Source organism: Corylus avellana, chromosome 5 (genome assembly GCF_965113065.1).
Source record: "Corylus avellana chromosome 5, dhCorAvel1.hap1.2, whole genome shotgun sequence".
In the NCBI taxonomy this organism is placed as follows: Eukaryota; Viridiplantae; Streptophyta; class Magnoliopsida; order Fagales; family Betulaceae; genus Corylus; species Corylus avellana.
Genome location: NC_142494.1, coordinates 8046084 through 8118172, shown reverse-complemented (window position 1 = coordinate 8118172; position 72089 = coordinate 8046084). Strand labels below are relative to the sequence as shown.

Here is a 72089-nt window from a genome sequence, read left to right as displayed (position 1 = left end):
GAGAAATCTAATCATATTTTCAAATGCCAGAGTCTATTTCCCATACAACAATGTTGTAACCAATTGATCATAATAGAGTGCGAAGCGATGCCAACAGAAGTATCGCTTTATCTTCTTCTTCAATCTCTACTCTAAAATTCAACAACTATGTATTCAATATATTGAATTTGTTGAGGTGCTCCAGTAGATTTGTATTTTCCTTCATCTGTAAACCATATAGCTGCTTCTTCATGTACAACTTATTTGTCAATTTTTTTGCCATATACAGACTCTCCAATTTCTGTCAAATCGACTCTTCTTTTTCCTTATCAATAGCATTGTGAATGACTTCATCTAACAAATAGAGACGGATCACGCTGTAGCTTTTGCCTCCATCTCTTCCTAGTCATCATTGTCCATCTCTTCGGGTTTCTTCGCATTTCCCAATAAGGCCTTGTAGACTCATTTCTGAATCAACAATCCTTCATACTCCTTTGCAAAAGAAAGAAATTGCTTTTCCCATTGAAGCTCTCCATTCATACTTGATACTCGCCATACTTATCGTTAATTTGAATCCCGAACCGTAGTTCTAATACCACTTGTTATGCCAAAAGATAACAATTACGGTAAATAAAGCAAGACAATGACACACAAATAGCACAAAGATTTAAGTGGTTCCCTCATTGTGGGGTACGTCCACTGGTGGAGGCAGTCACGATGAAATTCACTATGAAAGATGGAGTACAAAAATATAGTGGAGAGAAAATTACTCAAAACCCAAAACCCCAATACACTAAAAGACACAAAAGAGAATACTAAAGAACAAACTTATCTTTTGTTAGAATACCTTGCTGGTCACTCTATTTTTCTTTATTCCACATTAGCACCCTTTGTTTTTCTTTCTCGTTTTGGCTCCTCCAAAACCAAGAAAAAAAGCACACATGCAGCTCCTTTAACTATTAGACAGCAACCCACATTCTCACTATGTGGCTCTTTTCTTTTTTTTTTTTTCATATCATAAAACCAAGTTGAAGTATGCCTTTTATAATGGCTCAAAGTCGGTGTTGAGGGAGATACAATTCGGTGGAGGAAAGGAATTCTTCTCCTACTACAAGTCAAACTTTGAGTTGTCTCCAAACCCAAAACAAAGAGTAATACGCAAAACCAATTCCAAATAGGAGAAGGGAATTGCATATTTTAAGTAACCCACATCAACAAAGGGGCATATCATTCGAGAAGAGTTGTTTCGCACAAATCTTGGGTGGAGAAACTAGAGAAAGAAGAGGTAGAACGTGTGGCAACATAGCAAAGAAAAATTTTGACTACGCAGAAATACAGAATTTTTTTTTAGGAGAATTCCCTCACCATTCTCAGTTAATTCGAACTGCTAAGGAGTCTATGGAAGATTTTAATGCGTAGTACAAAATGTGCAGACTATTTGAGAGCAAAACCGAAATACAAAAGTTCCAAAGTGGATGGCTCCACCTTGTGGCATGAAAAAAAAAAAAAAAAAGGATTCAACTATAGACAAATCAAGGAAGATAATGGGTGTAAGAGTTATATATTGTTAGAAATCAAGAGAGGAATGTGTTGCCATCATTCCTTAAAGCATTTCATAGTTGATCCAATTGTTGCGAAAGCATATGCAACTTGGAAGGTGGTGGAATTTAGCAGAGATTTGGGTATCTTGAATTATTATAATGTTGGAGGGAAATGCTATGAAGATTGTAAATGCTTTTTGGATGGAAGAACAATCTTAAAGTTGATATTGCCAAATTAATCGAGAATGCGAAGATACTACTTAAATGCCTCTAATCATGGAGTGTGAGGCATGTTAAGAGGGACAGAAATATGGTTGCTCACAGGTTAGTGAATGTGGCAATTCATCAATCTATGGAGCAAATTTGGATGGAAGATTACCTAGTTTTTATTCATAATATTATATGTACCAAGAAAGTTATGTTATTTGATATTAATGAAAAGCTTGTAATTTTCACTCAAAAAAAGAAGTGATTTAATTCATTTTAAACCCTATTAAATGATTTGATAAAATGTTATAAGAATAGGACCTTTGGAGAAAAACCCTAGCAGAGAGCGCCGCACCCCCCTCTCTTCCCGACTCGCACCCCTTTTTTCTTTTTGCTTACTTTTCTTTTGTTACAAGCTCAAACGCCATTGCGTTGGGTGTGCCGTCCACCATTTCTATCGTGTCTTTTTCTGAGGTTGATGGGGCTCTTGGATCGGATTGTTCAAAGCTCGATCTACATCCCTCTGTCAAACCCACCTCGACATGCACCCCTCCATTGCGCGAACCGGCCCCACCCGCTTCCAACGGCACCTACTGCTTCTGATTTCGGCAACCCCGCGATGGATCGTGTGCATGCATGTGATTTTTTGCGATATGGCCAGAATCATTCGACAACCTTCCTCCGGTGGTGTTTTGTGGGCTTTTGTGCATTTTCCTTATTTTCCCTGTATTTTCCGTTTTCCCTATATTTTGTGGTCCTGGCCTGTTTGGTTGAAGATGTGAATAATTTCCTGGCTTGCGAATCCAAGAGGATGAGTTTCGGAAGGAGGATGTTGCTACCTATGTATCAGGTTGTGTCTGTCTGGAGTAGACATGTTGTTAGAACTGAAGATTAATCATGGGTTGGCGAATTTTGATGTCATAAATAGGTCTTGAAGGTCACATTGTTATGTATTTATCTATGATTTGTAACCTTGTAACTTCGACTATGATTTTCTCAGAGCTTTTGCTCTGTGATGTAAGAGCTTTATGCTTATGGTCCTTCATCAATTAATGAGAATAGAATGATTTCCCCATAAAAAAAAAAAAGAAAGATAAAATGTTATATGCTTGGACTTCTAGTAAACTTTTTTTATAAATAAAATGTTCATATTTTTGTTCCCCCAAAAAAAAAGAGAAATGCTTATTTATATTCTAGCGTACATTTTCGGTGGATGGAACATGCCAACTCAATGGAAATATACGCGAAATGAACCACAAAATACAAAGAATTATTTATTAAAAAAAAAAAAAACAAAGTGTTAATGCAAGCTGACATGGCAAGATCAAGGTTATATATCTTGGACATAAATTAGCTACAAATTGGTTTATAGTTAATTTATACAATTTAGTCTAATAAAGTGAGATGCATTTTTTTAGCATGTGAGAAACTTTTTTTTTTTGAATAGTATATGCTTTTCACATTTTTTATAAGGGAAATCATATACAAAATTCTTAGGTCGACGCGTTTTTTTAAAAACTCCCTGGGTATTTTTTTTTGAAAATTTAGTCCCGGGGTAACTCGAAACTACAAAAAAACTCCCTACCGTCAATTTTTGTTAACTACCGTTAGTCCACTCAAAACTCACTGTTTTATCTTATTAAAATATTAATTTTTTATTAATTTAATTTTAAAAAATTAAATCTTAAAAATAAATAAATAAATAAAAATTTGAAGGGTGGTCAGGAGTGGCGAGAAGTGTAAGCGTGGCGATCAAGAAGCCAGAGATCTTGTGGTGTTTGTCTGATTCTTCATCCAACGTGGAGGGAATAATTGGTGGAGGGAACGAAGATGAATAAAAATTTATGCAGCTTATAGGACAAACGCTTGAAGCAGAAGAACAGTGTGATTCACAGAACTGAATAAAGGTTGAATTGTCTGCTTCTTCTATCAGCTTTCTATGAAGCAAACCCATATCATACAAATCGATTTGATTGTTCAAACAAAGAAATCATCAAAATCGCAGAGAAAGAGAGAGAGAGAGAGAGAGAGAGAGGAAGATTTGAACACGCTACAGGGAGGGAGAAAAGAAATGAAGGTGGGGGAAGGCTGATGCAAGATACCACTTCTTTTAGCTAGTGGTGGGGGATGATGGTTGAATTTTTTGGCAAGGCCACCCCTGGGGTGGAGGGGTGGCCTTCGGGCCACCCTTTCCACCCACGGGGTGGCTAGCCACCCCGTGGGTGGCTTGGGGTGGCTCGAAGGCCACCCCAAACGCCACCCCCTGGCCACCCTTTAATTTTTTTTTTTTTTTTTTTAAGATTTAATTTTTTAAAATTAAATTAATAAAAAATTAATATTTTAATAAGATAAAACAGTGAGTTTTGAGTGGACTAATGGTAGTTAACAAAAATTGACGATAGAGAGTTTTTTTGTAGTTTCGAGTTATTCAGGGACTAAATTTTAAAAAAGAAATACCTAAAAAGCTTTTAAAAAAAGAAAGATTTTGTATATGATTTCCCTTTTTATAATAACATTAATACGTTTTAAGAACAAATGTCATTTTATTACACCAAATATGTATGAATTAGTTACCTTTATATTTCTTTTACTTCTTATACATCTGATGGTCAACTCCCATTTTCCACGGGCCATCCAAGGGTGCATAGTGCATTTCTACAAGTCAATCGGTAGAAACAGGCGCAATAGCTTTGCCCGACTCGTTCAAACAGAGGAGGTAAAGGTAATTGCGGGATGGGAGAGAGACCAAAGACCCAAACCATCACCAACAAGGAGCACAACAACAACAGAGGTATGATCTTTGGCCATTCCATTTATCTATCTGATTCAATATTTCAGTTTTAGGTCCGAAAAAATAATACCCAAGTGAGGGATTCGATGAAATTTCGTTGTATTTGGATCTAATTGGGTCGAATTTGAGCCAAATTTCGATGACCCTTTAATGGAAACTAGTTTTAATTAATGGGTTTGTTAGGAAATTGGTGACTGGAATAAAAAAAAAAAAAAGGTTTGGTGATTGAGATTTTAAGCTTGTATGATAGTTCCTGTGGAAAGTTTGAGTTATTTGACGTAGATGATTTGGGTGATTGGCAACTGTGCTATTGGCTGAAACCCATTATAGGGATTTGGAATTCTTTTATACCTGAATCTTTAAAAAATTCAAGATTGGGTTATAATATTTAATTGTTGTATACTATTGCATTGTCTTGCCCCTTTTTATTTCTCAGCAATGTGCCTAGGATTTTCAAGAGTTTTTGGTGTAGTTTGGAAACTTAAATAAGGTTTAAAACTAGTTGAATCCCGAGGACAGTGTTTACCATTTTCCTTGAATGAATCAGAGTAATCAAATTTTTTTTTTTTTTTTTTTTTTTAAAATTCTTTTTATTGAAATCTTTTATGATTCCAATTGCATGCATTTCTAATCATATGGTTGTAAATTTCTATTTCATTGTTTATCTTTTGTAAAGGAACCTATTAAATCGAAATGGTATTTAAATAGAAGTAGTCATTGAGAGAAATATTTTCTTAAAATTCCCACAGAGAGATTCAGGGTGTTTTGATTTACTCATAGAGTTGTAAAATTATGCACCACATGCACATACCTAGCCTGACAACATGTTGATTCCGCTAACTCAACTCCAACTATTTTTGTCTCATATAAACCCCAGCTATGTGTTTTATTGATGAAAATAGTGATTTATGCAATATAAGATTATTTTTTTCTTTGTTTTTGCAGGATACGAAGCTTTGAACTTCAATTGAGCTTCTGTATTGAACCTGGGAAGAACAGTTAAACATGATCAACTGCTTCTAATTTAACAATGAAGCGCTACGTCTGCATCAATGATGATGAATCATCGCATGATCTTTACTGTGACAACCGCATATCAAACAGAAAATATACTTTATTGAACTTCCTCCCAAAAAATTTATGGGAACAGTTCAGGTGATTCTTCGATTGACACTGTTGATTTCACGTTGATTCTCATCACGACTTCTATGGTAGTTTGCTGGAGGAAAATTGTGAACGTTCTCTACAAGTCATTAACTGAGTGCCAAAACTTTCTAGTGATTTGAGTGAGAGTCTACTCTATTAATTATCTTTCACACACGCTATCTCTCTCTAGATATCTTGGACATCCTTTTTAGCAATTAAGTTTTTGGTTATATTCTTTGTATGCGTGGAGATCATTTGTCATGTGATGGTTCATTTCTTGTGGTTGAGTATGACTGACTGTTCAAACATTTTCTTTGGAACATGAGCCAATCACATGTTCTTTTGCTTAGCACCTCTTCTGAATTTTCAAGATTTGTCAAGAATACAGTTTTTTATTTCACAAGTCAGGTATATCCTGGACAAAAACAAGTGCATATTTTTATGTTTGAATAGTTTTTTTTATCTAGTATGATTTTATGAAAAATTATTTCTTCCTCTTTTCTTTGGCTCCGTAATCTTATCAACTTGATTTCTTCTGTTTCCAGCCGGTTCATGAACCAATACTTTTTGTTGATTGCTTGCCTTCAGCTATGGCCACTAATCACGCCAGTGAATCCTGCCAGTACATGGGGTCCCCTTATCTTTATTTTTGCAGTCTCTGCAACAAAAGAGGCATGGGATGACTACAATAGATATCTATCAGACAAGAAGGCAAATGAGAAGGAAGTCTGGGTTGTTAGGCAGGGGATAAGAAAACTTGTATGGAAACTTTTCCTAAATTCTCTTTCTCCTTTTGTGGTTTGTTTTGTTGTTTACTTTTCAAATTAAAATAAGCGAGCAAAGTTAACTTGCATTTGTTGGCAATTGATCAAATGGGTTGGCTTGCCCAGCATCTATTGTTCTACTCTGTAGTTACTTGGAGATGCCCGCATTAGCAGTTAGTCAGTTACCATTACTAGTTGGTTCATTATAAGATTACATAATCTATTTTTTCATTGTACGTTGGAGTGGATGTTTTTCTCTGGATGATACCATCGCTGCCAATGGTTGGAGATAACTTGAAACATTAGGACTACCATTGAAGGGATTCTCTCTTTTTGATTGTACATAGATCTGTGCAAGTACCAGCGATGTTACATGCTTTTGCATATTGCTTTTTTGCGATAACTGAAGTACTTTATCTGTTTTGTGATAAATGATTAGATGGTATACAAAATGAGAGCGGTGTATTTTATTCCAAGGTGCATAATATTGTGTTTTGTTTACATGGAGGAGCCAACCAAGAGGAAAAAGGGTATGGTATGAGACAAAAGTAACAGAATATTATTAAAAGAGAGATGGCGTTGTCTGCAAGGACTTCCCAACACTCAAAACAACAATCAACTGAGGAAGCAATCTGAGAAACAACATCTCAGTTTTGGGAATTAATATTTACTATCTTCCACTGTAACATAACTGCAAACACCATTGACCAACTTTAAAAGATTGACGACCTCTCCTGTCCTCCATGTCTCAAAAATTTGAAAGATTTAACCAGGAATAAGTCCCCTGGTAGTTATGAGAAGCCAATCCACCTTTCTTGATTTTAGTGATAACATAAAGGATACGGAACCTGTTCTCTTTTGCCACACCCACAACCTTGCGTTCTCACAATTCCCACTCTGGAACTGTCTAGTCTCTGCAACTGGTATGTGTTTAAAATGTAGTCCTAAAGGCATTTTGACGTCATTGCTGTGCCAATAATCAGAAGCATTACTTGGAGAAAAATGAACTTTTATGCCTTATGCAATAATGCTTTGAGCAAAACTTCTAATACTGTTTCCTAGTAAAGTTGATTAATAGGTATTAGCTATCTTCTTCTCCAATATGAGTTAATAGGTGGTTAATAGATGTTGCTTGTGTAAACTAAATGGGTAGTCTGTTGATCATCTTATTCTCCGCTGTGAGGTCGCCAATGCCTTATGGAATGCCATCTTCTTCAGTCGTTTTGGGTTGTCTTGGGTTATGCCTCAGTGTGTGGAAGATTTGTTTGCTTGCTGGTGGATGGGGGGTTGCTCTCGGAGTGCTATTGTGTGGAAGATGGTTCCTTTTTGTCTTATGTGGAGCTTGTGGAGGGAACGAAATGATAGAAGTTTCGAAAATCAAGAGAGGACTCTGGAGGAGTTCAAGTCTTTTTTTTTTTTTCACTCTTTACTTGGACAGCTGCTTGTTTAGCTCCCCTAGTGATTAGCTTTTTTGAATTTTTTGTTCTTTTCTCTCATTCTACTTAGCTCTTGTATACTTTCTATGTATTAGGGTTGTGCCCCTCTGCTCTTTTTGATATATACAATATTACTTATAAAAAAGAAGGTATTAGCTATCAAAGTTTTGGCTGCTCATCCTTTATTTAGAAGCAAAACAAATTAATAATCAGCAAATGGTAGATGAGGTTGTTGACATGCTCCTAGTCTCTTGCAAAATGGAGGTGGGGGGGGGGGGGGGGGGGGGTTGAAGATGTATACTAATTTGGGGGGGGGGGGGGGGGGGGGGTGAAGATGTATACTAATTTAACACTATAAAGCATCTCTAGTTGCTTATAGATATATCACAAAACATTAAGCTACACTGGAGAGAGAAACAGGGGATAAACGTGAAGGTTCTCCGTGGAGCCATTTTAGTTGCGTGAGAAGTAAACCCCTCTACAGCTTCCTACAACATCATACATCATACTCTACACCATATTAACTAGAGTGAAGAGGAGCAGGGAATAGGGATAGATGACTATCTTGCCTCAATTCTCTAGAGCTACTGAGTGATTCCAGTGGGTTAGCAACAAACAATATGGAGCAATTGAAGAATAGGTAAGTTAGTTGATTTCACAAGTGACTATAAGGGATATGATTGCTTCATAACTCAGGTACTTGATTATCTTATGATATTTGTTAAGATTTTCACAATTAGGATTAAAATATGGTTGGTATTTCTAGTGATATGCATTTAGTAGAGTTTGTTCTCTAGGGTTGTGCACCACTTTGTCGGAGTTGGAAATGCCCTTTCCACTTTCTGCCTTGGCTGGAGTTGGAAGAGTTGGTAGAGTTGGTAGAGTTGGGAAAACCCCCAACGAAGCTTCCAACGGAGGTGATTTCGGGCAGAAGTGTGGGAGGTACTTCTTTATCTTAGATGAATCTCATTTTTGGAACCTACACAATGGTGGAGATGGTGTCGTCTGATGAGATTTGAGAGAGAAGCTGAGCAGGGGTTGTGGGGACATGAGGTAGGTTTTTGGCTGAATGAGATGAATATATATGCTCACCAAAGATCCCATTTTGTCTTAGCTGATTTCAAAAGTTATGGACAAAACAATGCCGTTTCAGTTATTATTATTTTTTTAATTAGATTTAATAATCAGGTTGGAATTAATTGGAATTTATTACCTATTCCCAACTTCCTATCTGACTTTTGTTGGATTTGAATTTGGACTTCCGACTTTTGGCCCAACTCTCGTCCGAAGCTGACCTGCCCAGGTTGGAGCCGGGTCAGAAGTCGGTGGTGGTGTTTTTTGCACACCCCCTCTCTCTCATGGGGCAAAACTAAAATGACCATTTGTAGATCATCATTGGTTCCTAACTAGAAGAATTAAATAGGCTTTGCAAATGGAAACTACAATCTGCATTATGCAGGTGAGAGTCCAATCATTTAGTTGTTCAACTGATTTTTGTCTAATTTTCCCAGAAAAAGAACTAATTTTTTTCTAATTTAATTATCTCTTGGATTAGACCTATGCTATTTCTTGTTTCTTAAAATTTTAAAATTTAACTGTATGATGTTCATCTCTCATTGGTGCATTTACTTGTAGGTCCAAGCACAGGACGTTCATGTGGGTAATATTGTATGGATCCGGGAGAATGATGAAGTACCATGTGATCTTGTTTTGATTGGTACTTCAGATCCACAGGGCGTTTGCTATATAGAGGTAAATCTGCTGCTCCATATATCATTCTGATTGAGAGTTTGCTTAGGTTGACGTCACGAGCACTAGAACTTTTTACTTTCACTTATTGATTTTGTTTTAGTCAATTGGGAAAGTTGTGCTATTAAGTGTTACCTGATTATAGAAAGTAAGCCAGAACAATGAAATTAGAATTGCACCATACCATATTATTACATCAATTGGAATTCTTGGATGTATGTCTTTCTTTCAGTTTGCTTGTGATGATGTTTTTTTGCTTCTTAATTGCTCTCTGGAAGAATTCTATAGTTTGAGAGTGAGACTCTTCTAATGCTGTTTGCTTTTGGATTAAGGCCCCATATAATGTGGATGTTAAGGACACTAGATTCTGATTACTTGGTTGATGGATGTTACGTGTCTAGAAGAAATAGCTTGTATCCTTTGCTCATCATGATGCATGTGATATTCAAATTACTTTTGTTGAGCATCATTGCTTTCTAATGCCATATAATTTGAAAATATAAAACAAACTCCAAAATACATCTAAAGGGGGGTGAATAGGTGTTTATCAAAAATAATGTGGAATTAAAATTAAGAAGCATGCAACAATCAATCACCAAAATATGTAAAACAGTAAATCACAGAGACAGATATTTTGGTGACAAAAAGAAAACCTTTTAGAAAACTCTTTAAAAGTAAAACCTTTCCAGGGCCGCCAAACTGAGGAAATCACTATAAGAAAATCCATATTACAGATTCAATCACACTTGCAACCCTTTGCAACTCCTAGGCTCTGTAAGATCAACAAGCTTCCCGTTTGTCTCCTAGCTCGACAATCTTTTTGAAGTGATTCTCCTTTATCGGATTTTCCGATAGACTTCTCATCGTTGATGAGCAAAACGGTTTCTCAAACGCAGCAGCACTCTAAGAGAAAATAGCTCTGAAGCTTTGAATATTGATAATCCTCTTTTAGCACAATATAGAATTTGCCTTCTCAGTTGCTTAGAAAAATCGTGCTCCATAGAGTCCTATAAATAGGCAACTGAGAATTAGGTTTCCTTGTTGAAGTAGAAAACCTTATTATGGAAAATCCGTGGCAGCGTTTAGACGGCTGACTGCCACCATTTGAACGAAACTAGGGTTTTATAGAAGTCCAAGCTGAAGTTGGAAAGCCCTAATGCGGCAATAGCATACTTTTGTTCGAATGCGGCTTCACCCATTCGAACGGACTTGCAAACGTGTAGTGAACGAAGTTCTCGGGTTTTACTATGTACTTCATCCGTTCGGACGGTCCAGCAAACGTACAACGAAAGGAGCTCTCGGGTTTCACTATGTGATGCAGTCGTTCGGACGCCAGTGAACGCTCTTGCAAACAAAGCTTCAACCGAGAAGAAATTACATTTTTGGATACCGAATTAGCCAACTTAAAAACTAACATAATCAACCACTAAAGTTTGAAAGTAGCGAACAACTAACCCTATTGCTGACAATTTGGATCTCACGGGGGGGGGGGGGGGGTGGGGGGGCTGCTCTTCAATGGAATGTTAGCTTTTCTCGGTTGATTCATGATTGGGAGTTGGAAGTGCTAGCCTCATTCTATACTTTGTATACTCTCATAAAATGAATAGGGAAGGAGAGGATAAAATGTGGTGGATTCCGTCCAGTAAAGGGAAGTTCGATGTTCGCTCCTACTATAATGCCTTGGCTAGTACCGAGGCTAGTTAGTTCCCTTAGAAGAGTATTTGGCGCACCAAGGCACCCTCGAGAGTGGCCTTCTTTACTTGGACGGTGGTGTTAGGGAAGATCCTCACAATCAATAATCTTCGGAAAAGGAGTCTCATTGTGATCAATAGATGTTGTTTGTGCAAATCAGATGGGGAAACGATTGATCATCTTCTTCTCCATTGTGAGGTTGCTCGCTTTTTATGGGATGCTATCTTTAGCCGATTTGGATTATCATGGGTCATGCCTCAAAAGGTGGTGGATTTGTTCGCTTGTTGGTGGTCGGGAGGGCGTTCATGAAGTGCCGTTGTGTGGAAAATGGCTCCCTTTGCATAGTATGGTGTTTATGGTTAGAAAGGAATGCGAGAAGCTTTGAGGATTCTGAGAGATCTTTGGAGGACCTCAAGGCGTTTTTCTTCTACACGCTTTTCACCTGGACAGCAGCTTGGCTTGCTCCTTTACTGATTAGCTATCTTGATTTTCTTGTTCTTTTTTTTTTTTTTTTCTCCTAATAGGCGTTTTCTCTTTTATACTCCCTGTGTACTTGGGTTGCGCCCCTCTGCGCTTTTGTTATATAAACTTTACTTATCAAAAAAAACTAACCCTAAGTGGTTGGCTCAAGTTGTAAGGGCCTTGGTTTTGGTGGTATCTCCATCGGGCCTAAGCTTCGAATCCCCTTGGGGTGTAAACAATTCCTTAGATCCAGCCCGCCAGTGACCCAATCCGTGTGGAGGGAACGCTTTGCATGGGTCCGAAGTTTATCTGATAGGGGTGGGTACACGAAATGACCCTGCCTTGGAGGGGTTCCTTATAAAAAAGAAAAGAAAGGAAAAGAAAGAAATAGAAAGTAGCAAACAACCACAATTACTTTTTCTTTAATATGAAAACAACCACAATGACATGGTGCTTTGTTGTGTGATCAATATGGATTTTAATGCTTCTTTGTGGCTTCTGTTTATCAGCAAAGGCGTGACGGACCTTATTTAGACTGTTGTTTCATTAAGATTGTCTAAGTCAAGTGTGACAGCAGTAATTGGCCCGAACCTGGATGTGAGCCCCAAATGTTGTGGAGCATGTTGGAACAGGATTAATGCTGCTATCTGTTCTTGCTATGCCGTCTAGCCTATAATTTGTATTTGTTAGGTTTTGTTGGTTAGATGGATAGTGCTAGAGAGTTGCAAAAATAGTAACTTTCAGTGATGTTACATTTCTTCTACATTTGGTTTGTATCATAGTTGCTCTTTTTTATCTGATTGAGAAACTCTATGGCTGGCTTGTAGATTAAACTGTGATTGACAAGGTCATAGCTAAATATATTCAAGGATGATTAGATTGCAACGTGGGTATTTTTGGGTTGAGCTAAGAATCATCTGATCTCAACCTGAATTAAGTTGCTGTCATCCAAGTTAAAATGAAGCTTAGGGCAGAATTATGCTTGTTCATTTTATTTTGTGGCCAGGCTCTTAGGGTTCCTCTGTTGTTGTTATTATTATTTTTATGTTCTCTTATACCTCATATCTTCCCTCAAATTTACAGTCCTGCAATATCTGAGAAAAGATAAATTGTTCATATTCCCATACCTTTGAATATAACTGAGTGGAGTCCCTATATGTTATGTTGTGAAGGATAGTATTGGCGTTTCTTTTTGATTGGGATGTCCTTTTGAACATTTTAAGTGTCTGACAAAGCAACATGTTTTGCAGACTGCTGCCCTAGATGGTGAAACTGATTTGAAGACGAGGGTTATACCCTCTGCTTGTGTAGGAATAGATTATGAACTATTGCACAAGATCAAGGCAAGTTTTTAGTTACTCATTAATGTTGGTAATTTACCTTCATATTGCAACCTTGGTGATTATATTGTTCTTGCTCTCACTCTCTCTCCTTGACAGGGTGTTATTGAGTGTCCTAGTGCAGATAAGGACATTAGGAGGTTTGATGGAAATGTTAGGTTGTTCCCCCCATTTCTTGATAATGATGTGTGCCCTTTAACAATAAAAAACACAATTCTCCAGTCATGTTACTTGCGGAATACAGAGTGGGCTTGTGGAGTAGCTGTATACACAGGTATGTTCTTATGTATAAGAAACTTCAAAGTCATAGCAAACAACATATTAGTTTGTTTCTTATGCGTGCTCCTTATTTTTTTATCCTTTTTTGAAAATTTGAAAAACTGGGGGGAAAAAAAAAACAGTAAAATGAAAGGTTAAAAATGGTTACTTAAGCAGCAAAATGCATTCACCTGATATTTCTTTGACAAAGATGGGAGCAAAATAAGCATGTAATATTAGAAGTTTGGTATAGCAGTGAGGCAGGCAGTTGGGTTACTTGGACCTATCGTAGCGGGACAAATTTAGTATTGACTTGTTCTAGTTTTGTTATGGCATCAGAGCTTTAAACTTGGCTGGGGTTTGGTGGTTTAGGCTTTTCATCCTTTTATTCTTGGTTGTATGTGACCATTTAGACTAATGATGCGGTAGGAGTCAAATTGCTCTGCCTGACTCTCTTTTAGGAAGGAGTTGGGATGTGTTTAATCAGATTCCAGTCAATTTTGTGTAGATTCTAAGGAGCTTTGGTAGGTATGCTGTATCAGATCAGACCTAATAGGGCATACTTCCTATGTCCGGATATTATTATTGCCTGGGTTTTGGACAAGAATGCACATGTATGATTTTCTGATAGGGTACTTACAGAAAAAGAATTTTGTATACAGGTTAGTTTTAAAAGAATAAATTGTGAAGGGATGCTGATTCCTTGCCCTTTTATTACTTTATGAGTTGTTATTAACATAAACAAATGGGCAAGATATTACCAAAGAAAAAGAACAAAGGGACTGGTGTTGCTGGTTGCTATTTTCTGTTTGACCTGTTGGATGCTTCAAAATATTCTGAAACAGAAAATTTGTATAAAATTCTAATGCTGTCTAATTTGGACTCTAGCTACTGTCAACATGACAAATACATTTTTTTTTTTATTGCACCTTTTCATTTTTCAAGCAAGTAATATACGTCTTGAATCAAAGTGACAATATCAATATCTGAAGAAGTTTAGGGTTGTTTAGCATTGGATGTATGCAACCTCTAGAGAAGTTAAAAATTGCTGTGGGTGGCTTGGAGCAATTTCTGAACCCCATGAGTTGCCATGATGTTGTTAAGAGCAGTTGCAGCAATTTCTGGATTTGTAACTTCTAGGTATTCTATTTTTTCAGGCAATGAAACCAAGCTGGGCATGAGTAGGGGGATACCCGAACCAAAGCTTACAGCTATGGATGCCATGATTGACAAGTTGACTGGAGCTATATTTGTTTTCCAGATTGTGGTTGTTATTGTTCTAGGCATAGCTGGTAATGTTTGGAAGGACACAGAAGCTAGGAAGGTATGTCACAAGTACTAACCTCTTGTTTCTTATGCAGTTAAATCTGTTTTATGTGCACTTGATGCCATTTTTAGATAAGAGTTTGCATGTATTTCAGGGATGTATGGTATTTGTCTTTCTTTTCCGCTCAGTATTTCAATTATCCATTATAACATCCTCATTGAACCTTCCTTTGTTGAAGACTTGTCCCTGATAGCAAGCATTTATATTGCTGCTTGTTGAATAGAGACTTGTTAGTATGTCCTTTAATAAGTTGTGCTACTGATTGTGATGTTGACTAATACCCTGAATTTGTCATTCTTTGGCTTCCGAAAGGACCTGTTCACTGCTTCTGTTGAAGTTAATCTTGCAATTTTGAGTACGATGATGGACCAAGAATACTGCATGAAATTGCTGGATTTATATGTAATGTTTGCTAGTGGCGTTGCCTTTGATTTTTCTTCTTCTTATTCAATGTGGAGCATGTCAATTGTACTGAATACCTCTCAATGTGAGGGTTTCTCATATTATATAGGAATTGTCTAGCTAATTACAGGCTGTATCTCAGCGATTACAGCAATCTAGGAGAACAAATAAGGCAACTAAAATCTACTAATTACAAGATACTATAGCTATAATACAAAAATATGCCTTAACTAGAGAGACTAATTATGGCTAAATATATATATTGTATTTGACTGACAGAGCATAATTTCTGCAAAATGTGGTGGGTTTAGGAATGAATACTTTAGCCGAAAAAGAAGTTTCATGCATACTGCATTAGTTTTGTAAAAGTGATGATCTATTGTGGTGAGCTCCAACATATTCCAGCACTTGGTTGAATTCTGTTGACTGATATCGTACATCTTTTTTCTTTAGTTGATTAACCTAAATAAATAGAAAGTATCTAAACCATTATTTAGATTGTTAAAAAGTGGGATCATTTAGAATATTCAAGTAAAACGATTTAAAATTTTATTTACCCACCCTGCCAAGCTAAATAAATATAAGTTAAAAAGAAAGTTCCCATAAAATAAAGATAATGTACTTTATAAGATATTTAAACTGATAAGTTTAAAAGAAATAAAATTGTGGAAATATTTTTGACGTGGCATATCCAAGTACATGTACCCATTTTGTATTCTTGTCCCCCCTTGTCCCAACTTTTAGATGAGTCAGGCACTTAAAACACATAATTCGATGCTCATACAGGAGTCCATGTGATAGGGAATCAAAGTGAACTGGTTTGTCCTGTGCATGTTGACGCAATCTTGAAAGATATAAGTACAGTGACTTTAATTTATTTATTTATTATCCTGGACATTCATTTATTATTTTCTTCTTGTTTTTATTAGTGGGGACTCTCCATCTTTGAAATACCTCTTTTGTTAATTCTTTTTTTTTTCTTCTCTCTCGATTTAGTTTCCTTTACTCCCATATGCGACTCTTGATTCATGGCATTATCTAGAAGCACTTTGTCCTTCTACTTGAAATCTGAAATTTTAGATGAGTTTGATTTTTAGTATTTTCATGGATTGAACTATTATCTTCAAACATATATCCACTTTCATGTTTTTTTTTTTTTTTTTTTTTTTGAAGCAATGGTATGTAGAATATCCGAAGGAAGGCCCATGGTTTGAACTGTTGGTTATCCCTCTTCGCTTTGAGCTTCTATGTTCTATCATGATTCCCATATCAATTAAGGTAAGATGTTGCATATCATGCTAACAATCTTAGATTGTCTACATTGTCATTATCATGGTTTGGCATGTTTGCTATTATTATATTGTAACCCGAAGCTAAATGATATTTGACAAATTCAGCAGTATGAGAGTAGTTCTTTGGAGTTTGGAGAGTATAAAGCTAGAGAGTGAGAGACAGGGAGAGGGGGGTGTTAAATCATCACTTTTCCTAAAAGCTTAAGTTGCTAGGAAGAGATAAATTTAATCATTTAATCAACACTTTAATAGATGGTGAGGAATATTTCAATTTTTGTTGTCTCAATGAAATATCACTCATGTTGAAGATCCTCTCAAAGCTATAATTTTTATATTGGATAGGCATATATTCTTGCTAGTGCTAGATAAATAAAGGGAGACCATGATACTAACTTGCAAATTGTCAAGTAGACGAATTTGCTTTGTATATGTTTGTTTAATGATTGATTTTCAGGATCATTATGAGGTTGAGTATAGATGTGAAGTACAATCATACCTAGTAATAGGAAAAACTGAAGTGTTTACTTCTGACAGGTATCTCTGGATCTTGTGAAGAGCTTATATGCAAAATTTATTGATTGGGATAACCAGATGATTGACCAAGAAAGTGGTACTCCAGCCCATGCAACAAAGTAAGTGTTATGAGGTAAAAGTTCCAATGAAGTTAACTGTATGAAAATGTAGTTATGTTGCATATATCTTTAACAGGTTTTTGTTATATGTGGCAGTACAGCAATAAGCGAGGACCTGGGACAAGTTGAGTACATTTTAACTGACAAAACTGGTACCCTAACTGAAAATAAAATGATCTTTAGAAGATGTTGCATCAATGGTGTTTTCTATGGGAATGAGAGTGGGGATGCGTTGAAAGGTTTGGTTTTTAACTTTGCAGTCATGGAGCTCTTCATTTTCTGTCACATGTACCTGTTGCATTGCAAACTGTCTTGTGATCAGTTCCATGTTTTCATACGCAGATGTGGAGCTGCTAGATGCTGTTTCCAGTGGCTCTCCAGATGTTATACGTTTTCTTACGGTTATGGCAATTTGTAATACAGTTATACCGATACGAAGGTGTGCATAGTTTCATTTTGTGGTTAAATTCTTGCAGGATCTTGAGATTTACCCCATATTCACATCATGAAAGTTTTCATTTTAGTGTGTTTTAGGGTTTTTTATTTTTTATTTTTTTATTTTTTTAAGTAAATCAATTCATTAAAAGCACAGAGGGGTGCAACCCTAAAACCTTAGTGTGTTTTAGATTTACATGCCATATTTCATAGTCTTGAAATCTTTCCTGTTTGGTTCTTCTGTTGCCCATAGCAAAAGTGGAGATATATTGTACAAGGCACAGTCTCAGGATGAGGATGCTCTTGTTCGTGCTGCTGCTCGGTTGCATATGATTTTTGTAAATAAGAATGCAAATATTCTTGGTAAAAGTCATTTGCTTTTGGCTGTCATAGAAAGAAGGTGCTCATAGTGGGGTTAATGATATGGTTTACATAACTATATTGCAGAGATCAAGTTCAATGCTTCAACAATTCAATATGAAGTCTTGGAGACTCTCGAGTTCACTTCTGATAGGAAAAGAATGTCTGTAGTTGTGAAAGATTGCCAGAATGGAAAGATCTTCCTTTTGACAAAAGGAGCAGATGAATCTATTCTGCCTCATGCATGTGCTGGTAACCCCTACCTATTGGTGCTTTTTATTTCTCTTCTACATGGACTGTAGGGAAACATTATAAGATGTGTAGTTAGGAAGTTCCTTCCAAACTTATGTTCCATATGAGAAACAGAATTTATTATGTATTTGGAGGAAGAGAAACATGAACGGTTTGCTATACTGAATCACCTCTATTTAGTTAGTAAAAGTTCATGTGTAATGACCTAGTAAAAGCACTAGCCACATTTGTGGTATCACTTGAAATGACTAGTTAAGTTATAATTGAAGCTCCTTAGAATCAATTATAAAACTTAGTCTTACCTAGTTACCAATGTGGGACTTAGCACTCATAAGCACCTTTATAATCCACTCACTCAATATGAGACTAACTTCGGAGAGTGTCTCATAACGTGTGTTCTAACATATGGAATAGAAAGCGTCAAAGCTTGAGTTCTCTCTCTCACTCACTCCTGAAGTTGATAAACTCTCTTACTTTAGAGAACAGAATAGCAAATACTATTTTATCTAAATAAATTGGGTCAGAAATCTTTGGTAAGCAGCAATGTTGCTGGTGTTTATTCTTTCTGAGAAAGGAAATGAATGACCGATTAAAATTCATACAGTGCTGTCTGTTTCAGTCTGTTCTAGGTTTTCTACAAGTTCAGAACTCTAAATTCTGTTGCTTGGGCTTTGCGGTTGCAGGCCCCTGCATGGGTGCTGTTGAAAGTGTTGTAATCTGCTGCATAATCTGATTGCTTTATGTTGCATTCTTGTTGGAGATGGACGGTAGTACATCAGAACAAATAATAGGGAACAAAACCCGAAATAAAGAGGCTTTATGATTCTCGTATGATTAATGGATTATCAACTATTAAGTGGTAGCCAAATACTTTTATTTTTTATTTTTTATTTTTTTTTGATTACGGGGAACCTCGACAAGGTAGGGCCCTTCGGACCTACCCTTGTAGAGTAAACCTCGGACCCGTCCACCGCACTCTCAGAAGTTTTCCTATACGGATCAGGGTAAATCGCTCACTTTTACACTAGGGGGTGTGGCCCCAAGGAGGAATTTGCACCTAACAAGTCTCGAACTTGGGATCTATGGGGTGATACTCCCTAAGACTACAAGCCTCAACCACTAGGCCAACCCCTTGGGGTTAAGTGGTAGCCAAATACTGATTTTTGAACTGTTAATGTAATCACTGGAACCCACCCCCCCCCCCCCCCCCCCCCCCCCCCCTTCGCACGTGTTTGTCTGCCAAAGGGAAGTTATTGAATTCACCCATGGGAGGGGAGGGATTTCAGAGGATAAGGCTTACCTCAGATTGTGTAGTCTACTTTTACCCTTTTGACCAAAACATACATTTCATGCATTTGCATGACTTATTCTTTTGCAATGGAATCAGTTATGCTGATTAGTACATATTTATTTGCTGATTAGTACATATGATTAATGGATTATCAACTATTAAGTGGTAGCCAAATACTGATTTTTGAACTGTTAATGTAATCACTGGAACCCCCTCTCCCCCTCCCTCCACATGTTTTTGTCTGCCAAAGGGAAGTTATTGAATTCACCCATGGGAGGGGAGGGATATCGGAGGATAAGGCTTACCTCAGATTGTGTAGTCTACTTTTACCATTTTGACCAAAACAAACATTTCATGCATTTGCATGACTTATTCTTTTGCAATGGAATCAGTTATGCTGATTAATACATATTTATTTGCTTCTATACTAATCTGGCTCCTTTATTGACTTGTTAAAAAAGAAAAAGAAAGTGGTGCCTTGTTAGGTCTCGCTAGGCATGAATATTGTGTGAAGATTCTAAAGGTGGATTCAGGATAGTAATTTATTGATTATTTAGCTGAGAATACCCTGCTATTTTTTCTAGTTCTAGAGAAAATATCAACTAATCAATATCACTTTGATGACCCTGAGTTTACTTCAGGACAGCAAACAAGGGCAGTTATCGAAGCTGTGGAACATTATGCTCAATTGGGGCTGCGTACACTATGTTTGGCTTGGCGTGAATTAAGGGAAGATGAGTATCGAGAATGGTCTTTGTTGTTTAAAGAGGCTAGTAGCACCTTAGTTGATAGGGAGGTAAAATGTACTTCTCAATGTACTAGTTTTTTTTGTGTGTATATATATATATATAATACACACACACACACATCTCTATATATGTATACATATATGTATGTATGGTGTATCACACACGTATTTGTCTGTGTGTGTGGATAGATAGATAGTTAGGTATATCCAATTATATCAACATGTGCGTCCCTCAATCTGCCAACTTTTGCAGTGGAGAATTGCTGATGTTTGCCAAAGGTTAGAACATGATTTGGAAATTCTTGGAGTCACTGCAATAGAAGACCGTCTACAGGTGAATCTCTGTAGTTGGACAGTTGAAGTCTAACTTTCAGAAGCAATGTTGATTTCCTAGTTTATCCTCTTCTAAATGCTGACATGCCATTTATAATTTAGGATGGTGTACCAGAAACAATAGAAACACTAAGAAAAGCAGGAATAAACTTTTGGATGCTGACTGGAGACAAGCAGAATACTGCCATACAGATTGCTCTCTCATGCAATTTTATTTCTCCAGGTAGTTACTATCTTGTGGTATTTCCCCTTTTTTCTTTTGAATTTTGAGACATACTGGTGAATGAGAGAAGCTGTGATACTAAACTATTAAGCATTGTTTGATTCTCTTGTACAAGGCTTGACCTGTTGACTTTAAGTATTGGGTATCTACACTTCTGTCCATCCATCTCCCTATTTGACACACAAATCGTGTCTGTTTTAACTTGTCCTAAGGGTACAGAAGCAAATTTTCCATTTTTGTGGAATTTTTTTAATATAATAATTAAGTTTATGAAAATTGAGAACTCAGCTTAAAACTTCAAAGGATTATGTGACATCTAGCTGAGTTTTTAATGCCCCCTCTTATTATTGTTTGAAATATTGCCCTGGAACAAAGTGCCCTTATGCTTAACATACTCTTTTAATTGGTGTTCTAGGCATGGAACTTTTAACGTTCTATTTTCCAGCACTTCCCTCTTATTTCTTTTTTGTAGTGTGTTTTCTCTTTTTTGGGTGGGGGTGGGAAGGTTCAGGGTGTGGACCAAGTAGAGTTTGTTTGTTTGTTTTTTTTTTTTTTTTTTTCTCTCTCTCATGCATGCATGTATGAACACGTGATCTAGTCGGTACTTTTGCTTCTAGTTTAACATGTACTACATTATGTGTTGTTGCTTTTGAAAGATTTGGATTGGAATGATTGAATCTTCTCATTAGATATAAATAATTATATAACATTATGAAGTACATACATAAAATCTTGTGTATTTTTTTTGTCTGTGATTTGACAGAGCCAAAAGGTCAGCTTCTGTCAATTGATGGAAAAACTAAAGATGAAGTTCGTACAAGTTTAGAGAGAGTACTACTTACAATGAGGATAACGGCGTCAGAACCTAAGGTATAGCTTATACACTTTGTCAGTCAAAAGTTCAAATTAAGTCATGGGCTCTTGGCTTTGATTTACATTTTGGAGCTATTTTATTGAAAATCTAAGTAATTTATTAGTGAATGAGTAATTGATGTTTCTGTATTCTAATAATTGATTGCTGTATGAATTGGATCTGGATCTAATAAACATGTGAATCATAACAATAGTGAATGGAATTGGGTACATAGAGGTTTGTGTGCAACATTCTGATGAGGGGGCAAAATTGTTTATACCAGCACTCAACATATATAAGATAATCCAGTGGGTGCTTGGAAACAACCTAGATGGTTTTGAGTTGGGACTCATGGTCATTGATTTCAGGTTGTGCTTTTGAGATAATATTTGTCACTTTATTGATGTTTTGAACCATCTACATCCTGAGCAGTCGGAGGAGCTGAAAGTATTCAGAGTTCATTGTACTATGATGATCATTTTTAAGATGGCTGAATTCATGTACAATGGAGCAGGAAAGCTCCAATGTTGAAGGGATTCCTTACATCTAAAACTCTTTTTTTTTTTTTTTTGTTTTTTCATAAGAAAAGATGGGGGGGTCTTACATAATCGGCTGGAAATTTTTTCTTACCATCTGTTGAAAAAAGCCTATTAAAACCATTGTCCATCCAATTATAAAATAAATGTATCATTTAAGGCAGCATTTGTAGGTTTGATGACTGAGTCTGGGTGCTTGGTAAGTGATAGGGTGATTAACGTACTGGATGTAATGTAAATTTTATAAACAAAGTTGTGGGTCCTAAAAGAGCAGTTCCACAATTGTACAAGTATCAATGACATTTTTTTTTTTCGCCTCTCATTTATCGGATGGAAGTTCTCAATGACTAGAAGCAAGTTGGTAAATGGTGGGGGATGTATGTTTTGATGTTGTGGAGGAAGGTTTTAATACTTTTGTGAAATTAGTAGCTGAATTTTCTTTTCTAGTAATCAAAACCCATAGAAGAGGCAGGCATCTGAAAATGCATTTTGAAAAAAAAAAAAAAAACATTTGCACAGAACCCATGACATGTTTCTTTTTTGTGGACAATGAATCTACACGGAAAATAAAATCTGGGATTTTCAAAGGAAAGATCACCATTCTTTAGAGTTTCCGTATACAGTGGTGTTTCCATTAAACCATTGCGTGTGCTTCATCAAACTCTGCTCCTGCTAATCCTACCTTTAGTGCAACAGTAATACATATTTCCTTAAGCAGCCCTCTCTTTCTACATTTGTTAGGCTGTATGGTTAGTTTTATTTTTCCCCTATAGTGGTTTTTTTTTTTTTTTTTTAAAGTTATTTTCCCAATGAAGACTTGTATATTATATATGTGGAGGGAGGTGGGGATAGACTCTCTTTTTATGTTATAGAAATCTAATTACTTTAGAATCATAAGAGGGACTATATCGAATATTACCCTGCTCTAAAACAGGCTTGCTTATATTGCATTTATGTTTGTGGAAGATATAATATATTGAAGTTGTAATTAATTTGAGTATGATTAGCAAGGTGGTGCTGGTTATCTTGGTCTGTTGCATTTTTTAAGGTAATTGAGCAGGAACAATTATTCTTGTATAAACTTTAAGCAAGCTGTGCTTTGTTTAATGTAATTTTTTTCTTCTAATGTGTCTTTGCTAGTGGCTCCAATTAGAAGTTATAATAATCAGTTGTTTCATTTTATGCCATTTTTTTAACAGGATGTGGCATTTGTTGTTGATGGTTGGGCTCTTGAAATTGCACTTACATATTATCGGAAAGCTTTTACCGAATTAGCAATATTGTCGAGGACTGCCATATGTTGTCGTGTGACGCCATCACAAAAAGCACAGGTAGGCCCATCAAACTTTTCTGTTTGCTCTCTTTTCATTTTCCTCCTACATATTTTGGCTTGTTAAGTTCAGTTTTTATCTGCATACAATTTGAGTACTCTGTATTTAAAGATTTCTTTATCTGTTTTTATTCTTTTTTCTTGCTCATATAGTTTATCTTTGTTTCTCCTCCCCACTATTGAGGTTCTCTGCTGTACTAATGTGAATATAAGATGGATTAAGCTTCAAATAGATGATGATTGTGAACTAAGGCAATCAAAGGGTTTAAGTTCCACATAAAGTCCTAAGACCAAGACTCTCCGGATCTTCTAACCTAAAAAACCAAACCCCAAGAAAAACAAATTCCACAGATTTTCCCAAGATATTTAAATCTAATTGTCAAGAGAAGGTATAGACCCTATGCTCTAATACCATGTCAATAGGTTTGCAGCAAGAAGTTTAGAGAGAAGAGGAGGCTGATTCTGTGTATTATTCAGCTTGTCCTTAACCTACTACAAACATCCTAATATATAGGATTAGGAAAATATCACAATGACCAAAATATCCCCAAACCCTAATGACTCAAACCCTAATAACTCTTCTAACACTAATAAATGACTGTTGAAAAACTGTTATGGATGGTGAATCGATCATGTCTAGTAATGATCAACATAACCTAAAGCATAGATGGAAAATGAAGTTTAGACCAATTGATTATATGGTGTATAACTTCCAGCTCTACTGTTTTGCTGCAAGAGTTTCTTTTGTGGTCACCACTAGAGATGTGGAGTCTGAATTGAAGAAAAAGTATGACAGATTAAAAAATAAAAATAAAATAGAACATGATTTTTCTTCTAGTTATGGATTGGCCATGAATGTATCATTTCAAGTTTTGATACTAATGCTTAGACGCTGCAGCTTGTTCTTGAATAATTGATTGCTGAAAATTTTGAAGTATACGGCTGCTATGAATTGCTTCACTTGCACTTCTTTGCTTGATTCTTGGATGTTCTAAATATCAGATGTTATGCTCTCTCTTTCAGTGTCTCTTTCTTATATGGTTTGCTTTTTCTTTTTTGCCTTTTTGTGTATTATTCCCATGTTAACAAACAAAACGAACTTGAAGATTTTTAAGACTCAGTTGACCAAGTGCTTTCAATCTCTTGATAGTGCATCCTCTATATCAGGTGTATTGCTAAGATCTTCTATATTTAAGTGGTCTTGAAAGGTTTTTGAATCATGCTTGTTACATGCTATGACTATTTTTATCGTGGAAAAGAGCCAATTTCAGGAGATTTTTGTACTACACAAACTGTAAAGGTAAATCGTTTCAGTCCGGTGATGTGGACATTTAATGTTTATGATATTAATTTGTGCAGCTTGTGGAGCTCTTAAGATCATGTGACTATAGAATATTAGCTATTGGGGATGGTGGGAACGATGTGAGGATGATACAGCAAGCTGATATTGGCGTTGGCATTAGTGGACGAGAAGGACTGCAGGCAGCGAGGGCAGCTGATTATAGTATTGGGAGTAAGTTAATGTATAGCAGTCCATGCGTGCTTGCTTGTGTTTTGAGTGCATATCTGTATGAGAAAGTTGTTTTAGATAGAATCTTGGAGGCATTTGCCTTTATTGAACTTCGATAAATTTGAGCTTTTCGTTTATAGCATTACCAATATTCTTTAACATACTCTTGAGGTGTTATATTTCTGTAAAAGGAATGTGGAACGCAAATTGTTAGTGGCTATTCTTATCGGTTTTGCATATGAACATCCTTGATGCTCCTTTAAAGTTTCGATGCTTTCTTTCTGAAAAATTAAATATTTTTGCAGATTTAAAATGAATTATCCGTAGCTCTATATTCTGATGCCTGTTTGATTTTGAAACACTCCACAAATTTGAGCTAAAACCTGGAAGCATAAGAGAAACTATTCAAGTTTGTATAGAGTAAAAAATTTAAGAAAGACATCATCAGATTATATTATGAACTTGGTATTCATAATCGCAAAAAATGATTCCACCCCTGCCATCCCTCCCTCGCCCTAGAACTATATTTTGATTGAGTTGAACTGTATCAACTGTACTTTTAATGGTTAGATTATGACAGGCAGTGATAACAATCACTGTTCCAATGGTTATTACATAACTAAAGCTACTTAGAATTAGTTAGCAAGAGGTAAACAATTAATAGTTGCTCAACAATTAATAACAATCACCGTCTGTTGAGCATATTTCATGCTTGTGGTGTACTACTGGAAATGAAGTTCATTTCGGAATTTCCTGTCAAAACCTGAAGATTTTGTGAATAGGAGATCTAGTGAGCCTCAATATTTCGTAAACCAAAAAGTGCAATGTCTTTTGCATGATTTAATTTTGTATCACTGATATTTTAGCTCCTTCAAATGCAACCGTTCTTTCTTGGAAGTAAACCTTGCAAGCATTCCTTCTATTTTGGGAATTTGTACTCATTTCAATGAACCTTAATCCCAACTATTTGGGGTTGGCTACATGGAACCTTTAATGCTACTTGACCATATTTTGGGCCATGTCTCTGGTTGTCTCTCAAAAAATTATATAGTTTTTGGGATTCTATGATGGATAAATTTAGAACTTCACTTAGAAAATGTTGTTAATATGAGGATTTATAAATTTTTTGACAGCATCGGATCATTTGCTTTCATCTTATTTCATTCATTCCGTATCAAATTGAATGATCTCCTTTTTGATTAAGGTTCTTCAATTTTTGTTTCTTGCTTCTTTGAACTAATTATGTCATGCACATTAGACGGTTGATGTTAGATTTCTTTTTAAATAACGTATATATATTATTTCTTCATTTAATTTTCTGTCCTAAATGGAGTTTAGTTACAAATATTGAGATTTAAGACTGCTTTTTGTTTCCAGAGTTCAGGTTTCTGAAAAGGCTGATACTGGTCCATGGGCGGTACTCATACAACCGTACAGCATTTCTGTCCCAGTATTCCTTTTATAAATCCCTACTAATATGTTTCATCCAAATATTGTAAGTTTACGTATATAGTGTCCCTTTGTTTTCATGCTTTTCTCTATTCGGTTCATGATAATTTTGCATGCTACAATATTATTAGTGCATTGGACTTTTTTCCTTCTTTGTTTTTTTTTTTTTTTAAACTGATGAACTGACATTAGAAAATTTTCAGTTTCTCTTTTATTTCAGGTGTCTCTGGAACTAGCCTTTTCAACTCTGTGAGCCTAATGGCTTATAATGTTTTCTACACTAGTATTCCTGTTCTAGTCAGTGTCCTTGACAAAGATCTTAGTGAAGAAACTGTCATGCAGCACCCACAAATTTTATTTTACTGCCAAGCGGGGAGGTTTGATTTTATGGATTTATCCACCTTGTTTGTTAATATTTCATATACTTGATTCTGTTTTATTTGTTGGAATGTGAGCTTGGCGAGTTGCTGTATTAGGAAATTATGCTTCCTGTTGCAATGTTCTTTGAACTGACACAGTATCATTTTCTAAACAGGCTGCTAAATCCTAGCACATTCGCTGGATGGTTTGGGAGATCTCTCTTTCATGTGAGTTCTGTTTGCTGGCTTAGTTTTCTTCTGTAACTATTATTGTTGTACACATGGCTTGTTAGCTTAGTTTGACCATATTTTCTTCCACTTTTGGTGTTCTCTTTTTAATTTCATGTGTACTAGTCATTCCCCCTATTTTCTTTGTGCAATTTGATAGATGTTTCAATAAGAAAATTGAATTCTTTCTTTCTCGTTTTTCTGGTACTACTCTTGTACGCCTCCTGCATACAAAGGGTTTACATCCCCTCTTGACATTATTTTTTATTATGTTTAATTGCTCATTGAAAAAGAAAAAAAAGGTTTATCTGAGATCATTTTATGTTTGTAAGAGTTTTTTCCGAGCAATGCTACATACTACATCCTCATCCCACGTCTATCCCACTTGGCTGATGTGGTAGTGGCGTAGTGCCCATCAGCCCTTACTTAAAAAAAAAAAAAAAATTCCAAGGGCTTATGGGCACCGCCAAATTAGTCTTGTGGGATGGGGTGCAGTATTTAGCATTTCTCTTTTTTCCCCTCTCCAATTGGTGTAGAAGCAACTCAAGTTTCTACCCTTACGAGTTGATTGTTTCTTTTCTTTTTGTTTTTTGTTATTTTTTTCTGAGCTCCTTATGAGTTGATTTACTTGTGAAAATTTTATCCCTGTTCTACCTATTGATGCTGGCTGTGATCTGCAGGCAATTGTTGTATTTGTAATCAGCATACATGCTTATGCCTATGAAAAAAGTGAAATGGAAGAGGTTTCCATGGTGGCACTCTCTGGATGTATTTGGTTGCAGGCCTTTGTTGTGACATTGGAGACCAAGTAAGCTTCAATCCCAATACGTACCCATGGTTGCGAATGCCTGTGTCACAGTAGTCCTCAGCTAAATATGGCTAGTAATCTTTATTTAGATGCTTTTGATCTCAATAGAAAATTAAGGCTCCATTTATTTCGATATAAAACATTTTCTGGAAATCACTTTTGGTGCAACCGAAAATCGCTAGTCAACAGAAAATGTTGTTATGGTCAACGGAAAATTTTTGATAAGTTGTTCCATGGAAAATTACATCCAAAAATGGAAAAACGACTTAACACTTCAAGAATTAGTGCACCATCCCTCTCTTACTCTTTCTTTTCTCACACCCCTCCCTCTTCTCTCTCAGATTTTTCTTTCTTCTCTTCTTCTGATCTTTCTCTCCCCCTTTTCAAGTTCCATCTGCTTTCATCTCTTTCACACTAAATTCATACCAACACCATGTTGATGTATTGGAATATTTTAATAATATTGTTATCATTATTATTAGAGGGCAATTATGGAATTGTATTTTTCCTCTCTTTCTGACAAACTCTCTCTTATTCTTATCTCTACTTCTCTTCCATATTTTTGAACTTGTTATTAGAGCAAAAATCTTGAGATAGAACCCTGACTATCCTATAGTTTACTCTCTATTTCAATTAAAATACCTCTTCTTGTTGTTTGGTCCTAGATGTGAGAGGTAGTGTTAGAATATTAATTAAATGATTAAATTCACTATATTCTATCAACATAAGCTTTTGAAGTAAGTGGCGGTTTAACACCACCTCTCTTTATTCCTCACTTTCCAATCAGATTTCCTGCTGCTGTAGGCACCATGACCATTTCCTGTCAATCACCAACCTCACTGTCAATAAATCTCATCGGAAAAGCAGCCTAACTCAACTGGTTTTAACCGAGTAGAGTTAGATACGAGTCACACAAGCTTTTTCTCATCGCTTTGAGACTTTCCTAGGCTGCTGGATTGGCCCTCTCTAGCCTCAAAAGCTGATGTTGCCTGGCTCTTTTCAAGTCATAAATTGCTGGAATCTGATGAACCTTCCAAAATTTGCCTGTTTTTCAAACCTGATCTCCGGGACCAGCTTCTCTGCGCCACCTCCGCTTCCCTCCTTTCTTCCATTGTTCCCCTCTGCCGCCAGCTGCTCAGTCTTAATGTTTTTCGTATTTTTCAGTATTTACAAAAGAGGTTTTTTTAGTGCAAGAGCAACCACTAGAAAAATTATCAGTTGGTTTTCTATGTTCCAACCAAACAAGGGAAAATAGATTTCTATTGTCTGCAAATATTTTATATGGAAAAGTTTTTCAGAGAGCAAGCTACATCAAAATGAATGCTGCCAAAAAAGAGGGCTGTGATGGTGTTTCCTCAATCATCACGAATGGAAGACCAGCATTCCTGTAGTTAATTTCTTCCTGTGTAAATCACTTTACATAAGCTTGTAACATATCCACTCATTCATATGGAAACGATTAGTATTGCTCATGATTTGATGGCCCAAAAGCTTTCTTTAGAACTTTTTAGAGGTTAAAAATTATTGGAGTTGCTCTTAACTGCTTGAACTTCCGTTTGACACATGCAGCTCCATTACAATACTTCAATATATTGCCATATGGGGTAATTTGGTTGCCTTCTATGTCATCAACTGGATATTCAGTGCCCTTCCATCTTCAGGGATGTATACAATTATGTTTAGGTTGTGCAGACAACCATCTTATTGGACAACTGTGTTTGTAAGTTTCCCTTTTCTGGCTTATGTCCTCACTAACCTAAGAGGCAATCATTTCATTAGTGCAAAGTATATATTGATGACACTTCAAATTCCATTGCAGCTCATAGTTGGCGCTGGGATGGGTCCAATTCTAGCTCTCAAGTACTTCCGATATACATACAGGCCAAGTAAAATCAATATACTTCAGCAGGCGGAACGCATGGGCGGGCCGATTTTGTCCATCGGGAGCATCGAACCACAGGCAAGGTCTTTAGAGAAGGATGTTTCTCCTTTGTCTATAACCCAACCCAAGAACAGGAATCCAGTTTTTGAACCTCTACTATCAGATTCTCCAAATACTAGAAGGTCTTTTGGATCAGGAACACCATTTGATTTCTTTCAATCACAATCCAGATTGTCTTTGAGCTACACAAGAAATTGTAAAAACAATTGAATTGTACAAGTCATTCAGCAGCTCAGAACAAATTAATGGTTTCTAGGTGCCACAGATGAACTGTATTATCATTTTTTGCTGGAAACCAGCATTATATGTAGCTAGAAATCTTGTTCGTGCTACTTACAAAAATCAATGGTATATACAATGCTAATTTTTTGTCTGGCATGAGTTATTTGGATCCTGTTTTTGCTTTGTACCCCTTCATGAGAGTACCAAAAAAGCATAATTAATCATGCCAAGTATCTTTTTGCTAGTTGCAATTTGACTGCTTGAGCAGTTTTTGTTTTTATTCCAACTTGCTAGATTTCTGGTATATAAACTTACTGGGATTAATTACCTTTGAAGGATTTTGACTGGACATGGCTACAAGTTAACAAAATCAAGTCAACGTTAAATCCCACACGGATCAGGGTCCCTGCAATTACCCCAAATTGCAGGGATTGCAATTTGAGAAATTTAAGCTGTTTATTCAAAATGAACTGTTTAAATTGATCCACGTCATCTTTTAAAAAAATATAATCAAAATAAGAAAAATAAGTAAAAGGGTATCTGGACTGCCCCTTAGGGAGTCAACCGACCACCTCAAGGGGCAGTCCAGCCATTTAATGGTGCTTTTGATATTTTATTTTCTTTTATTGATGACATGGCTCAATCAAGGCCGTTCATTTTGGATTTCTCTAATTGCATGCCGGTATAATTTTGGGAAATTGGTAGGGATTTTGGTGTGTTCCACTAATCTCTAATTGTATAAAGAGGCTATGAGGCTCACTTACTATAGACAACTTATCGGGTGAAGTTTACTACGTCTCAGTAATTTTTAATTGTATAAAGAGGCTACGAGGCTCACCTACTCTAGGCAGCTTATTAGGTGTAGGTTTACCTGCTCAGACCGGTAAGTCTTGTAGCTTTCGGCTATGTGGGGCTGCCCAAATTGGACCCCACATAATATGGCCAAATTTGATCGACTGCTTACCACACCATATTGTTATTGCTTTGATTGTTGGTTCCCCAAGATCTGCATAGAAAGCTGAATATGTTCTGAAAATATTTTCCCTCCTGTACAGAGATCTGACACATGGTCCTGTACAACCTTTTTTCCCAATCGAAGTTTAAGGACACCCCATTGATCTCCAGGAACCCATAATCTTCTAAAAGATTTGGGCATTTCTCGTTGTACCATTCTCAAAGATTTTACTACCAAAACCAATAAAACCCAATTGCCCATTTGCCCCCAATGAAGTCAACAAAGCCAACTGTCAGCACAAGCTCTGGGAATTAAATTCTCTACTAGTGTCCATGCATAAGTAGATCCACATGCATATGGGTCTCTTGTTCCATGATTCATGAACAATGCATTCAATATATCCCATAAATGAGAATGAAAAAATATGACCCCGAAAGGTGAAGGCAGGAGGTAGGGGACCCCAAACCCTATCATGGGTCATTTTAGCATGGGCTGCCTCCCCATCCCCCACCCCCACACCATTTCTTGTGAGTCTTCTTCAATCACCACCTAATCTCCCCCAGTGCACCTACCCAAGCAAACATACCCTACCAAAAGATTATTCCAAACACATCCTTATGGGGTCATTTCCCTACCATCCCAGCTGTCTTCCAGATAAGTACCCCTCCTAGGAAACCAATAATATGCCACCACTGAGTGCTACATTAGCCCAGTTACTGCTTTCCATTTAATTCTCTTCCTTGGTACAGTTGCTGGACATGGGTGTATGTATATATTGGTGATGGCCCTTGATTTCATCACATTGGAAGGGGTCATAAAGTCTTACAGGCTCTTTCAAAAAATAACAAAGCTATTATGAGAGGACAGGGATCAAATTTAGACAGATAATGAGAGAGAAAATTCTGGACAAGTTTTCAGGCAGTCTGGATGCAAATCTCACTTGTCTGGCATCTCAGGATTCAAGGTTTCCTCTTTTATTTCCTATATAAATTTTCTGAAATTGGATTAAAAAATTTCAGGAAATTCCAATCTATTATGAGAGGACTCTTGAGACTTTTTTTAAAAAAATAAATAAATAAATTGAGAAGAACATTTAGTGCTTCTTCATTTAGTGCTTGTCAATTAACATCTTGCATTTGAAGTTAAAATTTTAACAATCAGCTTTGCCCTATCTCCTATCTTTATATGAATTGGTTACATAGTACGGAATGTGAAGAATAATGATGTGATCATTGTTAGGACACTGTTTTTTTGGTATTATTCGAATGTCAAAAATTGGGTAGACAGTTCGTTAGAGAGTGAGTCAAACTCGGAAGTCACGCTAACTGAGAGAGCTAGCGACTACCAGGGCACTATATGCCTACAAAAGACTCAACCTCGAAGTCTAACAAAACAAGAAAGCTTGTTTGAATGCAATTAATAGTCATTATATTTAATTGCAACAGTAAAGATAATAATAACTTCAATAGTAACAGTAATTGTAGCTCCATTAACAATGATAAGTATAAATTCAATGACAATCTTAATGGTTGTGACAATTGTGATAACAAGTACATGATCAACAATAGCATGATGACAATGTCATGTTCAGTAGTAATAGTAATTATGTATTCATCAGTAATGGTAGAAGTGCACTCAATAGTAGTATAGTAGCTACGCCGCCTGCGCGTTCATAAGTGATAGTAGATGTATGCTACGCCCAATAGTCTATGCGCGTTGCACATTCATCAATAACAATAGTTGGGCACCCAGCAGTAATAGTAGATGCACGTTGCACATCCATCTGTAACATTATATGGCCTTCCAATAGTAATGGAAGCTCTGCGGTCAACAATAGTAGTAGTTATGCGTCTCACAATAATAAGAGATGTGCATTACGCATCTATAGGAGATAACAATGAAAAATCCAATAATAATAATAATAATAGTGATGATTTTGTTAGTGAGGATCGTGGCAACTTCACCAATAGTAATGATATATGATAACTTTTACCGGTAACGATAATGAAAAAAACAACTATGACAATAAGGTTCTACAACAATTGTAATGTTGACAGTAAGAAAACAATTGTACCATTAATCTGAATAATCACATAAAATGGAGAAAAGATTGAGTGATTAAGGGAAAGAGGATATGACTGTATGGTATTGCAGATTGCATAACCTCAAAACGACAGTGGTTGAGCCTTTGATAAATGCTAAGCCGCATATTGATGGAAAAGTTAAGGTGTTGTTCATGGCTGGGTAAGTTTTCTATGAAGTGTTGTTGCTTAAGGTGTCGTTTTCCATTTTTTTATAAGATCGGAAAATATATGGGAATATTTTCTAGGTGAGATGAGAAACTCCCTCTCTCTATTTATCTTTCTTGGAAGTTTTGGTTAACCCCCTTTATATGGTTGGAAAGTATCTGTCCAACAGCATATAGGGAGATAAGAGGAGGAAAAAGAGTTAAGAGGAGGAAAAAGAGTTTCCACAGCTTCTCTGAAGAAGCAAGATATTTTCTCCATTTTGTGAATTTTGGTTTTTGGTGAATGTATTTTCTCAAAGAAACTAACAAGGTTTTTTTCTACTCCTTTTTTTTTCTTTTTTTTTTCTTTAATAATTTCGATTTTCGTTTTTAAATGTTTATTTTTTAATAACTCTAAAGGTATTTTGAGGGAAAAAACACAAAAGAGGTTATTTGTGGCACACGTGATGTGATGCCTCTAAAATAAGGTTGGTTAATTCCAACTACCTTGGTAAGATTATTGACAAATATTTCTCTAGTGCAATTGACTCGTAATTGATTGAGGGGATCGCCTATAAAACAATTCAGAGTAAATATAAGTAGAAGGTGAAAATATAAGATCTGCGATCTCTATAACCATAAAGTACCCAAGTATTATCATCAATTATAGGCTCGGAGCTTCCAACCATAATTTAAACCATCAGTCAAACCTGGTATTGTGAATTATTCACCTAGCATCTTCATCCTAGCGAACTGTCTTACACTCAATACTGTCAACCTACTAAACTGCAAATTACTGCGTAAGTCTATGACTTAGTAATTAAACCTCAGAGTTAAGTATGAAATGAGCTTATGAGTTACAATTTATATACTGGAATAATAAACGTGGCTTTTTACAAATGTAACCAGTGTTGCCTCTATTACTATACCCCAAAAATGTAGTTTTTTTTTTTTTTTTTTTAAGAGGTATGGGCACAATTCGAGCGACAAACACCAACATTTTTAATTGAAGAAAATAATACTTTGTATATGTTGTAGCTATCTTGTATGGTTTACTCGACATATTACTCCTTACAGGCATGGTTGGTGCTGTTTTGAAAGACCTGTAATACAATATCGATGCCCCGGATATTGTACGCTACCGTTCATAACACTAGTAACCCGACTGAGTCCAACCTCGGGTGGCCCACACTATTAATGATGTACGTCCTATAGTGACCCACCAATCAAATATGGTTGTGATGGTCAACAACAACCATTAGATTCAAGGCCCATAAACACATTGTCGCATTTGTCCATAAAATCAAGTCCTTATAGTAAACCCATGGCCATTATGTGATGCCCCAAATTATCAAAGAATGATTTATTGAAAAGCAACTGTTCACTTGAGCTCATAAAACCTTTTTATTACCCTCAAAGAAGTGTCTTATCCCCTAATCAAACCCTTATTTGAAAAATAGCCCTAAGAACCATAACTCTTTGGCCGAACATTCAGCAGGGGACCATACAGAATGTTCGACCATGTCCTTAGCGCGAACGTTTAGCATGGGACCTCACTAAAAGTTCCTTGACCAAAGTTTGACCCACTACGTATTGACCAAACGTTCCACCTGCAACTCTAGAACCATTATGTAACAGTACACCGAACGTTCGCCTAATAGTACTGAACGTTCGGTGACAGTCTGAAAAGCATTTTTAACCTATTCTCCACCTTGCAGAAGGTAGCACGCCTCCCTATCCCTATAAATACCTCTCCTTCATCCCTAAGATTCCCCTTTACACATAAAATACCAACCCTAGAGTGAGATGAGGTTTTCTTGAGAGGAAAGGAGAAGGTTTTGGGGAAATTTGCCATCTTCAAGGTAAACTCTTATCCATTCACCAAACATTTATGTTATTTTATTGTTGTTCTTGTTTTTCTTCAAATTTCAAAGATTCCATGCTAGGCTTGTGTACCATTTCTCCTTAGATGGAAAAAGGGATTCTCAAATGTTTTAGAAACACTCATTGTTCTCTTTAGTTTTCATAATATCATGTTCCACTATGTTTGCATGAACTTGTCTAGAGTTGAGGGTGTAGTTGTAACATGGAGACTTGAGGATAGAAGCCCAAACAATGCATTTCAACCTCTCCCCGAACGTTCTCTTCCCATTCTGGCTGAACGTTTGCCCCCGAGCTCAAATTTTCACTCTTTGGACAGAACATTCGACCAGAGCCCTGAATGTGTAGAAGTAAAGTTTTGTGACATTTTAGTTAATTGTTCTCGATTAGGACCTTATGTGTCTTTAGTAAATCCTCTAGCAGTACTTAGAACGATAGTCATGTTTCGTTATAACAGGAATTCGAAATGTCGGAGGACTCAAGCAAGCGTAAGAGGTAAGTAAATACTGACGACTGCTTTCCTTACAAACGTGTGATATGTTAGCTGACTAAGCATGCATATGATATGAGCATACTTATCTTTTACACAACTTGGTAATTGTCTTAATAATTTATTAATAAGATGCATCATATGATATGGTACACCGGTACGTGAGATATAATGTCTATAAACTTACTATATATACTTGATTCTATGGTCAAATGTGTGCGAATATGTTATATGGGCTTGGATCCAATGGTTGTTTTGTGACCGGCGCAATCTTGTTTGATTGGCGGGTCATAGCAGGACGTAAATTATTAGTAGCATGGGTCACCTGAGGTCGTACTCGGTCGGGCTGCTAGTTATAGATGATAGCGTTAGGGGTGTAAACGAGCCGAGCTTGAACGAGCTTCCCTTGTTTAGGCTTGGCTCGTTTAAATTTTACTCGAGCTCGAGCTAATAATAAGTCGAGCCGAGCCAGCTCGCGAGCTGGCTCTTATATTTAATTTTTTTTTGTTTTAAATTTTTTTTTTTTAACTTCAAGTACTCTTAAACGGCTTAAGAAGTTAGTTTGCATATGAGTATTTGCTTAGCCTGGCTAGTCAAGTATGGAGCCTGAGTCAATACATCAAGGCATTTGGTTTCAAAGAGAGAGGATATGTATCATTTTATAAATAAGCAAACTTGGAGATTGATGTTTTCTTAACAATGTGGGACAAGTTAACAGGTTGCATTCAGACTGCATTGGGACAACGCCCCCCATAAAAAAATATTTTTTTAACGTCTCTCTCTCAATCCCCCTCACCAGTCACAACGGATCTTCCACCTGAACTCTCATTTCCCACTCTCTCACCCTCGCTCACCAGACAGGTAGTGATAGTGTTTGGGTCTGTTTGATTCTTCAATAGTTTATGTCTTTCGCAATCTCCCTCAATAGTTTTTGCTTGATTATTCTTCCTTTCGTTTGGGTCTGCTCTAATTGAATCGAGATCTTTTTAATGATTGCTCTCTCTCTCTTTGATCACGAAGGGTCTAGAATTTTTCATTCTCTAACACTTAAATATAAATGCAATTTTAAAGTTTTAATAATTATGAGATTTATAATTAATTATGTATTACTTAGTTTATATATATATATACACACGAGCTTATACGAGCTTAGCCGAGTCGAGCCGAGCTTGCTTCGTTTAATATTCGAGCTAGGATTTGTGTTCATGAAGTGTTTCATTTAATATTCGAGTCGAGCACGAGCCGAACTTATGCGAGCCGAGCCCGAGCTTGCTCGCGAGACGCTTTGCTCACTTAACAGCCCTAGATAGCGTACAATGATCGGGGCACTGACATTGTATTACATATCTTTCAGGACAGTGCCAACCTGTTGAGAATAGGTAATATCTCAAGTAGACCATATATGATAGTTACGACCTATTAAAGCATTAGTTTTTTCGCTTTAAAATTTATAGATGATTGCCTCTAGAATTACACATACTCATTATCAAAATGAAAACTATACTTTTATAGTGTAATAATAGAGACAATACTTCATTTAATTTCCTACCTGAAATGCACGTTTATTTATGTTCATAATAACAGGCTCATTTCATACTCAACTGTGAGATTTACTTACTAAGTCTTTAGACTTACGCAGTTATTACAATTTGTATGAAACCTCTTTTTAAGAAGAGGACAATGGTAAGATCACCACTTCAGATTATTAAGATAAGCTAGAGACCTACTTTTTGTAATCAAGTTTGACTAGAACATATGTATTTCGATTAGTAGCTCATTGTCTATGATTCGATGATAATATAGGTTCATGTTATGATTTTTTTGATTCCTCAGAATTACTAATTTCACATTCCTATGCATTTACTATGATTATGCTAAAGATGGGCAGTTCCCTAGTTAGCTACTAGTTAGTTGAATTTGAGTAATTGCCAGTAACCCTACTAGACTGGTCATTACCAAATTTGGGGGGCGTTACAATATAGTATCAGGGCATTCAGTTTTGTCAACTGTATCTGATAATCTGAGGATAGGACATAATGTACTAGGCTTGGATTATAAAATACTGGAGCATAGGATAGATATAGATTTGTTGTTGTGAACTGATTGAGGTGCGAGCTAAATTAACAGTCGTATTAGTTGTTTTATGATGGTTCGGATGGGAATGAGCTTACCTATTCTGTGGCATAGACACCTGAATTTGCTATACACTCAGATGCACGATCGATGTAGGCACAAAATAGTTATGCGTGACTGGCCAAGGAAATACGGGCCATATGTGCCACGTTACAAGCCTTCCTCTGTAGCACGAAGATTCATGTAGATGGAGCATGGAGCAAGGTTATGATTGGACAACTCCGGCTAAGTTAACCGAAAAGGGCATTCATCCTACTCACACGGCCCAAGAACAAGATGGATGGCAAAATCAGAATAGTACGCAGGCAATTGCAAAATGGAAGCACCATAACGTATCGGCAATTGCTAATTTACTAAGATAAATTAGCAAATTCATAATAAGAAAACTACTTGTTAATGCATTTTAGGGGTATTTTTTTATTATTTGAAAATGTGTATTGATGTGACATAAAGATAAAACTTGTTTTTGTGTCTAGAAGGTTATTCTTTAATATTTTTGTTTTGAAAACAGAAAACAAAAGACATATAAGATTTTTACAAACATAGTTGGTGTTTTCTCAATATTCTTTATAAGAGTCCTAGGCTATCTCCACTCGTAAATAGGTATGCATGTAGGCTCAAACTCTCTTTTATAAGGCTAGACCTAGAAGAAGGTAACTGGTGAGAGCCATAGTTCCCCTCCAGCCCCACTCCACTAATTGCTGCCTTTAAATTTGTTAAAAATAAACATTTTAGATTTTTTTTTTCCCTACTTTGGCCCCTAAAAAAAATTAATATAGTCTCATCCTCCTAAAGATAAAATGTTGTGCGAACGATCACAATTATGGTATACAAGGCAAGACAATCACTCAAACTACATTTCTTTGGCTTCATCTACGCTAGTGCAATATTAGAAAAAAAAAAAAAAAAAAATCTACGCTAGTGCAATTAAGACCAAGCTTTCCTTTCCTACACGTGTTGGCAAACAGGCCTGGCGGGTAACCCCCACCCCCATCAGAACATAGAACATGGTTATGGCGCAATCACTTGTCATGTCATTAATAGCATCCGCATAAGGGCATGCAAAGTCCTTGAAAGCGTTACAACAAGCCCTTGGCGGGAATTTGGGTCCTTTGACCACCTTGTGAGGATTGTATAGTCCTTAAACTCAAAGTCTATACTGCATGCTGCACACATAATCAACTCAATTATGTTATAATGACATTATAAATTTTTTTAAATATATATATATATATATATATATATATATATATATATATATATATCACTCTATTTGCTTCCAATTTCCAATATTCTTTTTCATACAATCTTTTTGGTCGCAAAATGAAAGGTAAAGTATCTAAATTCAAATTGTTTTGGGTACCTTTTTTTTTTTAACTATTGAAATCTATTTGCTTCCAATTTCCAATATTCTTTTTTCATACAATCTTTTTGGTCGCAAAATGAAAGGTAAAGTATCTAAATTCAAATTGTTTTGGGTACCTTTTTTTTTTTAACTATTGAAATGGTGACACATTATAAAAGACGCATTATAAAAGAATTTTATTATAAGACATAACTATCAAAATGAAACCATGCAAAAAAAAACATAGAAACCAACTTATAGTTATGACCTATTAAAGTATTAGTTTTATGCATTAAAAATTATAGACGATTGTTGCTGGAATTACACCTATACATCTCATAAACCAAAACTATATTTTTATGGTGTAATAACATATGCAATACCTTAATTGCTTACCATAACAAATACATGTCTATTACTGCATATAAACGAGAGATCATTCCAGACTCAACTGTGAGATTTACATACTAAGTCTTAGACATACGTAGTATTTGCGGCTTGTTAAGTTAACTATTGAATGGACTTTTAAAGGAAAGAGCTTGGAGTCAATTTTGCATACACCAGGTTTGATTAGAATGACCATATTAATTAGTAGCCACAAGCCTATGATCCATGTAAGTACATGCATACTTTATGATTATTAGATATCTCAGATTTGTCATTTTCACCTTCTGTTACATTTATTCTAAGTATGCTAGACGGGCAATCCCTTCAGTTAGTTACCAGTTAACTCAATTGGAGAAATTACCAATAACCCTACAATAATGGTTAATGCCAGTTTTGTGGGTGTTATAACCACCCACCAACGAAAAAAAACATTTTCTATGCGAACCAAACAACAGAAAATGTTTTTGAGAAAATATTTTGGAGATCAGTCAAAAACTTGAAAATGATTAGTTTTTCAATTAGAAGTGTTTTACATTATAAAAACATATTATGTAAAAGCAAATAGAGTTTAAAACTCTATGGGAGGAAAACAAAGAGAAATTAAATAAAAAAAATTACACCATCCAAAATTATTCAAAGATATTATTAATGTCATTATGACCGGTACATATTTCATGTGAGACATTTAAAAATTAGAAACCCAAGAGAAAGAAAGCCACATTCACAATGAGTTGAGATCCGGTGCAATACATTTTATCTAGATCGTACATTTAAAATGGAAAGCCTAGATAGGAACTATATATATAAAGGCCGAGATCTGTTGTGGCTATTAAGGTGACCAAACCACGCCCTTGGCCACGGGGTGACCAAATCACCATTTTTTAGGTGTAGGCGTGTAGCATCTCGCTTAAAAACAAGATGATTAAGTTTAAAACTTGAGAGTTTAGTTGATACCGAGGGAAAATTTGGATAAGTAGATAAAATAAAGCATTAAGTACTAAGGGAGATTAGGCAGGGGTTAGTTTGGCCACATTATAAAAGAGGTTGTTCGGCCACCCCGAAATCAACCATCGGGGGCGGTGAAACCATCTCTTTTAGCCAAGTAGGTGGTTTCTCTACAAAAAAATATAGAGGTTTAATAACGTTTGGGATTGTGATATTTGGAAAAAGCATCACTAAAAGGTGTCTTTTCATTGTTCAACCGACACTATTCAAAAGAAGGTGTTGTTTGAACTGTGTTATTGTTCAAACGATACTATTCATGCGTCAAAAAGTGTCATTTGAACAGTGTACTGTTCAAATGACACTATTAACGAGCCAGAAGTTGTTGTTTGAACAGTGTTAGTGTTCAAACGACACTAACAAATTTTTAAAAATTTGGCACACGAAATTGCCCTGATAAGCAGGACATTTCCCAATACTGGAGATAAAAATAAAAAAATATCCAATTTTTTTAAAATAAATAAATAAAATAGAAGGGGTGGCTGTCCCTCGAAGGGAGGGGTGGCATGTTGCCACCCTAAAGAGATATGGGGTGGCCCCAAAGGCCACCCTCAACCTTGGGGCCACCCAGATTTGGTTGGGGGTGGTGTGTGGCCACTTAAACCACTCAAGAGGTGGCCGCGCTAGTACGAGATCTGGGGCCACGCCACCCCCACCTCAGGGGTGGGTCGCCCCCTAGCCACCTATGCAGGTTGCTTGCTGGCCACCCCTTCCCTCAAGGGGATGGATTATTATCGTTTGAACGGTGTAAGTTGTCACCATTTGGAAAGCGAAGTGTAGCCAAAACCGACTTTAAATAGCATCGTGTGAACAATAAACTACACTATTTAAAATTTCTTGACCTCAAGTTTTGTGTCATTTAGCAACCGACACTAAATGAGTATTGAAATTTTTTGGGCTTAGAACGTCATCTCTCACAGGTTACTAATTGTGAATTTTTTTTTGTAGTATTCAACTACCCCTAAACCGGCCAATGGGGGTGGCTGAACCACCCCATGGCCAAAGGAGTGGTTCAACCACTCCCAAACCACCCAATTTGGCCACCCCAATATTCAAAATTGTTCACCCGTCTTATTTTTCACAATTTGGGTCTTTTATTTTAAATGGATGACCCAATTAATAAAATATATTGCACCAAATCTCAATTCATTGAAAACAATTAATTAGCACACATATTTTCTCTTGCATTACAAAGTATATATCATAATAAATGGAGAAGCTGTCTCTCGACCCTTCTCCTCAGAAAACAGATTTGAGAGGATAAGGGAGCAGATTTGTTCCCTCCTCCTCTCCGCTTCCCCTTCGAGTCCCCGCTCCTACCCTTCTCCTCCCCTTTTGGTTTTTTTCTTTTGTCTTTATGTTTGTAGGTGTTCTCCGACCAGATCAACAACTTCGGCCTCTCCACTATGCTTTCGTTCACCTTCCACCGTGTTGTGCTGCTCATCTCCTCGCCAGCCGCTGCTGCTACTTCTGCTTCTGGTTGTTTATTTGTGTTTTTTGTTTTGAATAAAATGTTTCTTCTCTCTAGATCTGCCCACATGAGCAAGGAGAAATAATTAGGTGTGAGAAATTATTTCTCATGGCCGGGATAGTTCAGTGTGAGGGCTTATCTCTCACGATCAGTTTAAATAAATTTTGTTAAGAATTTTGGCTACTCAATGCTTAGATCTAGTCTGCTTAGAGTAGATATGCTCTTTAATTGTATTTATGCGTGGGTTAACGAAAGATTGAAGTCATAGATAACACTTGATTGTAATAATTTTTGATTGTATCTATGACTTTGTGATCTCATAGCATGTGCTTATGATTTTGCAGAGTTTTATACTTTGTGTTGTAAGAACCTTTTGCTCTGCTCTGTAAGAGCTTTTATGCTCGTGATCTTTAATCAATGAAATTCTTATATTTTTGTTAAAAAAAAAAAAAAAAAAATCATAATAAATGGAAAAACGAAAACTATATATAGAGCAAAACAGGAATAGTTAAAGAAAGTGGTACATATATACATGTTTTCGTTTGAAGGAGGGCACTGCCAGCGGATCCACGTGACTTAAATATTTCATCTGCAACACTAAATAAGAAAAAAAGAATCATAATAAAAAAGGAAAAGAAGTTAGTTGAAAGGAAGGTGGAAGAGGAGGCCAAGCTTGTTAGAAGGAAAGAGAAGAAAGAAACAAATTATAAAGAAAATGACTCAAAGAATAAGTACTCATCTTTTCCAATGGTTTCTTCTGAGACCCGGCTATGGAGGCTGATATCCTCGACTTTCCAATGGTTTCAATGGATTTTTATATTGGGGAGATTTGTTAAAGGAAATGTGCTGGGAAAATTTCTAAATTGCAATGCTACTCATTGGTTAAGATTTTCTGGTAAATCTGAACGTATAGTAGGGCCTAAACTTTTCCAAATTAACCACTTTTTTATTAAAAAAAAAAAAAAAAAAAAAAAAAAGGAAGAATAGTTTAGAGACCCACCTTGTGACCCGTGGTCAATTTTATAAAATTTATAGAGATATAAGTGCTATTTTACTTATTTATCATTTAAATTCAATCCTAATGAAGTGAGTGACATTGTAAATTTTTAAAAGTTAAATACTCTAAATTGAGAGTTTTTAAATTATAATAATAAAAATAAATAAAATAATTGTAAAACACGATTAAAGTTTATAGAAATTGAAAAGAAATCGAACATGTTTTATTTTGTGAACCTCAAATTGTTGGATACTACCCCTAATCGTCTTAAAGGTTGGGTGATTTAGTATTTATTCTTTTATTCTTTTATTCTTTTTTAAGGTTGGGTGATTTAGTATTTATTCTTTTATTCTTTTATTCTTTTTTTATTTTTATTTTTTATTTTAACGAATTATCTCTTCATTGATATAAGAGTCAAATAAAACAAAATGTTTCGTACAATATCAAAAATACAATTTAGAATTTTTCCAACCCAAATATTATCTATAACACACACAATAGTCTCTCAGACTATTATAAAATAATATCTATAAAATGTCACGTCTTAATCAATTTCAGAACTACAACAAATTTTGACAAATCGCGTCTCTATCTGCTCCACTGCTGGACCACCTACCGATTTTGGAGGAATCCACCAAATAGGTGGCGACCAATATACCGGTCTATTGCTAAAACGCACCTCGAAAATCTGGTGCCCCCTGCCCCCCTCTGCTATTCTCCCTGCTCTGCAATTCTCCCTGCGCATTTAGTATTTAAGATGAAAAGAAATGGATCAGAGCATGTTTTATATGTGGACCACAAATTGTCCGATAAATCTTCTTAAAGGTCGACGGCGAACCGTCAAAACAAAAATATGCCTTCAAAATCTTCTCTTATCTGAAAAGATCCGGCCACCAGCAGCAGCAGCAAAAATTCAATTAGCCACGCTCTCAGGCGGTGCATGTCTGCCATTTGGCCCTTCAAGATTTGCCACGCCAACTAATTAAGCCCCCCCCACTGGATCCGAAGAAAAATATCTTAAAAATGATCTTCAACCCCATAATTAAGTCGGTTTATTTTGTTACATTTACAACACGTAAAATATTACATGCACCCATTAAATTAAATAAAAGCATCATATCATATCCATTTCATTTCTTAGAAGTACTTCAATATCAATACATTGAAATAAGATCATCAGATCTAGCTCTCACAGAGCTCAGAAAGTAGATTCACACTCAAACTTGAGAAGAAAATTTCAAAAGAAAAATAAAAAAATAAAAAAAAAACTTGGAAGACTATTAAATTAACATGCAGCAATGACAATAATCATAGCAATATACACCAAATCACATATATATATTCCCATATATACGGCTGGTGCAATATATACACTTCCAAATCCATCACCACCGTCGATCTTCTACATCAGTAGCTCATTCACCCACCCAAGATCAGGATCAGAGCTTTCGGCGGTGAAGCTTTTGCTCGAGCGATGATCCCCACTGGAAAAATTTGCAGACCCAGAAGGATTTGGTGTTGAAGGTGAAAGAATAAACTGTTGCTGATCTTCGTTGTTGAAAGAAACGTCGAGCCAAGGCAAATTCGGGCTTTTAGCCGACAAAGGCGAAGAGGCCGCTTCGCTGAAATTCATGGCTTCCAAGGAGCTCATCAGCTCCGTCAGCACATCTTTGTAGCTCAGCACCCCATGATTCACAGACATCGGCGAAAACGCATTGATGGAACGCTGTGAAGGGGAGAGCGGTGGCGAGAGCGGCGGAGAGAAATGGGAGATACCCAGAAGTGTTGAAGTCGGCGAAGAAGTATTTGCGCAATGGCAAAACATGCAGCAATGGTGATTCGAGGAGTTGACAAATTTCTTCTTGCTTGCCAGCTCAAGCGACTTCGGAGGAAGAACGCGGAGCTGGCGAGGGGTGTGAGCGAAGAAACACACCTTGCGCTTGCAGTTCTTACCGTCTTTACATGCCTCGGTTCGATACCTCGCTGGGTGGAGCCAACACTCGAACACGCCGTGGGCGAACTCGCAGCTATTGCCACGGCTACACCCGCCGCGGCGATACTCCGGGCAAACCTGGCCGGAGTAGTGGAAAGTCCGGGGGTCACGCCGGCGGGCCTTCTCCCCCGGGTGGGCGAAAGGGCAGTCGGTCCAGTCGTGGCTGCGGCTGCGGGTGCAGTGGCGGACCTTGAACTCGTACATGCGGAAATGGTCGGAGGAATAAGGGTCGGCGACGTCACTGGGTTCGTCGTCGTCGTCGTCGGCGCCGGTGTTGTACGGCAAGAACTTCTGCAAGAGGGTCTCTTCGGCAGCGGCGCGAGAGTAATACATGTCGGTTTCTTGGGTGGGAAGAAGGCGGCGGCCGAGGAGCTTTCTTGGTGGGATGTCTATGCTCTTGATCATCAGCGGTTTCTTGGAGGACGAGTGGAGTTGGTGGGAGGGGTGGAGCTTGTGTTGGTCAGCACAAACGCTGCTCATCTTTGGCGAAATATGCGTGTATTTGTCCCACACCGAAAGAAAGATGGCGTTGATGGGGAACGGAACAAGGGAGGTGGGGATATATAGAGAGAGAGCGAGAGAGCGCGAGAGAGGGTGAGGGGGGCCCAGGGGGGAAGGATGACGAGGATGGGGGAGAGGTATGGGGGAGGAAATGCGTGGCTTCGTAGTATTTGGGATGGGCATGCAAAGGGGGTACGTGGCAGCTTCACAGGATGGCACGCAATAGCTTGGCTATGTGTAATTTATGCCGGTTGAAAATTCTTTAGATGGTTTGGGAATTGCTGTGGGTGATGCTGAGGTCACAGGGGGTGTGTGATGGTTCTTGATGAAGGTATGGGTTAAAAGGACGCCACATGTCAAAGGACTTGAAGCAAAAGTTTCACTCCAAGTTTTGGACATTCCAGAAACCTCACTACTAATTTGGGAAGTAGGAAGTGAACATTCACAATATTCTAGAAACCGACTTACTACTAAAATTATAAAAAGAGTAAAATCTGTTTTTTTAAGTAGTCTTTAGATCGGTGCTTATTAAAAAATTAACAACTATTTTTTCATTGTCACACCATCAAATTTGTATTATTACTGCTTCTTTTTTTTTTTAAGGAAAAAAATGAGTATTGCTAAGAGCATGTTTGAAATTATGTTTTAAAAATAAGATTTTTAAGTCAAAAAACGTTTTATGGTAAAAGCTTCATTTTTAAGCTTTTGCAAAAAAAAAAAAAAAAAAGAGATTTTTGCCAAAAATGCGTTTTAAACATTTTTAAGTTTTTTGAACTCTTAAAAGTGCTTTCAATTTTTTTTACTAAATAGATTTTTTTTTTCTTCAAACAAACTTTTTTAGTGTTAAACGCACTTTTAAGCTCATCAAACGTACACCCAAACAGGCCCCAAGTGTAGTGTAGCTTTTACTGTTTTTTTTTTTAAAAAAAAAAATTGATGTCACAATTATGTGATTCTTATTATATTAGTCACTCAAAATATTATCATGTTACATAGTACTTATTTTCGTAAAATGTATAATCGAGAGCAGGGACGGAGCCAGCTTTGAGCTTGGGAGGGACCAAGGGCCAAAATATTTTTAGGGAGGGACCAATTGGCAAAAAATACCTTAAATTATATTTTTTTTAACTTAATTTTTTTTTTCTTGTAATTTGGGGGAGACCAAGACCACTACCAGTCCCCCCTAAATCCGTTCCTGATCGGGAGCAGAACCACCTTATAGCTAGGTGATCCCCAAGAATTATATATATATATATATATATATATATATTAATTTTTGCCCCCCTAAATATTTTACTCATTAATCTGTAGAAAGTGTTTTGCACAGTTTGATTTTTAACTTTTTGCTGTTGCAATGAAATGTTTTTGCTGAGCCAAGTTGGGTGGCCAATACTGGCTTTGTATTCCTCTGATGACTATTGATTCATGGATCAGTTCGTTACTTGAAACTAGTGATACTTATGAAAGGCCAATTTAGAGTTTTGGAGTTATATCCTTTATTGCTTTAACCAATATTTTGGATTTTACTTATAAAATAAAATAAAAATAAATAAAGGATTTTGGATTTTGCTTATTATAAATAAATAAATAAAACAAGGAATTTGGATTTTACTTTATGGTATTACATTTGGTTTCACCAGTTTTGGGCGGAGGCATATGCAAGGACCACAAAGTTTTTTGTTTTACTAACAGTCATATAATATAATTTTTAACACGAACTTAACATAAAATTAGTAGGTTACGGTTTTACATAATCGAGTTCGGGTCAATTCGGTTTGACTCGAAGTGAATTCAGTCGATCTTGGATCAACTTGCTTAACTTGTGAACAAGCCACATGACCGGTATAAATTAAATAATTTTTTTTTTTTTTTTTTTTCAATTTAAAAACAAAACCCTGTAAGGCTAAAATTCATGTAAATTCATTTTAAAAAATCATAAATTCATTTGTGGATCGAAACAGTCAAACATGACGTGTTTGAGTCAACTCAATACGATCTACTTATTAAACAAATTAAATTCATCAAATCTAAAATTAGTTGAGTTAAAATTGATGAATTTAACCTGTTTAACCATTCTCATGCTGAGTTAGGTCCCTTGCCTCTGCTTGCAAATATATTGGAGCTAACAAACAAACCTCAAGCCTATAGCCCATGCTCTGCTGGGCTTGCCAACTACTTCAAACAGGATAGTCATTCCATCCATTTATGCCAGTTTTTGATTGGGCAAGATATCATTGAAATTCAAACTTATTCAATTGTTTTCCAGAGTTTCTTTATTTGGTTGTTTGAATTTTTGTTGAATGAAGATTGGTGGAACCGTCCTCATGTCAGTATGATCATTTCATGTGGCTGGGTTGTTACTACAAGTCTAAAGAATTAGTGAAAATGGGTCAAATAAATGATTTGGCCCTTAAAGAGAACCAATGCGACTACAAAGAGCTGGCAAAGTAAAGGAATCTGGAAGAGGTACCCCTTCCAAAATCTTTGCAACGCAAGCACAACAACAAACTAGCACCGTAAATGGCTGAATTGGAGTCAGGTGAGCAGCCACATCATAGAAAACAAAACTGCCAAACAATAGCCAGAAGAAAAAGTCTGGAAGTAGATTAATTATAAAAATTCTGGTAAATCATTGATTCATTTGGTGTCTAAATACTAAATGTATCTACAATTCATTTACAAGTTTACTAGATCGAAAATTTATGATGTTCAAAAATTTATATATCCAATGTCACATTCAGTAAATATTTATGATACGTGTATAGGATGTACTCAATGTTTCCGAGCCTGGCCCACATATGTATTAAAAATGATACCTTAGAATGGATGTAAAGCTAAGCAAATTGCTTCTGCTCCAAGAACAGAAGACTGTCCACCCAAGGAAGAAACAACATCAGAGCAGCGAGAGACAATCCCACAAATGAAAACAATAGAAATATAAATGAAAAATTTTGCCAAATTTACTCAGCCTCCAAGTCACCTTCCAAGTTATTGCATTTCCTCCCTTTTGCCTTCCATATTATACGTACTCATTTATCATTTACTCGAAACTTGCTACCGAGCCAAGTATATTTAGTGATAAACTTTGTAATTGCTATATGGTTTTCTCCAATATCTCATATTTAAAGTACCAAATATTTCACATTATTGCTTGTCTACTTTTTGAATGCTAATATAACCATGAAAAATGTAAGAATAGTATGATTTTTTCATAATTATCTCATTTCCATACAATATTCATGTAAATTTAGAAGTTCATCACAACTTATGTATTGTTAGGGGAGAGATGTCATGTAACCATGTAACGATCTAGGAAAAAACGCTAACCACATCTGCGCTATCACTCCAAAAGAATTAATCAATTTGGAGCTTTTCTAAAATTTCTTATAAAGTTTAGTTTCAACTAATAATTAGATAATGTGAGACATGTTAAGCAAAGCCACATAGAAACCCATTGTCCGTCATCCCCGCAATTGTCGCGCAACTGAAGAAAGCAGAGCTACAACATTCGAAGAAGTAAGAATGTGAAAAGACAAAAACCAAAAGCACTAATATTTTGTTAGTAAGTTTGCCGTGTGTGGTATAAAAACTAAACCCCATTTTGCTTCAATCTTCTATTACTCTCCTGCAGCCTTTTTTTTTTCTTTTTGTTTTTGATATATCAACTCCATAAATATCAAAAAGACATCTCGGAATAGGAATTTGAAGACAACTCGAAGGATCCTCAATGTTTTTTTTTTATAAGCTTATTCACAATGTCTGCATGTTTATTTTGGTTCTTTGATCCAACGGTTCTGCAAGATTTTGACCCAAGAAGTTCCATCTTAGAAAAGTCCTACCTGAAGGAAAATTACGTGTGAGGAGATTTGTAACTCATGAAAATTGTAGAGAAATTTTTCTATAATCTAACGGATAGAGAAAGTTCCTTTAACTGAAAATTGTAGGTTTCCGTAGGATGTTTATTGTTTAGCATTTTATTATTCATTTAAAAATTTTACTTTGATTTTGAAAATATGTTAATGATATTGATTTTTCTATCGTCATGTGAAAAACATTTTAAGGGCCGATAAGGTGGTGAGAGTCTTGGTGGGTTGGTATGTGCTGAATGGTTAATGGATGTCTAATTAGGATGTGCAATTAAATCATGTAAATTTATTTTTTAAATTAAATCAATGAAATCATGTAAATTTATCTTTTTTCTGATTAAGTCTCTTCTATGTGTTTGCAACGTGTCCTTTTATTTTTTAAAAATATTCAATTACGTATTAAAAAAAGTCAAATTATGAAATTTTTGTCATATCAACAATTTTCATTTAATTATTTATCATATAAATATAATAAATGCTAATGTAGCAAAGTTTCAACCATATATATAATTGAAAAATAATGGTTAAAATTTGAAGACCACTTGGTAGAATACCCAATGTCACATTCAGTAAAGACTTATGATCCGTGTATAGGGTGTATTCAATGTGTCCAAGCCTACCCCACAAATGTATTAGAAATGATACCTTGGGAAGGATGTAAAGCTAAACAAACTGCTTTTGCTCCAAGAACAGAAGACTATCCACCCAAAAAAAAAAAAAAAAACATCAGAGCACAGAATAAGAAGACACAATCCCACAAAAGAGTAATAGAAATATAAATAAAAATTTTTACCAAATTCACTCGGCCTCCAAGTCACCTTCCAAGTTATTACATTTCATCCCTTTTGCCTTCCATATTATGCTTACTTATTTATCAATTACTCAAAACCTTGCTACCGAGCTAGATTTATTTAGTGATAAAATTTGTAATTGCTATATGGTTTCTCCAATATCTCATATTTAAAGCACCAAATTTTTCATATTATTGTCCGTCTACTTTTTGAATGCTAATATAACCATGAAAAATGTAAGAATAGTATGATTTTGTCATAATTATCTCATTTCCATACAATATTCATGTAAATGTAGAAGTTGATCACAACTTATGTATTGTTAGGGGAGAGATGCCATGTAACCACGTAACGACCTAAGGAAAAACGCTAATCATGTTAGTTCTTGTGTTGGCTTAATTCAGTTTCAAAATGCAGAGGCTACTGTTTACGGGCTCAAACACTGATATAGAATGCTCAGAATCCAATCTCCACCGTCCATAATGTAGATTCATGTGTTATGAACGTTCCTGCAAAATTTTAGCTCAATTGGACCACAAACGCCCATCGATCGGAGCTGTTGATCAAGACTGGACAGCATTTCCAAAATGCTGATTGCATGCCCGGTCCGGACTGCCCTTCCCCGGGTCCGGACCGCATTCCAGAAACTAAAATTTTGCTCCGCAAAGCCCTGTCCGGATAGCCCATTAACCTGTCCGGACACCTTGTAACTTTTAGGCCCAAAAATGTGATTTTAAGTGGGTTAGGTCTAGGGTTTTGTCGGGAGTATATATACATCATTATAGAAGAGAGATGTACGAATTTTCACCCCCAGAGAGTTCGTGTGAGGCTGTGCTTGAGTGATTATTTTGTTGTGAGCCAAATTGATTCCTCTTAGAGGATTGTTGTTAGTTTTGATTGTGTGCTTAATTGAAGTCTATCGGAAGGGTCCGATAAAGGAGAATAAGATTGAAGAAGATTGTGAACGAGGAGACAAGTTGGAGGCTTGTCGATCTTACAGAGTCAAGGTCTTGCAAAGGATTGTAAGTGTTCCTAGTGTCTGTAATCTTTGAATAATCTTTTGATAGTGATTTCCTGGGTTTGGCTGCCCCGGAGAGGTTTTACTTTTAGAATGTTTTCTAAAAGGTTTCCTCTTCGTCACCAAAATCTTTGTGTGTGATTGTTTATATTTTGGTGATTGTTTGCTTTGATAAATATCCGTTAATTCCACATAAACTTGTGATATTTATCTGTTTAGAGTTTTTCAAACCACATCTGCGCTATCACTCAAAAAAAAAACTAATCAATTTGGAGTTTTTTTTAAAAATTTATTATAAAGCCTAGTTTTACCTAATAATTAGGCAATGTGTGACTTACCACTCATGACTATCTTTATAAGTCATCTACCCTTTGAGGCTATTCATCATCTTTCCAATATAAAAACAGAGTATTATAGAGCAGGTCTTAATATTCATTGACAAGTCTAGCAAAAGCACTTGTTCGAATTGTAAAAATTAAGAGAGTTCATTGAGTTTAACAAGCTCTAGATTTTGGTATGTATTATGCACTAGTTTTTATCAATCAAAACCAAAGAAAAAATGAAATTTCTGACAATCTTTAGGTTTGCTTCTATAGTTGATGGACATTGGTTGTTGAAGTTTGTTACATAGACGATATCAAGAAGCTAACATGCACTTTCCTTATAAAGAAATGACAAATTATATCTATTATATCTTTTACACATCTCTGTATAGTGAATAAGTGAATCTATCATTGAATTTGTATGAGACTCACAGGAATCCACAAATGTAATGATAGATTCTTTTTTTTTTTTTTTGACAAGTCCACACAAGGGAAGTGAGAGGGGGATTCGAACTAGTGACCTCCGCTTCATTAGGTGTGGTCCACAGCCAATTGAGCTACCCCTTGGGGATGGTAAATTCATTTGATTTGCAAAGAAAGATGGTTGAGAAAATAATGTGTAACATGCCATTATCACTCACCTAATGACATGTGTCCACATTTTTTTTGTGTCTTTGGATAAAAGGAGGAAAGAAGGAGAAGGGGTCTTCTTTTTTACTTTTCTTCCTCCCCACACGCACACCTTTCTCTGGTGGGGGGGGGGGGGGGGGGGGGGGGGGACCCTCATCTCTCTCTCTCATGATCTCTCATTTCCCATGCCTCTCTCTAAGAGACTCAAAGTCTCTACCATCTTAGACTCTCACGGACTCTCATGCCCCCTAAAATATCTCTCTTGAAACTCCTAATGGTCTTTCTCTCACGTCTCTCTAAGACGCTCTCTCTACCTCTCTCTCCCTCTTAGCCCCTCCCTCTCTCATACCTCTCACACGGGATTCTCATGCCCCCTCTCTCCCCCTAAAATCTCTCTTGAAACTCCTAAAAGTCTCTCTCTCACGTCTCTCTAAGACCCTCTCTATACCTCTCTCTCCCTCTTATCCCCTTCCTCTCTCATACCTCTCACACACAGGACTCTCATGCCCCCTCTCTCCCCCCAAAATCTCTCTTGAAACTCCTATAAGTCTCTCTCACGTCTCTCTAAGACCCTCTCTCTATCTCTCTGTCCCTCTTATCCCCTCCCTCTCTCATAACCTCTCACACACACCGGACCTAGAAGTAATTTTCTATTATTTTCTTATTTCACAAATAAATATGCTAACTTAAGCATTAAATAGTCTTTGGTAGCATTAAAGAGTCTTTGGTCCCAGCTGAAGACCCTTTGACCTTATTTTTGTCTTATAGGAACGCCAATGCCATACAGGGTTTCCTCTCAATTTTGTTATGAAGAAAATCGCTGAGGTAGCAAATCTTTGGACCTGAAAATGCTCTAACAAGCTACATATTTGTATTTTGAACTGCTCCTGCTATCTTCACTAATCTTGTGGTTTTTGGTTTTGTGGTAATCAAATATTGTCGAGAACTGGAAAAGCAAAGAGATTTGCCATTTCATCATGTCTTGCATGTCTGTGAAGAAACTCTTTTGCTAATTGTTTTGCATGTCTGGAGAAGTACACAGACATCTCTATGTCTTTCCAATATGTCTTGGACATCTTAACAACTTTAGGCAAAGCTTAAATTGCGAAGTACTGAGTAAAATTCAATCAAGAAGAAATGTTCTCTGTTCTTTGATTTCAAGACAAATACATTAACAAACAACTCAAAACAAAGAAACAGTTTCGCCTTTATGACGTATCAAAATCATTTTTCAAACCAAAAACAAACCGACACTAGCATTGCAGCAGCAACTCACAAGAAGAAAAACAGAGTTTTGAGCACAAGGTGCTTTAATGAAATAAATAATAATAATAATGGTAAGTGATTACTTGTACATATGACTGTCATAGAAGAAAACAACAATCTTTGCAGGTAATAAAAGAAACAAATATATGTCTCATATACACACACATATGACCCAGTTTTGGACCACCATTTAAAGAAATCCATGAGACAGCTTATGCAAAGAATATATATCATTGGAACTTCACAACTATGCAGGATATGTCATCCTTACTTTTCCTAGAAACAGCCTCCTCTATCAAGTGCTTTGCTGCTGACTGAGCATCCTTAATGTTTTTAATACAATTTACCGCTTCTTCGTTTGACAACACCTGCCCAAATATTGAGAAAACGTCAGAAATCCAACATTTCAAGCATGTTTAAACATGTAAACACACCAAACAAATAAGAAAACATAATCCAATTTTTTTTTTAAATGTAGACGTACCCTTCAACAATTTGTTTTCATTATAATGAAAAGGGTATATTGCTTAAACTATGAGGTTAGTTGCAAAATCCCCACCTAAACTTTGAATTTATGGGGTCAATTGCAATGTCCCTTTACTGTTAAAAGTTTTTTAATTTTGTTTTTTACTTAAACCATAAAATTCGCGAGCTTATTGCACTAACACAGAAATTATGTGCTTATTTTTCTTTAACTTTTTCTTGTATTACTTGATAAGCTTGTGAAAATCCAGGATAGATATGATGTAAATTGCAGAAATTTTAATTCTAGGGGAAAATTGCAACTAATCACATGATTTAGGAGATCGATTGCTCAAATTTAAAGCTTACGGATAGGGAAATTGCACACAATCCTATCGTTTAGGGCTAGAAAGTACACCATATCCCAAAGTAAATAGAAACAACATGAAGATGATAACCAGCCTTAAGAGCAACTGACCTTCCATATTCCATCACTTGCTAAAATAATGGATTCTGTATCCTGACTTATCATCTCAATTGTCACATCAGGTTCTGAACTAAGGTGTAACTTTAAGCTTTTATCACCAAATGCCCTTGCTACAGCAAGCTGCCCGTCGACACGAGGGACGTCCCCTGCAAGCATTAAGAAATATAGTCCTCAATTCTAAAACCAGATTTTGTACTAAAAAGGCTATTCAAGAATGTCATTTACATGGTCAGCCAATGTAGCAAGAAATGCTCTACCAATAAAGTGAGAGAGCTCATTATGAAGGCCATCTTCCATCCACTTAAACTATACATCTTATATGCCATCTATGCTAAACATGGACAAAGAGGAAATTTTGCAAGTGTTACTTGTAGGAAAATATACATAAGGTTCCAGCTGGACTGATCATTGAAATGTCAACTTTTTAACTTGCTAGCCAAACTTTAAGGTTTGTCCTAAAAAATGGAAATTTCAGAAAGAGCTCAAATAACCAAATCCATAAAAGATGATGTACATTTCACATGACAACTGCAGAATCCTATACAAAATAAACAATCTTAAGTAACAAGGCAAAAAATAACATTGGTGTCTAAAAAACTCAACACTGCTGTAACCGTCAAATAGAAACACTTAAGTACTGATTATAATAGTAAATGTAACACAGTTTGGAATTTATTGATTCTATCATTTTAATCTTCCCAAAATAAAAAGAGAAAAGCTCTCCTCATTGGTTATTAGTCCGGAAAGCTTATTACCGGGAAGGTTTGACACAAAACCACCACGGCTCTCAATCAACCTTTTCTCCCTGCTTGGCTCATGATCAACTGAGAGTTGTTTGGCTACACCATTCTTACATATAACGGCCCGAGAGTCTCCTACATTTGCTACCACCAGCTTTTCACCATTGATCAGTATTGCAGTTACGGCAGTTGAACCTCCCCTTCCCAATACTAATGCTTTCTCCAATATCTCATCATCTGTCAGACGATAAGCTCTCCTCAAAGCATTCTCTGTTTCAGTCCAGAAGTCATCCTGCTTGCAGCAAAGCAAATTTCAAAAAGATAGGACAGAGCAAATGACCAGAGAAATTTAAGAAAATAAAAGCTAGACACAATAACCAAATGCAAGAAAATAAAGCTAAAATCATTTGGAGATGAAATTGATAACCTGTTTTAAGATATTGTTAAACAGGTGGCCTTGCAAGTAGCTTGCAACATCGTGACCTAAATGGCCATCAAATATTGCAAATAAGCCCAACTCCTTGTCACTAAGTTGCCTGAATTCAGAAACTACATAATCTTCCATGTCATGATTCGATTTTCCCTTTACCATGTGGAAGCCATGTGAGATGTGCTTTGACATTTTGCTTTTGCCTTTTCCAGTGTCAGATGAACCAAAAGCCTTCAACTAGAGAGAAGTAACCAAAGAAACCGAAAAACAAGGACAAGTAACTAATCTAGACATTATTTTCAAATAAATAATATACAAACATTAAGAACAGGTTTGGCATTATGTTTCAAAAATAGAGCTTTTAAGTCAAAAAACGCTTTTTGGAAAAAGTTTCATTCTTTAAACTTTTGCCAAAAGTATGTTTTGGTCATTTTGGGGTTTTTTGAACCCTTAAAAGCGCTTTCAATTTTTTTGACCAAACAGATACTTTTTTCTTCTTATGAACTTTTTGAATGTTAAACGCATTTTTAGGCCCCTCACACGCACACACGATCAGGTCCTAACTATGGTTTTAGTTATAAAATCCAAGTACTTATTAGCAAATTCTCTGTTAAAATATATACAGACAGTATAAATTTTTTGAGTATATACCTAGTGCTTTAACCTAAAAATGTATCTCATGGTTAATGGTTTGGTGCTGTTTGCAACGACCAAAGACAACCTTCCATACAAGGAGAACCTTGGCATCAGGTGCATGTGCGTTTGGTTGAACATAAAAAAAGAATTCAGTTTTTCTGAACCATGTTAATGGCAGAAAACCAAATACATAACTAACTTTATTTTTGAATTACCCAATTCGAGTAATACATATGTGATGGAACACTAGGCTGAGCTCTATATCAATACAAATTTTTATATTTATTTTTTAAAAAAACAAAAATGAATATACAAAATTTTATTTATATTTTTGGAAAACTTCACAAAAACCCCTTAAACTTCTACTTGTTTTGACACTATCCCCTCAAAGTCGAAGTTTAAAAATTCTCAATTAAGGGTATCAAACTTTCAATTTCTTTTAATTACCTCGTTCCGTCAAGATTTTCGGTTAATCTTGTCAAAAATTTCCAAAATACCCATTTTTTTAAATAAAAAATAAAAAATATTGCAAAGATTTTTTTTTTAATAAAAATAAATAAACGACTAAATCTTTACAAAATTTTTATAATAAAAAAAATGATATTTTAGAAATTTTGACAACATTTAACGGAAAATTATAACGGAATGCGGTAACTAAAAAAAATTGAAAATTCGATACCCTTAATTGAGAGTTTTTAAACTTCGGGACCATCATAATATCGATTCAGTAGTCTCTCAGAATACATGTTCATACATTTCCAAATATGGTTGAAGTTCCAAATATCAAAATTTAATCATAATCTCAATTCTTTAATTTGGAACACCAATGACCCAAAATTCAGAGAACACCCAGAACTGATTTCACAATGACATAGCTTTTCAAACAATGAAAATGAGAAGAAAAAGAAACAGAACCTTAGATCCATGCCTTATTGTACTACTGATGCACATCAAAACATTCATTCAAACACTGCCATCATAAGCTAAAAAAGCTCACTTTTTTACAAAAAAAAAAAAAAAAATCACTCGAAAGTCACTGCAATTGCAAAAGAAAAATGAAACTACAAACTCACAAGCTAAAGTGCATTCAAGAACTGCAACAAACAAAGACACCCAGTAAATAAAACAAAACAAAACAAAACCCAGAGCTTAATATGGTTCAAGAAAAGAAGGGAAGCTCACTGACTTTCATCTTGTGGAGGATTTCTCTGCCAGTCATGGTGTGCTTTCGTCGGATGTTTTCAGAGAGAAGATTGGAAGAGAAGGGGAAGACAAGAGCGTATTAAGGTGAAGAGTGTTTGACTTTCGAACGCGTTACCTGCGGTGGCTTTAAAAGCTCTCCTTTGTCTGCTCACTTGGCCCGCTTTCTTTGAAGACAACGCGCTCTTGCCGACGACCTTTCTTCCCTCTGCTTTTTTATTTTTTCAATATGTCTTTAATTAATTTCGAAATATTAATTAATATTTTAAGAAGTTGACCGTTAAAATTATTTTTAAAAATTTAGAGAATCTTTATCCTCTTTTTTCTTATTACTAATTTGTACTGTTATTCCTTTTCCACTTTTTGTGATTCCAAATGGGCAATTTTGTGGTAAAAAATTTAGAGGTTTTCAGTTTAAAGATAAAAGATGTCAAATAAAAGTGCAAGATTAAAAGGTTGAGACTTTATATGTTTCAAATAAAAGTGTTATAATATTAATCAAAGAAAAATGCTAAGCGTTATTCTAGTGTTTTTCTGTTCTCTTGATATCGTCCTACCTATGATGTGACTTTTAAAATAATTGTTGAATTTGAGATTATCATTATTGACTTTTAATCTATTGATGATTTTAAAAGTTACATCACAATTAAGAGAACGCCAGGAGAACACTAAAAGAACGAATAATTCTAGGAGGCCTACTTGTGTCCTACTAAGAATGATGTAGTTATTAAAATCATCATTAAGCTTATGATTGATCATTATTAAGTTTTGATCCAAGAGTGATTTTAATAGTCACATTATTCTTAGTAGAATACCTACCATTTTTCTTGATTAAATGACTAAATTTATTATTTTTTATTGATTTAAACTTTTGGTTGGATAAGTAGTATGTATCACAACAAGGGTTTTAAGTTCAGTATATTCAATTTTTAGAAATTATTTTTATTCAAATAGTAGTGAAGTAATTTTTTTTTTTTTTTTTTTAATTTTTTAACTTTTAGTTTCTTTGACAGATACTTTTAATGTAACAGGTGCATGCAATTTGTTTCCTCTTTTTTGTTGTTTTCTTTTCTTTCTTTTTCGAAATGTGGAAGACAAGGTTGAGGAAGTGGGGACATGAAAGATCCAGCACCCTAAATACAAAATCCATTGCAGATATAATGAGTTAAGATCTCGCATGCCCTTTTAGACTTTTCAACCAGTACTTGCGGTGATAGTTATTCGCCAACAATTCTTTTAGGTCAGTCTACTAATAAAGTTGTAATATTATTCGTTTAGACTTTTCAACCAATATTTGCGGTAATATTATTCGATTCGTGTATAAACAGTATTTTGTACGAGCTTAAAATTTGTATTTTGTATGGGCTTAAAATTTGTAGGACAGGAGTGGATATACAAAGTGACATTACCTTAAAGAAGTTTCTCGTCATAATAATAAATTAAAAAAAGAAAAAAAGAAAAAGAAGAAGATAGTTATCCCATTTATGAGAAAGTGCTTCTGAATTTAGGGTCGGTAATTTAACCCGTAACTTGTGAATCTGACACAAACATGACCCGTACTTTTAGAGTTAGGGTTTAAGCTAAATAAGTTCGGATCATAAACGGGTGGTATAAATAAATAAAAATTAAAAAAAGAAGAAGAAGAAGAAGATAGTTATCCCATTTATGAGAATGTGCTTCTGATTAGGGATGGGAATTTTACCCGTAACTTGCGAATCTGACGCAAACATGACACGTAGTTTTAGAGTTAGAGTTTAGGTTAAACGAGTTCGGATCATAAATGGGTAACCCGTTTAATAAACATGTCGTATTCGGGTTTGACATAAACGTGTTAATCGAGTTCGCGGGTTAACACGTTTATTCAATTTGTTTATTTTTTAAAGTAAAATTTTAGTTTAATTTAATTTAAGATTGACAATTTAACTCGCAATCTGCAAACTCGACACATAATTTTAAAGTTAAGATTTTGGTTAAACGGATTCGTGTCATAAATAGATCGTAATTCTGTTTAATAAACATGTTGTGTTCGGGTTGGCGGGTTAATTGAGTTCATATAAACCCGACACGTGAACTCGTTTTGCGACCCTACTTCTCATGCAGTTTATATATATATATATATATATATATATATATATATTACACAATTATTATGGTTCCCCATTTTTTGGGTAATGAAATCCGGGAAAAAGTCAGAATAGTACACATTAATTTACCAAGTTGCCAAATCTTTTTATTTTTTATTTTTTTCAAATACAAAGAAATCTGAAACAAAACTAAATCTATTTCAGGGTCAACAATTAATGTTTTTGCATGTAATAGTGAAAATAATATTAAATACAACAGCATTAAATTTTTAATATGAAATGACTTATCTATCTCAATCTAATCACTAATCAGTGAAGATGGCTAGGGCTGTTAAGTGAGCGAAGCGTCTCGCGAGCAAGCTCGGCTCGTGCTCGACTCGAATATTAAACGAAACACTTCATGAACACAAATCCTAGCTCGAATATTAAACGAAGCAAGCTCGGCTCGACTCGGCTAAGCTCGTGAACAGCTCGTATAAGCTCGAGTGTGTGTGTGTGTCTATACATATATATATATATATAAACTAAGTAATACATAATTAATTATAAATCTCATAATTATTAAAACCTTAAAATTGCATTTATATTTAAGTGTTAGAGAATGAAAAATTCTAAACCCTTCATGATCAAAGAGAGAGAGCAATCATTAAAAAGACCTTGATTCAATTAGAACATATCCAAACGAAAGGAAGAAGAATCAAGCAGAAACTATTGAGGGAGATTGTGAAAGGTATAAACTATTGAAGAATCAAATAGACCCAAACACTATCACTACCTGTTAAGAAAACATCAATCTCTAAGTTTGTTTATCTATAAAAGGATGCATATCCTCTCTCTTTGAAACCAAATGCCTTGCTGTATTGACTCAGGCTCCATACTCGACTAGTCAGGTTAAGCAAATGCTCATATGCAAACTAACTTCTTAAGCCGTTTTAAGAGTACTTGAAGTTAAAAAAAAAAAATTGAAAACAAAAACATTAAATATAAGAGCCAGCTCGCGAGCTGGCTCGGCTCGACTTATTATTAGCTCGAGCTCGATTTTTTTGGCTCGCCCTTAAGCTCGACTCGAGCTCGAGCTCGAGTCAAATTTAAACGAGCCAAGCCTGAACAAGGGAAGCTCGCTCAAGCTCGGCTCGTTTACACCCCTAAAGATGGCCCATCTAACAAAATTAAATATAAATCAATTAATACTTTTAATAAACTTTTCAGAAACGACCAAATTAGGAGGAAATGTTAAATCAATTGATAGATGTGGTTTATTAAAAAATAAATAAAAATGGTAGATCTAGTTGGAGTTGCCATTTTTAAATAAGTTAAAGTAAAATAAAATGAAAATTACTAATTCGAATTTTTTCTCTGCGTTTTGTATGAGTAAGTAAAAAAAAGAAAAAAAAAGTTGAAGCAATATTTATGCGGACCAAAAAACCAACACGTGATCCAAGATGGGTGCTTTTAATAGCCGACATGTGAATCCAGAGGCAGCCATCTGGTGATGTAAAAGGAGTTAAAAGGAGACGTGGTATTTCATATTCTGTGATAATCTTCTTCTTTTCTTTTTTCTTTTTTTAATAATTCAAATTAATCATTGAATTTTAAAATTCCACGCAAATTCATATGGTTGATTTGAAAAAAAAAAAAAAAAATTGAGATGGATGGAAAATATACCACATAATATAAAATAGCATTTCTATATATATATAAAAAGTGTTGTAGAATGTCATTGTTTTTTTTTTTTTTTTTTTAAGTACATTTCAAGAAACAAACAACACCACAGCAAGCAAAGGCCTTAGCCAAACAGAGAGCTAAGCTACAAAGGAGGAGGTAGGAGGGTCATTGCCACTACAAATAGAGAAAGAAGAAGGACGGAAATCGTTGAGACATAGAAGTTTGCATTTATGTGAATTTTATTTGCCTTCTAAGAGGAGGAATGGGGATCAAGGAGATAAGAGTCTGAAAGGAGGTTAGCAATCCGCCAATCTTGGATAAGAGAGAGATGTTGAAGAGCCAAAATTACCACAAGAGAGTCACCTTCTAAAGTGAAGGAGGAAAGCTTGGGGGAGACCGCCAAGGAGGTAGCAAGACGAGCCACAAGAGCCTCTCCATAAGTGGGGTAGCAAGGGGGACGGATGAGAGAAGAAGACTGGATGATGGTGCCGAAGGAGTCATGACACACTGCTGCCTGGGCTAAGAAAGTGTTCCTAATTGCAGTATCAAAGTTGATTTTGAAAGAGCCAACCAAAAGGGGAAGCCATTTTTCCACTGTATGGGTAGAGACTGCTTTCCAAGCTCGGATGATTCTACGTCATATTTTGTTATGGAAATAGCCACGTTCTTGTAGCGTAGATCATGTTTGATTAGCGGGTCATTACATGACGTACATTATTAATAGTATAGGTTACCCGAAGTCGGACTTGGTCGGGTTGTTAGTTTTGAACGATAGCGTACAATGGCCGAGACACTGACATTGTATTACAGGTCTCTCAAGGCAGTGTCAACCCTACTAAGAAGGGGTAATATATTGGGTAGACCATAAATAATAGTTACGACCTATTAAAACATTAGTTTTTTTTACTGTAAAATTTATAAGCAATTGCCGCTGGAATTACACCTACTTATTGTTAAAATACAACTATAATTTTATGGTGTAATAAGAGAGATAACACCTCATTTAATTTCTTATCTGAAAATACATGTATATTACCGTTCATAAATAATTGACTCATTTCATACTCAACTATAATTTCTTACACAGTTAGTACGATTTGTAGATTACTTGCCTTAGGAAAACCTATTTATGAGAAGAGGACTATGGCACGTTTGCCACTTTAGGTTATTAGGACAAGCCATAGACCTACTTTGTATAATCAGGTTTGACTATAGTATATGTATTTTGATTAGTAGCTCGTTGTCTTGTTCAATGATAATATATGTTTTTGTTAAGATTTTTAGATTTCTTAGAATTACTAATTTAACCTTCTTATACATTTACTTTGATTATGTATAAGATGGGTGATTTTCCAATCAGCTACTAGTTAGCTGAATTTGACTAATTGTCAGTAACCATATCAAACTGGTTAAGGCCAAATATGAGAACGTTGCACCATTGCTTATAATTTGAAAACACAAATTCTACTACGAACAAAGTAATTTTGGAAAACAATTTCACTTTTAGTAGTGGATTATGAACCATATCAATCATGTCAGTATAGATTTTCTTTTCTTCCAATGGGAATTGGGTCAGAGAACTAATGAGAAGCAAATATATAAATAACCCCAAGGATTGTATGTCTGATTTTTATTCATGGGAAATGTATATATGGTTACTGAGCTCTTTAAATTAAAATTAAATTTGAAAAGGAATTTTTATTTATTTATTTTATTTAGAGAGACACTTTTAAAATAAATCAAATATCAAATTCTTTAAATCTTTTTCTACTTTAGTAAAATATATATATTTTTTATTCTCGGTAGATGAGAGAGAGAAGAAAAATGAATATATAGGGGTAGTTTGTTAAACAACATGCCAGCCCCCAATACTGTTTATTGTTTGGTAAGAAAAAAAATGAATGTAATAATTAATATAAAAAAGTAAAAAAGTGGTATTGAAAAGTAAAAAAAAATTTGTTTTATTGTAATTTTTTTATTTAAATAGTAGTAAAAAGTGAATTATGTGATTTAAAAAATGAGAATATTTTGATGTTGATTTTTTTGAAAAAAAAAAAAGGTAAATAGTATTTGGGGTGAATAGTATTTGGATTCTCATACGTGAATATATTATATAACTTAGAATTTTAACTAGCTTTCACTTTTTGGCTCTTGATATTTGTATGCCTTGTTAAATTTTAAATAGAGTGAAGAGCTTATTAAATGACTATTTTTATGAGTTCTTATTTTATTATTATTTTTTTAAAAAAAAACCTAAATTTATTTACTAAATTTTGCTTTTATGTGTATATAATATATTCCACTGAGTGTCCAACATGCTTTGCCAATTAACATAATTACATTATTAAAATCTTAATGCCTTTATCATTTCTTCTCAGTGAATGGACGTCATCACCATCTCCATCTCTATCCATATCTAGTCAGGAATCCTATTCTGCAAAAAAACAATGGCTTCGTTTGCCCCCAGCCAAGGCCGGTATTGTAGCTGTTCCAGCTACAGTACCAGCAGCAAAAATTGACTTTTTACTTAATTTTTTTTTTTTTTAAAGCAAAATATTAAAAAAAAAAAGAAAAAATGAGGAGAAAGATGGGGTGGTTTCTTGGCCAAAATGGGGTGGTTCGACCACCCCATTTTTGGCCAAGGGGGTGGCTGGAGCCACCCCCATGGCCGGTATGGGGGTGGTTCGACCACCCCTAGATCGGCCAAAGCCACCCACTTGGCCAAAAATGGGGTGGTCCGGCCACCCCATTTTGGCCAAGGGGTGGTTGGAACCACCCCATCTTTCTCCTCCTTTTTTCTTTTTTCTTTTTTCTTCTCTTTTAATATTTTGCTTAAAAGAAAAAAAAAATTAAGTAAAAAGTAAATTTTTGCTGCTAGTACTGTAGCTGGAACAGTGCCGTTCCAGCTACAGTACTGGCCCTGGCTGGGGGCAAACGAAGCCAAGAAGAACACATAATTAATTAATTTTGTCCCCAAGAGATAGCTCAATCGGCTAGAGACCACGCCTTATGAAGCGAACGTCACTAGTTCGAATCCTCCCTCCCCCTCTTGTGTGGACATGTCAAAAAAAATAATAATAAAAATTAATTAGTTCCTCTACGTGTGTATGTACAAGGACGAAACAAAGATGTTTATCTAAAAAAGCGTCAGATATAATTTTAAAATTAAATCTAAAAAATGTATTTTTTAACACTTGTAATAGCAATGAAAGCGGGTTTATTTTAATTTTTTATGACTACATGAGAAAGAACCATAAAAAAAAAAAAAAAAAAAAAAAATCAAAACAAAAAAAATCAAAAAAACAAATCAAAAAAAAAAAAAAAAAAAAAAAACATGCAACTCAACCGGAACACCAAAATCTGTTTAACTCGTGAAACATCCAAAAAAAAAAAAAAAAAAAAGTGTAGAAATTTCTAGAAAAACCCAATAACGTTTAGTTTGTTGATTCATTATCATAGCATGCACATATCTGTGCACTGTTTATTGGGCCATTTTTTTATTTTTGACATGAGAAAAATTCAAATTTTTTTATGCAAAAGTTAATTCTCAAGGAATATGTCACCATTCTATCAGATAATGACACATTTTCAAAATAATTGATCACATTCATGATGACACATTATTTGAGAACCAACTTTTGAAAACAAAATTTGGTAAGCGTATCACTTCTCCTTTAGTAATATTACTGTTTTAGACTCATTAATCACATTTATTTTACACTAAGCGTTTTAAATAATCACATGTCAATTACTTAAAAAAAAAAAAAAAAAACCATTTAAAATGTATCATGTCAACCGATAAAAAAAAAATGATAAATGATATGAAAAAGTAATATTACTCTTCATACTTTTCCGTTGTTTTTCTCTGTTTGCCCATGTTATTGTGTCTATGTACAGAGAGAGTATGCTATGTTAAATGTCTCCAACGGGTACTTTAATTGGCTAGAGACCATGTCTCATGAAGTGGAAGTCACTAAATCGAATCTCCTTATTCTTATGCGGAAATTAAAAAAAAAAAAAAGGGTATAACATGCTAAATAATGTTGACGTTGTGCACTAAAATTTTTCTTATCATTACTCAAATTTAATTCTAGAAAAACAACACTATTTAAGGACGTTCAGATTATAAAACAAGACGCACCTGGGCGTTGGATTTGAACGCCTTTACCAAATTAAAAAAATTCCACCTTTGGTGATCCGAACGTTAAAATTCTCTCTTCCTCTCACTCTCACTCTCATAAAGCACTGTCCACTAATGATTTTCCTCTCAATTTCTCTTCTCCAAGCACCAGGAAAAGCTTGAGAGACTCACACACAAACAAAACCTTGGCTCGTCAATTTCGATGACGACGATCAAAGAGGCTTATGAATTCTCGGCGCCGCGGTTCTTTGATTTCATGAAGGGAGACAGTGAAGAAGACGTGTGAAAGGCTGAGCTCTGGTTTGAATCCGCTCTCACCTACGCCCCGAGTACGTAAATCCCTTCCTCCTCCTCCTCATCCTCCTTCAAAAGCCCAAAAGAAAAATAAAAACCGAAAACTTATTTCTCGGTTTTAGGTTGTTTCCTGTTAAATTTTTCTTGAATTTACCTTTTCTTTTATGTCAGTTCTTGGATTTGGTCTTGATAGGGAAAATAGCCGAGGATTTGTATCAGACAACTCAACATTAGTTAGAGTTGGCTGCACGTGTAAAACAAGCTATTTTCATATTAGTTACAGTTTGAACTATTCTCTTTTTAAGTCTAACTTGAAGTTAGTTAGTTTGTTAAGTTCTGTTATCAATGTAATCAAGTATATAAGTTGATTTCCTTCATTGTAGTTCATTAAGATTGAATAAATAGAGAATACACTTCTCAAATTCTCTCTCAACTTGTTCAATCTTCTCAAGTCTTCTTCTCCTTCTTCCTTTTCTCTTATTCTTTTCTCTGTTCTTCATACTTTGTTTCACGGCTTCCTCAACACAATAAGCTGTGTTTGACATGGTATCAGAGCCCCTCACTTTTTTGTGAAGCTTACCTATTCAATGGCACCATAATTGGTTATTCCTTTTTCTTCCGTTTTTGTAAACAATCAATCCATCGATCCTTGCAATCCTCTGTTTCTCAGTAATGGAGAAAATCCAGCGCTCAATCTTGTTGGTACTCCACTGTTAGAGACAAACTACAACACATGGAATTGTTCCATGCTTGTTTCTCTAAGTGCTAAGAACAAGCGCTAAGAACAAGCTATGCTTTGTCGATGGTTCAATGCCAAAACCACCAGCTGATGATAGTCTTCTTCAGGCCTGGACTAGATGCAATGATATGGTGGTTTCCTGGATCCTTCATTCTGTCTCGAAGGATATTGCCTCAACCATCATCTATATCAAGTCTTTCCAAGATATGTGGGATGAACTTAAGGTGAGTTATTCTCAGAGAAATGGTCCTAGAGTTTTCCAACTGCAGAAGGCCATTCCAGCCATCACTCAGGACAACTCTTCTTTAAGTCAATACTATACAAGACTTAAACTTTTGTGGGAGGAACTCAACAATTATAGGCCTATGTTTGTATGCACCTGTTGTAATTGTGGTAGAGTTAATTCTGTTATTGAGCTTCATGGCCAAGAAAAGGTTTATTAATTTTTAATAGGGATGAATGATTCATTTTCTGCTGTTAGAGCTCAAATACTTTTAACAGATCCTTTGCCTACTCTACACAAGGTTTTTTTATTTTATAATTCAAGAGGAAAAACAAAGAGAAATTACGGTTACCTCTCTAAGCCATGAATCTTCTGCCCTAATGACCAATTTTGTCCCTGCTCCCATTTCCTCTCCCATTGAGCATCATGAACCCACTGTTTTTATGACCATGTACAAGGGCCTAGATTTGTTAAACAGAACAACTATAGGAAAGATAGACCTATTTTTTCTCATTGTGGGATGGCAGGTGATGTACAAATTTAATTGTACTCGCAAGCACACGAGTCGTGTGCAGTAAAATGTGTGTGTAAATGCGAGGTCGAATCTATAGGGAGTCGTATTTGGAAAAATTAATTTTTTTATTTAAACCAATTTTATTTTAACCTAGTTCCAAATTTCATATTTTTATCATGCAAAAACATAAAATGAACTAAATGATTTGAAAACAATTAATTGAAGAGTATTAAAGTTATCCTAATCCGCCTCGCCAAATCAAACAACATGTTCTTGCATTTTATGCATACAATAGACAACCAAAAAGTTTATACATTGATCAAAAGTCATAAACACGCATATTAAATCATTCGATAAATCCATCCGTTAAAAGAATCACAACGACTATTTGATTGAAATTAAATCATCCACTGTATTCGTAGATCACAATGGATAATAGTCTCAATCCAATCATTCGATGTACCCCCAGACGAAACACAACAAATATAAAATTTAGCATGAATAAAAGGACAACATTCAATCAAATGAAATTGATCAAACAATTGAATTAACTTTGAACAACAATTTAATTAAAAATCACATTGTATACATAAAACGACAAGAACATAAATGTTTTATCAATGACGATGCTTCATCTTCAACATTAGTTTAAAGTTTTAGCCTCTCATGATAACAAAAACAATAACAAATTGAATTGACATCATGAAAAAAACGTAAAACTTACAATAGAATTGGAGTTTAAAGCTCCAAAAACCCAAAAAACACGAATTTGGACAAAGTACGCCGCCCCCAGCGAGTCTCCGTACGTTTACAATGAAAAAGAATGATATTCATAAGCTAATTTTAGGGTTTCAGCGCTGCTAGGTCAGCCGAGTGCGCTCGATCGCACTCGTGCAACATGCCTCCTCTGCGTAGGGCGAGAGTGTGATTGATTGCACTAAACGTGCGCTCAAGCGCACTTCCAATCAGAATTAGCCTACTCTTGTGAAACATGACTTTGTAGATCTTTAAGTTAGCTTTCCAATAACACCAAGATCGCTTGAATCCAAGCTATAAAACTTTAGATATGGTCTTTTTAGTGGGACTCGTCGGTTGCGAATCATCGCTCGATTCCAATTTGCTGCCAATGCTCCCTGAAGTGTCTTAAGTCTCAGAATTAATGGAATGAGTTGCAAATTTCACCTTAAAGCCGCATTTTTCTCTTAACAACCTGCAAATCACTAAAACACAAAAACTAACCAAAACATCAAAACATAATAAAGCGAAAGGCTTAACAAATGCAAATTAAGGGGTCCAAATATGCAATATTTGGCACTCATCAAATACCCCCAAACTTACATTTTGCTAGTCCCTTAGCAAAACAAAATGAAAAAAAAAATAAAAGCAAGAAACATAAGTCCACAGTCGTGAGAGAGACGATTGCATTTAGCATATGCAACAAGCCTTTTAAACCCCTAAGCATCCCTAGTGGACGAATGAAGTCTCGTGAGGGTTTAACAGGAATGATACCCACAAACATTTGTAGCACTATGTCATTGACAAACACAATTTCCACACAAACACATGGTTTTCACATCATGAGCAGGACTTGTTAGAAAACTGTTCTCAATTGTCTCTTGTTTTAAATAATATTGTTTTGAGTTTAGGATACTGATAAACATGGATGTTATACTCCTTGATTTTATACAGTTGTGTTTTTGAGTTTTTAAATTAGGCCATTTTGGACCTAAAACTATGTAATAAGGAAGTTCAATTTTATATGGGATATGTTAGTTTTGTTTTATTTTTGGTGATTTTAGATTTACCGTTTGGTGTATTGAGACCTAAAATATAATAATCAATTTGTTTAAGATATTATATATATAGTTGTTATTATTACTACATATTATGTTAAATATGAATCAATATTTGTATGCAATATTATATATTGTGAAATTTTAATTGTACTCGCAAGTTCACGAATCGTTTGCAGTAAAAGGATTGCAAGTGCGAGGTCGAGCCCACAGGGAATTGTGTTTATGAAAACAATTATATCTAAATCAATTGAATCTTAACCTAGTTCTAAAAGATGAGTGATTTTTCTGTTTGCGATAAAAAGAAAACATAAACTAAATAAGATAAAAATAATCAAAAGATAAAGTACCAAGGTTTTGGAATTTACACCCACCAAATCATAGCAACATATTCACATGTTCATCAATATATATCCGAAGTTCTTACTATAAAAATCTTATGTATTTCCGACTAGGCTTTATAGATTAATTAAATCATTCACTGAATCCGTTATTTGCACAAATTACAAAAGATATCAAGTTTAAATTAAATCATCAAATGTATCCGTAAATCACAAAAGATATCCAATTTAAACCAAATCATCAAATGTATCTGTAGAACGAAACACAATGAATATCCAATATTTTGATAAATAAAAACCCAAGCAATCATCCCACTAATTGAATTGAAATAGAACAATTGAAATATTAAAACTCAATAAAATCGAATAATATTAACTTATATGAAAACATTGTTGCGCTTCATTGCTGAGGCTACATCCTCAAACTTAGTTAGGAATTTAGTTACACATAACTATGAAAAAAATAAAGGAAAAACTAATATAAATGGAGAACTACTCTTGAAATTTCGTACTTTGCAGCCTCTGTAGCCTCTTCATTTTTTCTGAAGCTTTAGGTCCTATTTATATGGAGCAAACAAACCTTAGAAGCCCTAGAAATCCCAGAAAAATAATACTTTAATCTCCTAGTCAAATTATGAAGTAATCCTAGTACAAATCGGAATAGGATTCGCACAAATATGCGTTCTTATATTGCGTGACGCTTTTGGCATAGCAAACGTCTGAATTTGGAAAATTCTATTTCACAGTGATTTATAGTATTTTAAGTCAGCTTGCCAACGCCACTAGTTTAACTTTAATCCGATACTTGAGCTGAAAGTTATGTTCAAAATACTAAGGCGTATGCAAACTCTAAAATTTAATCCAATCCGATTTTCACTCAAATTAGAGAAATTCCGATTTAATCATTTCCTTGATTTGATTAAACTTAACCACACCATCTAGGTCTTCTCAAAATTTGCTTTAGGAAAAAATATAAAAAAGCCCCCCAAACTATCAGCCGTTTTTTATTTAGCTCCCTAATGTTTCAAAAGTGATAAAGTAGCCCCCCAAACTACCAAATTATTGTATTTTGGCCACTCCGTTAGTCAAAACCGACAGTTTGGACGGAAACAACAAAACGACGTCGTTTTGTTGTGGGGTTACTTTATCACTTTTTGAACATTGGGGTGCTAAAATGAAAACGGCTGGTAGTTTGGGGGGTTTTTTTATATTTTTCCCAATTTTGTTTTTTCATAAAAGGGCATTGTAGTAACTTACCCATAACAAAACGACGTCGTTTTGTAGTTTCCGTCCTAACTGACGGTTTTGACTAACGGAGTGGCCAAAATGCAATAATTTGGTAGTTTGGGGGGCTACTTTATCACTTTTTTAACATTAAGGGGCTAAATCGAAAACGACGAGTAGTTTGGGTGGCTTTTTTATATTTTTTTCCCTTTGCTTTAAGCTCAAAATCAATGAAATTTATTGCATTTTTCCTTAGGAACCTGAAAACACTAAAACAAAACAACATCAAACAAATAACAATATTAAAGAATTAACATATGCAAATTTAGGGGCTCAAATATGCAATATTTGACACTCATCAAACACCCCCAAACTTACATATTGCTAATCCCTTAGCAATAGAAAACTAAAAATAAAATGAAAACATGAAACATAAATCCTCTATCGTGGGATATACGATTGCATTTAGCATATGCAACAAGCTTTTTAAAACCCTAGGCATCCCTAGTGGACGAGTGAAGTCTCGTGAGGGTTTAACATAAATGATACCCACAAACATTGTCAGCACTATATTATTGAAGAGAATGAATTTTCACATAAACAATGATTCTTACTCATGAGCAAACGTAAAAAGACAAACACAATTGTTATGTGCTAAAATATTCATATTTTAGCCCCTTAATTTACACTTGTTAATTTCTTAGTTTTGTTATTTTGTGCTATTTTATTTCTTTTTTGTGTTTTCTATCTCTTTGTAGGTCATGGTAGAAAAGGAAGCATTTCTAGAAGTCTCGGGCTTAAAGTGCAATTTTGGAAAAAAGCTAGAAGTTTTAGATCAAGCACAAGCATCCAGGCACAGTGCGATTGAGCGCATTTCACCTAGGCTCGAGCGCATCAGCGCTCTAGCGCCCAAGTCAAGAAGATTGATTGCACAACTGTGATCGAGCGCTTAACCTTGCGATTGAGAGTACTCGTGCGCTAGAGCAAAAAGAGATGTGGCCAGACTCCATTTTCACCCCAAATTAGGTTTTCCTAATTCTACTTGGACTAGGAAAGTTAGACCTCAGATTTTATTAGGTTTATTAGGTTTTCCTCCATTTTCACCCCAAATTAGGTTTTCCTAATCCTACTAAAGAAGTGACTCTTGTGATTTACTAACATGAGATCTTGGTTACTCTAATTCAAATTAAGTTACCCTATTTGGTAATTACTTGGCAATCTGTACATATTTATCATAGGAAACTAGATAAATACAAAATTATAACAACCTTTTTTGTTAAGTAAAAAAAAAAAAAAAAAAAGGTTACAATTAGTGGTGGCAACTCGTGTACGTGTGTTGGGTTTGGATCATGTCAATGTGTAGGTATAAGACTATATTGGTTAATCCTAACCTGGCCCATTTAATTAAACAGGTCAAACCCTTTAATCTTATCACTCTAATTTTATATTGTGTTCGTGGCGAGTTCATGGCTCATATCAAAAATTGCAAGGCATTATGTCGTGTAAAGGTTTCAATTTGTGTCAAGGCATAGGTATATGACTATATAGGCCAATCCTAACCCAACCCATTTAATTAAACAAGTTAGACTCCTAAATCCTAACCCTTTAATTTCGTATCGGGTTCTTAGGTCATGACAAAAATTGTCAGACCTAGTTACAATAAATGGTAGTGGTAAACATAAAAGTTTGTTTCACATCACTTTAGGTCCTAAAGTTATTTATTAAATACTCCAAAAGTTACAAAATTTAAAAAAACGAAAATCCACAAAGAAACCCCCAAATTCCAGTCGAACCAAACCAAACCAAACCTAAATGAAGAACTCAAAGTACATTATTTACAGTCAAAGCTTAAAAATCCAAGAAAAAGTAACAGGACCGAATCCAAGAACTGGCATGAAAGAAAAAATAAATTCAAGAAAAATTGAATAGCAAACCTAACGTAC

At 35.4% G+C, this 72089-nt stretch overlaps 3 protein-coding genes across 6 annotated transcripts; 1 reads left to right on the top strand and 2 right to left on the bottom strand.

Annotated features, from left to right (window-relative positions):
• Positions 1-4330: 4330 nt before the first annotated feature.
• On the top strand, positions 4331-30048 carry ALA2 (aminophospholipid ATPase 2). Of its 3 annotated transcripts, XM_059593623.2 has the most exons (25): positions 4331-4518; positions 5464-5673; positions 6210-6423; positions 9500-9616; positions 13018-13110; positions 13207-13381; positions 14523-14689; positions 16268-16372; positions 16921-17018; positions 17115-17257; positions 17361-17457; positions 17707-17816; positions 17901-18065; positions 19998-20152; positions 20358-20438; positions 20540-20660; positions 21424-21530; positions 23249-23380; positions 24739-24892; positions 26267-26384; positions 26542-26715; positions 26874-26925; positions 27606-27733; positions 29303-29453; positions 29553-30048. In XM_059593623.2, the coding sequence occupies exons 2-25, from the start codon at positions 5549-5551 to the stop codon at positions 29883-29885; spliced, it is 3315 nt and encodes a 1104-aa protein (XP_059449606.2). In that variant the 5' UTR covers positions 4331-4518; positions 5464-5548; the 3' UTR covers positions 29886-30048. The 3 variants fall into 3 exon arrangements, with proteins under 3 accessions (XP_059449606.2, XP_088372535.1, XP_088372534.1); XM_088516409.1 differs by lacking the exon at positions 4331-4518 and having other exon boundaries at positions 5573-5673; positions 6253-6423; XM_088516408.1 differs by lacking the exons at positions 4331-4518; positions 5464-5673 and adding an exon at positions 5714-5804.
• Positions 30049-43886: 13838 nt separating this feature from the next.
• On the bottom strand, positions 43887-45340 carry LOC132182432 (zinc finger CCCH domain-containing protein 2). The gene has a single exon (XM_059595671.2). The coding sequence runs from the start codon at positions 45256-45258 to the stop codon at positions 44188-44190; it is 1071 nt and encodes a 356-aa protein (XP_059451654.2). The 5' UTR covers positions 45259-45340; the 3' UTR covers positions 43887-44187.
• Positions 45341-53213: 7873 nt separating this feature from the next.
• LOC132182948 (putative protein phosphatase 2C 58) lies at positions 53214-57318 on the bottom strand. 2 transcript variants are annotated; one of them, XM_059596323.2, is made up of 6 exons: positions 57115-57317; positions 57002-57022; positions 55290-55529; positions 54878-55154; positions 54114-54268; positions 53214-53541 (listed from the first exon to the last, which is right to left on the bottom strand). In XM_059596323.2, the coding sequence occupies exons 3-6, from the start codon at positions 55482-55484 to the stop codon at positions 53404-53406; spliced, it is 765 nt and encodes a 254-aa protein (XP_059452306.1). In that variant the 5' UTR covers positions 55485-55529; positions 57002-57022; positions 57115-57317; the 3' UTR covers positions 53214-53403. The 2 variants fall into 2 exon arrangements, with proteins under 2 accessions (XP_059452306.1, XP_059452305.1); XM_059596322.2 differs by lacking the exon at positions 57002-57022 and having other exon boundaries at positions 57115-57318.
• Between the last annotated feature and the right edge of the window lie 14771 nt (positions 57319-72089).

Bases quoted from the DNA above. Each gene is read 5' to 3' on its own strand.
- ALA2 (XM_059593623.2), top strand. From the start codon at position 5,549: ATGAAGCGCTACGTCTGCATCAATGATGATGAATCATCGCATGATCTT. The intron at 20,153-20,357 runs GTAAAATGTACT...CAACTTTTGCAG, and splicing joins GCACCTTAGTTGATAGGGAG to TGGAGAATTGCTGATGTTTG. The intron at 24,893-26,266 runs GTAAGTTAATGT...TTTTGTTTCCAG, and splicing joins AGCTGATTATAGTATTGGGA to AGTTCAGGTTTCTGAAAAGG.
- LOC132182432 (XM_059595671.2), bottom strand. From the start codon at position 45,258: ATGAGCAGCGTTTGTGCTGACCAACACAAGCTCCACCCCTCCCACCAA.
- LOC132182948 (XM_059596322.2), bottom strand. From the start codon at position 57,147: ATGACTGGCAGAGAAATCCTCCACAAGATGAAA. The intron at 55,155-55,289 runs GTTATCAATTTC...TGCTGCAAGCAG, and splicing joins TTAACAATATCTTAAAACAG to GATGACTTCTGGACTGAAAC. The intron at 53,542-54,113 runs GTCAGTTGCTCT...ATATTTGGGCAG, and splicing joins CAAGTGATGGAATATGGAAG to GTGTTGTCAAACGAAGAAGC.